Genomic DNA, 72,089 nt, shown 5'->3' with positions numbered 1-72,089 from the left:
CCGGTATTGTAGAGTAGGAATTGCTTCCTCTCTGTGTGAGAAGAACACGTCAACAGCAGTATCACCACTTTTTCTTTCACATATCTTATTATTTTCAGTGAATGCTCAGTGCAGGTCAATGCTTTTTCCATTTACAATTACGGTATTTGTTGAATGATTCAGGTGCTAGAGTCTGGTGATCTTGAAACAGTTATATATCCACTTGACGCAAGTGATCATAGTTGGAGATGTATACAATTGTGCTCTGACCACTCCTCGGTCCTATAAATACAGTTACCTGTACTGGTCAGGGGAAATGGTGGTATGACAATTTCGTGTCTACAAACCTTTCCAATCACTCTTCAATCGAAGATACCAGAACATTTTAATATTTTTTTCATATATATATTTTTTTCATTTTTTCTCATTCTTTTGGATCGTTTAGGTGGGTAAAATGTGATTATATTTCTATTATTAAAAGTTACGTTTTAACATTTTCCAATATTCTACCAATATTCCACCTATATTATAGGAACTTTCTTTTCCTTACATAGAGTGCGCCCACACAAGAGCCTTCTTTCTCTCCCCTGTTAGCTCCAGACTTACTCAGTCATTGCGACCAGCTCAGTCCTTTTCGTTCCTGGTTTGACGTCACAAACACACCCAGCGTTTGCCCAATCACTCCCCCATTTCTCCAGCCACTCCTGCGTTTTGCAACTCGAACGCCTGCATTTTTCTGCACACTCCCATAAAACGGCCAGTTTCCGCCCAGAAACACCCACTTCCTGACAATCACACTACGATCAGCACAGCGATGAAAAAGCTTTGTTATGCTGTGAGTAAAATACCTAACTTTTGTGTAAAATAACTAAGCGCATGCGCTCTGCGAACCTTGCGCATGCGCAGTAAGCGACTAATCGCAGTATAGCGAAAATCGGCAACGAGCGAACAACTCGGAATGACCCCCATAGTCCGGTATAAGGTAACACATGTATAATGTATAATTCAAGTGTACAGTCTGGAACCTGATCCTTAGAGCAGGAGGTGTGGCCCCCAGGCAGTGGGGCCCACCGGTGGTTTCCCCTGTACCCCTGTGTGCCAGTCCAAGCCTGGATTCATACTGTATACAGTATGTGTGTGTAAATCTGTCTCTGAAACTAGCCAGTGCTTCCCCAGTCATTTACTTCATTGCACGTCGCTGACTGACAGGTGGCAGCTGGCTAGATTGACGGGGCAGGAGTCTGGAGTGACAGGTGACAGTATGGAACAAAGAGTGAGTGAAATCAAAGTGTGGCGCTCCTTTAAATCTATATGCAAGTGGAAAAGACTGTAAATATCATATAATGACAGGAATAATTTCAGCAGTATACATCCCTGAATACTAGTGATGTGCACCGGACATTTTTTGGGTTTTGTGTTTTGGTTTTGGATTCGGTTCTGCGGCCGTGTTTTGGATTCGGACGCGTTTTGGCAAAACCTCCCTGAAATTTTTTTGTTGGATTTGGTTGTGTTTTGGATTCAGGTTTTTTTTTTACAAAAACCCCTCAAAAACAGCTTAAATCATAGAATTTGGGGGTCATTTTGATCCCATAGTATTTTTAACCTCAATAACCATAATTTCCACTCATTTTCAGTCTATTCTGAACACCTCACACCTCACAATATTATTTTTAGTCCTAAAATTTGCACCGAGGTCGCTGTGTGACTAAGCTAAGCGACACAAGTGGCCGACACAAACACCTGGCCCATCTAGGAGTGGCACTGCAGTGTCAGGCAGGATGGCACTTCAAAAAAATTGTCCCCAAACAGCACATGATGCAAAGAAAAAAAGAGGCGCACCAAGGTCGCTGTGTGACTAAGCTAAGCGACACAAGTGGCCGACACAAACACCTGGCCCATCTAGGAGTGGCACTGCAGTGTCAGGCAGGATGGCACTTCAAAAAAATTGTCCCCAAACAGCACATGATGCAAAGAAAAAAAGAGGTGCACCAAGGTCGCTGTGTGACTAAGCTAAGCGACACAAGTGGCCGACACAAACACCTGGCCCATCTAGGAGTGGCACTGCAGTGTCAGGCAGGATGGCACTTCAAAAAAATTGTCCCCAAACAGCACATGATGCAAAGAAAAATGAAAGAAAAAAGAGGTGCAAGATGGAATTGTCCTTGGGCCCTCCCACCCACCCTTATGTTGTATAAACAGGACATGCACACTTTAACGCACCCATCATTTCAGCCACAGGGTCTGCCACACGACTGTGACTGAAATGACTGGTTGGTTTGGGCCCTCACCAAAAAAGAAGCAATCAATCTCTCCTTGCACAAACTGGCTCTACAGAGGCAAGATGTCCACCTCCTCCTCATCGTCCGATTCCTCACCCCTTTCACTGTGTACATCCCCCTCCTCACAGATTATTAATTCGTCCCCACTGGAATCCACCATCTCAGGTCTCAGTGTACTTTCTGGAGGCAATTGCTGGTGAATGTCTCCACGCAGGAATTGATTATAATTCATTTTGATGAACATCATCTTCTCCACATTTTCTGGAAGTAACCTCGTACGCCGATTGCTGACAAGGTGAGCGGCTGCACTAAACACTCTTTCGGAGTACACACTGGAGGGGGGGCAACTTAGGTAAAATTAAACCAGTTTCTGCAAGGGCCTCCAAATTGCCTCTTTTTCCTGCCAGTATACGTATGGAATGTCTGACGTGCCTACTTGGATGCGGTCACTCATATAATCCTCCACCATTCTTTCAATGGTGACAGAATCATATGCAGTGACAGTAGATGACATGTCAGTAATCGTTGGCAGGTCCTTCAGTCCGGACCAGATGTCAGCACTCGCTCCAGACTGCCCTGCATCACCGCCAGCGGGTGGGCTCGGAATTCTTAGCCTTTTCCTCGCACCCGGAGTTGCAGGAGAATGTGAAGGAGGAGCTGTTGACGGGTCACGTTCCGCTTGACTTGACAATTTTCTCACCAGCAGGTCGTTGAACCTCTGCAGACTTGTGTCTGCCGGAAAGAGAGATACAACGTAGGTTTTAAATCTAGGATCGAGCACGGTGGGCAAAATGTAGTGCTCTGATTTAAACAGATTGACCACCCGTGAATCCTGGTTAAGCGAATTAAGGGCTCCATCCACAAGTCCCACATGCCTAGCGGAATCGCTCTGTTTTAGCTCCTCCTTCAATGTCTCCAGCTTCTTCTGCAAAAGCCTGATGAGGGGAATGACCTGACTCAGGCTGGCAGTGTCTGAACTGACTTCACGTGTGGCAAGTTCAAAGGGTTGCAGAACCTTGCACAACGTTGAAATCATTCTCCACTGCGCTTGAGTCAGGTGCATTCCCCCTCCTTTGCCTATATCGTGGGCAGATGTATAGGCTTGAATGGCCTTTTGCTGCTCCTCCATCCCCTGAAGCATATAGAGGGTTGAATTCCACCTCGTTACCACCTCTTGCTTCAGATGATGGCAGGGCAGGTTCAGGAATGTTTGGCGGTGCTCCAGTCTTCGGCACTCGGTGGCTGAATGCCGAAAGTGGCCCGCAATTCTTCGGGCCACCGACAGCATCTCTTGCATGCCTTTGTCGTTTTTTAAATAATTCTGCACCACCAAATTCAAGGTATGTGCAAAACATGGGACGTGCTGGAATTTGCCCAGATGTAATGCACGCACAATATTGGTGGCGTTGTCCGATGTCACAAATCCCCAGGAGAGTCCAATTGGGGTAAGCCATTCTGCGATGATGTTCCTCAGTTTCCGTAAGAGGTTGTTAGCTGTGTGCCTCTTATGGAAAGCGGTGATACAAAGCGTAGCCTGCCTAGGAACGAGTTGGCGTTTACGAGATGCTGCTACTGGTGCCGCCGCAGCTGTTCTTGCTGCGGGAGGCAATACATCTACCAAGTGGGCTGTCACAGTCACATAGTCCTGAGTCTGCCCTGCTCCACTTGTCCACATGTCCGTGGTTAAGTGGACATTGGGTACAACTGCATTTTTTAGGACACTGGTGACTCTTTTTCTGACGTCTGTGTACATTTTCGGTTTCTCCTGCCTAGAGAAATGGAACCTAGATGGTATTTGGTACCGGGGACACAGTACCTTAATCAAGTCTCTAGTTGCCTGTGAATTAACGGTGGATATCGGACACACGTTTCTCACCGCCCAGGCTGCCAAGGCCTGAGTTATCCGCTTTGCAGCAGGATGACTGCTGTGATATTTCATCTTCCTCGCAAAGGACTGTTGGACAGTCAATTGCTTACTGGAAGTAGTACAAGTGGTCTTCCGACTTCCCCTCTGGGATGACGATCGACTCCCAGCAGCAACAACAGCAGCGCCAGCAGCAGTAGGCATTACACTCAAGGATGCATCGGAGGAATCCCAGGCAGGAGAGGACTCGTCAGACTTGACAGTGACATGGCCTGCAGGACTATTAGCTTTTCTGTGTAAGGAAGAAATTGACACTGAGGGAGTTGGTGGTGTGGTTTGCAGGAGCTTGGTTACAAGAGGAAGGGATTTAGTGCTCAGTGGACTGCTTCCACTGTCATCCAAAGTTTTTGAACTTGTCACTGACTTCTGATGAATGCGGTCCAGGTGACGTATAAGGGAGGATGTTCCTAGGTGGTTAACCTCCTTACCCCTACTTATTACAGATTGATAAAGGCGACACACGGCTAGACACCAGTTGTCCGCATTTCTGTTGAAATAATTCCACACCGAAGAGGTGATTTTTTTTGTATTTTGACCAGGCATGTCAATAGCCATATTCGTCCCACGGACAACAGGTGTCTCCCCGGGTGCCTGACTTAAACAAACCACCTCACCATCAGAATCCTCCTTGTCAATTTCCTCCCCAGCGCCAGCAACACCCATATCCTCATCCTGGTGTACTTCAACAGTGACATCTTCAATTTGACTATCAGGAACTGGACTGCGGGTGCTCCTTTCAGCAATTGCAGAGGACGTGCAAATGGTGGAAGGCGCAACCTCTTCCAGTCCAGTGTTGGGAAGGTCAGGCATCGCAACCAACACAATTGGACTCTCCTTGGGGATTTGTGATTTAGAAGAACGCACAGTTCTTTGCTGTGCTTTTGCCATCGTAACTCTTTTAAGTTTTCTAGCAGGAGGATGACTGCTTCCATCCTCAGGTGAAGCTGAACCACTAGCCTTAAACATAGGCCAGGGCCTCAGCCGTTCCTTGCCACTCCGTGTCGTAAATAGCACATTGGCAAGTTTACGCTTCTCCTCAGACGATTTTGATTTAGATTTTTGGGTCATTTTACTGAGTTTTATTTTTTTGGATTTGACATGCTCTCTACTATGACATTGTGCATCGGACTTGGCAGACGACGTTGATGGCATTTCATCGTCTCGGCCATGACTAGTAGCAGCAGCTTCAGCACGAGGTGGAAGTGGATCTTGATCTTTCCCTATTTTACCCTCCACATTTTTGTTCTCCATTTTTTAATGTGTGGAATTATATTCCAGTAATAGATCAATGTATAATACTGGTGGTCACTGGTCAGCAAATCTCTGCACTGTACTCCTCCTATATAATATACTGGTGGTCCCCAGTCCCCACAATAAAGCAGTGTGAGCACAGATATATGCAGCACACTGAGCACAGATATGGAGCGTTTTTCAGGCAGAGAACGTATAATACTGGTGGTCACTGGTCAGCAAAACTCTGCACTGTACTCCTCCTATATAATATACTGGTGGTCCCCAGTCCCCACAATAAAGCAGTGTGAGCACAGATATATGCAGCACACTGAGCACAGATGTGGAGCGTTTTTCAGGCAGAGAACGTATAATACTGGTGGTCACTGGTCAGCAAAACTCTGCACTGTACTCCTCCTATATAATATACTGGTGGTCCCCAGTCCCCACAATAAAGCAGTGTGAGCACAGATATATGCAGCACACTGAGCACAGATATGGAGCGTTTTTCAGGCAGAGAACGTATAATACTGGTGGTCACTGGTCAGCAAAACTCTGCACTGTACTCCTCCTATATAATATACTGGTGCTCCCCAGTCCCCACAATAAAGCAGTGTGAGCACAGATATATGCAGCACACTGAGCACAGATATGGAGCGTTTTTCAGGCAGAGAAAGTATAATACTGGTGGTCACTGGTCAGCAAAACTCTGCACTGTACTCCTCCTATAATACTGCTGGTCCCTAGAATAAAGATATTTGCAGCCCCCTGAAACAAAGTGAGAGGACGCCAGCCACGTCCTCTCACTATCATTTCCAATGTACGAGTGAAAAATGGCGGCGACGCGCGGCTCCTTATATAGAATCCGAATCTCGCGAGAATCTGACAGCGGGATGATGACGTTCGGGCGCGCTCGGGTTAACCGAGCAAGGCGGGAGGATCCGAGTCGCTCGGACCCGTGAAAAAAAAGGTGAAGTTCGGGCGGATTCGGATCCCGAGGATCCGAACCCGCTCATCACTACTGAATACCACTTGTATCTTCAGCATATATGAGATAGATTCATCCGTATTCTCAAGAGGATTCCTTCTCCTGATTAATTTCCTCTCCAGATGACCATAGAATAGAGGAAATAAAGGCAGGATAGTGCAAAAATGTTTTTTAATACAGCAAAGCAACACATAAAAGTTCCATAAAATCCAATCCCATAATAATTGACAAACAGGTAACAAGGAGGGCCCCAGCAGGCTTAGGTGATGTAATTACCAGACGTTATGGGAACCTTGCGAGTCCCCACAATCGCATAGATGTCAGAATATTCCAGGCAGTCTCCCGGGTTAAAACTCCCTGGATGTGGTAATTCCTTCCTCCAGATGCCGTTTGGATGATCTCCCGTGCCCCACCAACGCGTTTCAGGTCTGTTCATGACCCTTTTTCAAGGTAAGTGACAGGTGACAGTAGGCTGAACTGACATGAGGTTAGAGTAACAGGGGGTTGAATCCTGGAAAGAATAGTTGTTGTTGTTTTTTTAGGGGGGCACCAAAGAGAATTCACCATGGGCTCTACTTGGTCTAGGACCAGCCTGACCATAAGTAATAAGGGCCACCTACTGCAAACTGTGACATGCACCCTCAATGTTTGCTATGCAAATTTGTAGCAAGTAATATATGTGGAAACTACATTAAATCAATATATGGTAGCACAGAGACAAAAAAGAAGTTCTGATGATGTATGCATTAACTGTCAGAAGAAAGAAGTGATGAGTGTGTACACTTTGCTATAAAAAAAAAAATCTCTCTATGTCTGATGCAAATTGTTCTCCTATATCATGACATTCCAAGTAGGCACCTCTCTCTCTGTCGCAGCTGCACATAGAAGCTTCTTGTGTTCAGGCCACATAGCTCAGGCTGTAGTATGACTTGTTCAGATGAGTGAGCTCTCTGTGTCAATGGAATCTGCACATTCCTCTGCCCCTGAGGTGGGTAATAGCTGATCAGTGTGGTAGGAAATAGCTAGACCCCAGAGACCTGCACAGTTGTTTGTTTAGGAAAAAGCATCCATCAGGTCCTGGACGACTTTCTCAATCAATGGTTTGTCCTCCAAATCTGAATGAGACTCATATCCCCTTGCTGTGGCCGGTTTACAGGTAACATACCTACCTCTCTGCGCAGGCAAGAGCATGAGAACATCTTGGGTGTGACAGACTGAGCTCAGTACATCTGCACATCCGAGAGTGTACGCAGCTTCACAACATTCGTAGACAGAATCCCCTTGTTTCTTCTTTATGATATTTCTCCTTAATGAATTGATCTACATAGGCCAAAACATCTGAATCACTGCACCTTTGTAAATGAAGGAAATTCAGCAAAAAGTGAGACATAGGCAATTTAATATAAGTGGAGAAGGTGAAACTATTCAGTAATTCTATTTGCAAGAGCAATAAATTAATAATTTATCAATGTTCTTGCTGTTGAGTGTCATAAATAAAATAAATGGCCTGCAAGCACAGTTTCGGAATCTTGAAAAATCGTTTTTCAATTACCTTTCTTAAATAGACTTTTCAGCATTCTTAACTGCTGTGGAACCACAAGTCTCATCATGCCATGCCAAACTCTGTCAGCCACAGTTTCTTTTCTTCTGCTTTTCAGTTTGACAGTACGCTCACCCTGATTTTACCTTTATGCCAGCATGCATTGTTTTCCACAGCCTAATCTCTGTAACTACTGTATATAAGCTTGTTCCACTTGCTGCATGATTGGTGTGCTAAATGGCTGGGTGTAAATTTAAGTTAGCACAATCATACCCTTATGTTCAACTCCATTGCCCAAATTGCCCAAACGTTATAACACATAGGGCCTAATTCAGGCCTGGTCGCAAGCAGGCGTTTTTTTGCACTGCTGCGACCAGGTAATCGCCGCCTACAAAATTTTGTGCAGTCTCTGCACATCTCAGGACTTACTCTTCCAGTGCGATGATCCGGCCCGGAGTTGACATCAGGAACCCTCCCTCCAAACGGAGGACACGGGCAGTTGACACTCCTAGGAAACGGTCAGTTGACACCCACAAACGGCCACTTCCTGTCAATCTTCTTGCGATCGCCGGTGCGATCACTTTCTTCGGCCATCCCATCGTTGTCCTGCACTCCCCGTCACTGGGGGGACCTCGTGCCTGCGCATTGCGGTGCATACGCATACGCAGTTCATACCCGATCGCTGCTGAGCGAAAATGCACAGCAGCGATCGGGTCTGAATGACCCCCTTAGACTGATATGCCCTTATCATTGGTACATCTATAATGGGTGCAAGGTGTGCGATGCGCAGTAGGAAAATGGCCACTGCACCATTTCCCTGGAGACCTGCTCATGTGTACTGGACTCTTGTCTCTTATTGACCCTAGGGCTCAGAGTCCCACTGTGCGCCACCAGCTAGAGAAGAGGGGGCCCAGGCAGAGACTAAACACGGGCCCCCTCCTTTCTTAATACTCCCCATGTCATTATATAGTCTAATATGCCACCATGGAGTCTCATTGCCTCATATGCCTAGCCCCTGACCAGTCCCCCACTCTCTACGGCTGCATATTGGCTACGCATTAGGAGGAATTGTACGGTAGTTTACTTTATCACTGTGATTGTAACAAGAACGCTTTATACAATTGGTATAGATAAGGAAGACATATGGGATACTAGGTTAAGTCTACCCTCAACATCAGATGCATATAGGCTACACTCTTTCCTGCATGAAATCACTCTGCACATTCAAGGAAGGCAACTGCATACACATGCACATTTGCAGACATGTGCACACAATAGGGGTGTCACTGGGGTCAATGATACAAAGTGCATTGGAAAGCTGCCGCAGTCGCGTGTCCAAAAGGGGGGCGTGGCCTAAAGACCTGACCCATAGTTGCCTATACTCCAGGAACTGGCTCCCGAAAATTGGGTCGCACTCCCGCCCCCCCAGGTATGTGGGCAAGTCTCCCAGATCTGCCATCACCCCCACTACCCAGCTGCCCACTTACTGAGTAAAGTGGGTGGACCAGGTGGCTGATGACACGATTCGCATTATTGTATCCATGCCCCCACTGTGCAATTCTGGTAATCTTGGCACTGTACAACTGGGGTGTGACTACGATGACCCAAAACATGCTTCTATGCCCCCACCCAAAGCCTCTTGTGCAAAGCGAGGGTTCCGACGGTGTCCTCATTGCAGGGGTGTCAGCATTGATGGCAGTGCAAGTGTCCCAGTGCTGTCCTCAGTGCAGGGATGCAAACGGTGTTTGCAGTGCGGGTTTCCCAGTGGTATCCTCATTGCAGGGGTGTCAGTGGTGTCCTCATTGCAGGGGTGCCAGCAGTGCGGGTGTCCCAGTGGTGTCCCCAGTGCTGGGGTGCTGGGAGTGCAGGTGTCCCAGTGGTGTCTCAGTGCAGGGGTGTCGACAGTGTTGACAGTGCTGGTGTCCCAGTGGTGTCCTCAGTGCATGGGTGCCGACTGTGTCCTCATTGCAGGGGTTTCGGCAGTGCTGGTCTCCCAGTGATGTCCTCAGTGCAGAGGTACCGGTGAGGTCCTCATTGCAGGGGTGCCGGCAATGCAGGTGTTCCAGTGGTGTCCGCAATATATGGGTACTGAAGGTTTTCTCATTACAGGTGTTCCGGCAGTGCGGGTGTCCCAGTGCAGGGGTGCAGACAGTGGCAGCAGTGCTGGTGTCCCAGTGCTGACCCTAGCCCAGTGGTGTCCTCTGTGTAGAGGTGCAGACAGTTTCCTCATTGCAGGGGTGTTGGTAGTGTTGGCAGTGCAGGTGTCCCAGTGGTGTCCCCAGTGCAGGGGTGCCAAGAGTGATGGCAGCGGGGGACGGGTGATGGCAGCTGGGGTTGCCTGCTCCCACTGAAGTCAATGGGGACACGCTGATTGGCTGAGAGCCGTGACAGATGGGTCCTTCAGCCAATCAGCGGTCTGCCCATTGAATTCAATGGGACTGACGCCGGAGGCAAAACCTGTGAGATCCTACAATGGGATCTCAAACTTTTGCCTCGAATAGGGATCCGGGGAAGGCACAGGGATCTGAGCTGCGTCTCCGATCCCCCCGGATCCCCAATGTTCGGGTGGGTCTGGTTCTCCCTACCCTCTGCTTTCATCCTTGAATTTATCGAGTCTATCTTGCGTGTTCATATTTTGCGTGTCCTGCTTTCTCTGCTGGTGGCATCTTACAAATAAATGCAAATTTTCATCCATTACCAGACAAACAATAGAGGAAAACCATTTGTGGGTATAAAAATAGAATTTTAATTACCTACCAGTAAATCCTTTTCTCGTAGTCCGTGGAGGATACTGGGAATCCATTTAGTACCATAGAGTATAGACGGGTCCACCAGGAGCCTAGGGCACTTTAAGAATTTCATAGTGTGCGCTGGATCCTCCCTCTATGCCCCTCCTACCAGACTCAGTCTAGGAAACTGTGCCCGAGGAGACAGACATATTTTGAGAGAAGGATAGATAAGAAAAGTGGTGAGATTACGAACCAGCACACACAGAACAATAGGAAAGCCATGCTAACCAAACTTGATGAGGAACAGCAACAGCTGAACAAACCAGAATACTTAACCAAATAACAGTGCAGGAAAAACGAAGCACTGGGCGGGTGCCCAATATCCTCTACAGACTACGGGAAAAGGACTTACCGGTAGGTAATTAAAATCCTATTTTCTCTTATGTCCTAGAAGATACTAGGAATCCATTTAGTACCATGGGGAAGTACCAAAGCTCCCAAATTGGATAGGAGCGTACTGAGGTTCCTGCAGAACTGATTGACAAAACTGAAGGTCCTCAGAGGCCAAAGTATCGAACTTGTAGAACTTTGCAAACGTGTTCGACCCTGACCAAGTAGCTGCTCAGCAGAGCTGTAAAGCCGAGAAACCCTGGGCAGCCGCCCAACCAACAGGAACCCACCGACCTAGTAGAGTGGGCCTGTACAGATTTTGGAACCGACAATCCTGCCATGGAATAAGTATGCTGGATCGTGAGCTTGATCCAGCGAGCAATAGACTGCTTTGAAGCAGGACACCCAGTTTTATTGGGATCATAGAGAATGAACTGTGAATGCTGATTATTTTACAGGACAAAAAGCAATACCTTAATACACTTAAATTCGAGCCGCTGCAGCCGCTGTATGTAATCCTTACCCTACGTACTTTTTAGACAGTTAGCGTACAAAGACCCGTACCGTGTACGCACTTTGTGTACCAATGCCGCGACGGATGTACAAAGTACACGCAGTGCATATACACACCGACACGCTGAGAGCACAGGGCAGCTATACGTGTGGTAGAAATACACCTTAAACCTTAGCAGGAAATGGGACATTACACCAAATTGTATTTCAAAACTATGTCGGAGTCCAACCCACCAACGGTTATTTTACTAGCAGGGGGTTACAACAATAATACAATAAAATAAGAGAAAAAGGCTACAGTCAATGGTACATACGTTTGTTCGCCTGCGCTTCCCGGTCCGGTCCTCAGTCATCAAGGTAGATGACCTTCAGAGATTGTGTGTGACAGGGCCTGCAGCTGGCTTTTTATACATTTGTCCAAAACCTAACACAATGGGAACTGTAATCTCTTTGTCCATCGGTCACAGGGATGGTCGTTTACAGTACAGGAGAGGTCATAGGTCAGTTTGAATAGGTGGGCGATGTCTGGTCCAGGTGCACTTGCAGATTTTCTCCACTGGGTTCCCGCCGGATATCAGGAGTACAGTAAATACAGTTAATATCAGTATTCTGCTCCTGATCATAACTATTCGCAGGAGCGTGCGATCTTCTGCAAACTAACACTGGAATGTTGCTCTTAAAATACCCTACAGCTGGATACCAAACACCACCTCCTAACCTAATTCTGTCCTCTCATATCCTGTAAAGGTGAATCCCTTTGTTATTACTGTATACCCTTTAAGCAAGTGTAACTCGCTGGTGTGGTGCATGTAGACTATGTGTACATTGTGCACTATGTGGATTAACTTTGTAATGTGTTTTTATGGCTTTTCCATGCGATTACAAATACTACCGTAATTACTCATACCACGCGCTAATATGCAGGACCGCGGGAGCGGTCATACGTAACTTGCGAATATGTGCACGCGCGGCAGAACAAGTACGCGCACGGAGGCCATCTGTGTGTAGTTTGTACGTGATGTGTGTACTGAAATATTTTCGACTTCGACGAACAGTGAGTCGGAGTTTCTGTGACGAGCTGTTCTCTTTACATACACCTTCAAAGCCCTCACAACCTCCAAAGACTTTGAAGTATCAGAGGTGTCCGTCACAACCGGAACCACAATAGGTTGGTTGATGTGAAAAGCGGACACCACCTTAGGAAGAAATTGCTGACGAGTTCTGAGTTCAGCTCTGTCCTCATGGAATATTAAGTAGGGACTCTTGTGAGACAATGCCCCTAGTTCCGACACACTTCTTGCTGAGGCCAAGGCCAATAGTGTGACGGTCTTCCACGGAAGGTACTTTACGTCAACCTCCTGTAACGGTTCAAACCAGTCTGATTGGAGGAACTGCAGCACCAAATTGAGATCCCAAGGTGCCGTGGGAGGCACAAAGGGAGGCTGAATGTGCAGAACACGTTTCAAAAACATCTGGACCTCAGGGAGAGAAGCTAATTGTTTCTGAAAGAAATAGACAAAGCCGAAATCTGGACTTTAATGGAACCTAGGCATAGGCCCACATCCACTCCCGACTTCATAAAAAGCAGGAGACGTCCCAGATGAAATTCCACCATGGAATATTGTCTGCTCTCACACCAAGAGACATACTTCTTCCATATATGGTGGTATTGTTTAGACGTTACCCCTTTCCTGGCTTGGATCATAGACGGGATAACCTTGTCAGGAATCCCTCTCCTGGCTAGGATCAGCAGTTCAACCTCCATGCTGTTAAATGTAGCTGTGGTAAGTCTTGATAGACGAATGGGCCCTGTTGCAGAAGAGCCTCGCAAAGAGGCAGAGGCCACGGATCTTCGAGTAGCATCTCCAGAAGGTCCGAGTACCAGGCCCTTCTTGGCCAGTCAGGAGCAATAAGTATTGCTTGAACCTTTTCCCTTCTTATATTTTTTAGAATTCTTGGGATCAGTGGAAGTGGAGGAAACACGTACACCATTTGGTAGACCCATGGAGTCGTCAGAGCATCTACCGCCACTGCCTGTGGGTGTCTCGACCTGGAACAATACCACTTGAGCTTCTTGTTGAGATGAGAGGCCATCATGTCGATTTGTGGATATTCCCACCGACAGTGCTTAAAGTGGTCCTAGAGAGGTGGTGGCCCATGAAATAAAGGTATTGCACGTGCCGTAGGCACACGCCCCCCAAAACAGTATTGTGGTCTCAAAAAGAAAGGGGCGTGGTCACTCAATAGTAATAATGCCCAGTTGTAGCACCCCTAATACACATAATGCTGACAGTAGTAGCACCCCGTATTACACAATGCCCACATCAGTAGCACCCCTTTTACAATGCCCACAGTAGTAGTGCTCCTTATGAAATGTCCACTGTACTGATAGTGCCCACAGTAGTAGTGCCCCTTATATAGAGCCCATAGTAGTAGTGCCCCTTATGCAATACCTCCAGTAGTAGTGCCCCTTATGTCACTAGGAGTGATACCCCTTATGAAGTTCCCCCTTTACAATGCCCTCATTAGTAGTGCCCCCATTAGTAATGCCCTTAATGGTAATGCCCCTGTGTAGTATTGCCCACAGTAGTAATGACACCTGTAGTAATGCCCCCAGTTGTTTAGCCCCTGTATTTTAGCCCCATGTAGTTTGCCCCCAGTAGTATTGCCTCTGTAGGTATGCCCCCAGTAGTAATGCGCCCCTGTAGTTATGCCCCCAGTAGTAATGTGCCCCTGTAGTTATGCCCCCAGTAGTAATGCGCCCCTATAGTTATGCCTCCAGAAGTAAAGCACCGCTGTAGTTATGCCCCCAGTAGTAATGCACCCCTGTAGTTTAGCTCCATGTAGTTTGCCCCCAGTAGTGTGCCCCAAGTAATAATGCCCCCAGTAGCTTGCCCGCTTGTAGTTAGCCCCCAGTAGTTTAGCCCCTGTAGTTTAGCCCCATGTAGTTTGCCCCCAGTAGTTTGCCCCAAGTAGTAATGTCCCCAGTAATTTAGCCCCCTTGTAGTTTGCCCCTTGTAGTTTAGCCCCCAGTAGTAATGCCCCCTTGTAGTTTAGCCCCCCTGTAGTTTAGCTCCCCTGTAGTTATGCCCCCGGTAGTAGTCACACATGTTTAAAAAAAACCAAAACAAAACACTGTACTTATCAACCCCGCTCCCGCATCCGACCACTGTGATACTCCTGGCATCCAGCTCCCCAGCACTATGAGAGAGATGTCATTACGTCTCTCTCATAGTGCGCACTGACAGAGCCGGAAGCCGGAGCTCAGTAGTGAGCTCCTGCCGCCGGCTTCCGCTGTGAAGAGAGAGCCGGGCTCCTGCTGGTAACACAATCTCAGCAGGCATCCGGCATCTCCCTGTAACGCCGGCACACATTGGGTGAGGTGAGCCAGAGGAGGCGGAACTGCGTTCCGTCTCAGAGTGGAACTGACGGAACGCAGTTCGGCCCCGTTCCAGCTCACTTTAGCCCCTGCTCACCGACGTGTCAAACTCCGGAACACTTCCGGGTGAAGGATCCATTTCCCCGGGTGCAGGTCGTGTCTGCTGAGGAAGTCTGCTTCCCAGTTGTCTAATCCAGGAATGAAGACTGCCGACAATGCCACAGCGTGTTTTTCCGCCCAGAGGAGAATTTTTGACACCTCTGACATTGCTGCTTTGCTTTTCGTTCCGCCCTGTCGGTTTATGTACTGTACGTTACCTCCGTTACATTGTCCGACTGCACTCAAATGGCCTGATTCTGAAGTAGAAATGAGGCCTGCAGAAGGAAATTGTAGATAGCCCTGAGTTCCAGGATGTTTATTGGAAGGACGACTTCCTGACTTGATTATCTTCATTGAAACTGCACCCCCTGGGTGATTGCTCCCCAACCTCTGAGGCTTGCGTCCGTGGTTAGCAGAATCCAATTTTGAATCCCGAACCTCTGACCCTCGACGAGGTGAGAAGTCTGTAGCCACCACAGAAGGAAGATCCTGGCTCTTGGCGACAGACGGATCCTCAGGTGCATGTGAAGATGTGATCTGGACTATTTGTCCAATAGATCTAGCTGGAAGGGCCTCGCATGAAGCCTTCTGTACTGAAGCGCCTCGTAAGAGTCCAGCATTTTCCCCAGAAGACAAATGCACAGATGCACCGAGATACGGGTTTGCTTCAGGACAGCCCAAACCATCGACTGGATTTCCATAGCCTTCTCCACGGGAAGGAACACTCTCTGAGATTCCGTGTCCATTATCATTCCCAGAAAGGAACACCTCTGCGTCGGTTCCAGGGGAGATTTTGGTAAGTTCAGAATCCACCCGTGATCCAGGAGTAGTCTAGTTGAGAGGCGAATACTGTCCTTCAACCGCTCCCTGGACGGTGCCTTTATCAGAAAATCATCCAGGTATGGAATTATGTTCACTCCCTGTTTGCGGAGTAGCAACATAATCTCTGCCATCACTTTGGTGAACACCCTCGGTGCCGTGGAGAGACCAAATGGCAGGGCCTGGAACTGGTAGTGGCAGTCCTGCAGTGCAAACCGTAGATAAGCCTGATGAGGCGGCCAAATCGGAATGTGAAGGTATGCATCCTTGATATCCAGAGACACTAGGAATTCCCCCTTCTCCAGATCTGAGATCACCGCTCTCAGAGACTCCATCCTGAATTTCAACACTCATAAGTACGGGTTCAATGACTTGAGATTCAAAATCGGCCTTACCGAACTGTCTGGTTTCGGTAATACAGTACAAACAGGTTGGAATAATATCCCTTGTTTTCCAGATGAGGGGGAACTGGCACAATGACCTTAGTCTGTACCAGTTTTTGAATGGCGTCCTGTAAGGTTATACTTGCTTCCTGTGAAACTGGTAAGCCTGATTTAAAGAATCTGTGAGGTGGGAGCTCCTGAAATTCCAGTCTGTAGCCCTGGGAAATAAGTTCCATGACCCAGGGATCCTGGCATTATGTTGTCCAGATGTGACTGAAAATTTTTAGTCGGGCTCCCACCTGCCGGTCTTCCAGGCATCGCAGTCCACCATCATGATGAAGGCTTTGCGGAAGCAGAACTTTAGCTCTGTTCCTGTGAACCTGCAGCTGCTGATTTTCGTGGTTTACCTCTAGTGGCTGTAGAATAAACCTCTGGTTTTGCCCTTAAACTTGGCAGTCCGAAAAGACTGTAGATTAGGTCCTGAGTAAGCCTTCGTGGCTTGGGGTGTTGCAGAAGGAAGATATGTGGACTTACCCACAGTAGCTTTGGAGATCCATTTGTTTAGTTCATCTCCAAATAAGGCCTCTCCTGTGAAGGGTAGGCCTTCCACGCCTTTCCTGGAGTCCGCGTTGGCCAGCGGGCGGATTGGGATGGAAAACAAGCCTTGGAAATTGATGAAGGCAGCCCTAATGGGGGCGGGGTTTGTTGAGGGTGTGGGGTCTGTCAAAGGGGGCAGTATCCCTCCTTATAGAGCTTGACTCTGACTTGGACGCAATTGCAGCCTTCCTTACATGTTTTGCTGCAGTTACGTCTGGGACTTTATACTAATGCCGCTACAATGCCGTTGCCTGGTGTACAGCCGTGTGTCCTAAAGTGTAAGGACTAAGACTCCCAGTGTCTACAGCAATTATGCTTTGTGCATCTTTAGATGCTACCATCGGTTGCACCATTGACACTTTCACCAGCCCTATGCTAAGTGCAGATCATCCGAATATGGCCTCCAATGTGAGTGATTCGGCATTTCGGTACACAACCACTATGAGCAACACATGCTTACTATGTTACCTCTGCATCTGGTTAGCCACCCCCTGTAACCACCTAGGGAAGCCCAACACATCTCTAATACACTTCTCGGTGCGTGTGTCTGAATCCGTACTGTAAATATGTATGAACAGCATCAGGACGCATGCACGATGCAACACAGAACACACAAACTAAAACACATTGGCCCAAACAGAAAAAAACACACAGTGGCCCCCCACAGAGAACAATAGAAAAAATTGCCCCCCACAGTGTCCCGACAGGAATCCCGACATGATGACAGCATCCCAACATCAATTGAAATGCTGGTGCCGGGATACCGAATGCCGGAAATCCAGCTGAAGCCGACGCCGGACTTCACTACTGGTAAGCCACAGATGGGGGGATTTAGGATTAGGCTGCTGGCGTGGGAGGGTTAGGCTGCGAGTAGTGGGGATTAGGCTGTGGGGGAGAGAGGGTTAGGTTTAGGCTGCAGGGAGAGGGGTTAGGGTTAGGCACCACTGGGGAGGGTTAGGGTCAGGCTGTGGGAAAAGTGGGTTAGTATGAGGGGTTAGCTTAGGTTTTGGGGGACTGTCTGGATTTTCACCACTGGAATGCCGCTGTCGGCATATTGACAGCTGACATCCCGGGCTTTGGGATATCCTATGTATTCCGTTTTCACCATAGAGTTAGCAACACAATTGAAAGGACCAGGGGCAGGAACAACAGTTATAGAAATTGCAGCAATCATCACCATCACTGGGTACATGAAGAGATGCATAGTTACCTAAGACAAACACACAGTACCTTATTAATAACATTTGGAGCTGCAATCACATCCAGCTCACCACCATAAGTCACCCAACAGGGCAGCCTTCACGGAGCTGAGGCTGAGCTCCTGCTTCTCTGTCACCGCACAGATCATAATAGTGGGCGGGCTGAGGCAGGCCCCAGCCGCACTTCCTTCCCTGCGGTCCATCCCTCCTTTCATACAGCCAGTGCAGCCAAACACTGTGACTGAGCCTCCACTGGCTGCTTTGCTGTGGGGCGGGCGCAGCAGTGTGAACCAGGACACAATAGAAGCGGTGTGACTGGGGACACCCGGCCTGTGAGTGGAGAGGGAGGGGGTGGAGCACTGCTGTGCTGCGCAGCACATCGGCTTTCCATTGAGCTTCTGCACATGTGCAGACGCTGTCACCTAGCGCTGACTGATCGGAGCTGAGCTGAGCTCAGATCACTGCAGCCGGCCCAGTGAGTGAAGGAGACTGGCCATTGAGGGGACAACTGGACCGGCCTAGGGGGGTTTGGTCCGGTGTCCCGGTGGACCGATCCACCCCTGGTGTCGGCAGTCCAATGGCGTAACCATAAGCCTCTGCGTGCTGACACTGCCATAGCAGTGGTGCGTGCATTAAACAAGCTTATTTCTTTTATGGCTTCCACCATAAAATTTGCAGAGTCCTGTATATGCTGCAGGAGTAAAATTATCTCCCCCTTCGGAAAGGTACCTAACCCCTCAATTAGGTTACCCGACCATTTTACGATGGCCTTAGTAATCCACCCACATGCTATAGTGGGTCTCTGTGCCACCCCAGCAGCTGTATACAGAGATTTTGAGTGTATTCTCAATTCTATGATCAGCCGTGTCTTTTAGGGAGGCTGCACCAGGGACAGGAAATACAATTTTCCGTAACAGCCTGGATACTGATGCATCTACTCTCATTGGATTTTCCCATTTTTTTTTTTTCCTCAGAAGGAAAGGGTAAAGATGATATCAGCCTATTAGGGATTTGAGATTTCCTATCAGGATTAACCCACGGTTCTTCAAATAGGATATTTAGTTCATTTGACACAGGAAAAGTGGCTGAGGATTTCTTTTTTATATTAAAATAAGATTCCTCAGTCTCCTGTGTTACCTTAACAGGGATATGCAGAACCTCTCTAATAGCTTCTATGAGAGCCTCTATTCCCTGTGATAGAGTAGCTTCCCCCACCTCTGCGTCCACCTCCCCCTCCTCCATGTCTGACCCCTCATCATCAGAGTCAGATTGCAGGATATGCGTCAAAGGACGTTTTTGTGAGCAAATGGTAGGGGACTGAGACGTTGGTTTGGATACTGAGTCTCTGTTCATAAACTCAGTCATCGATTGTCATTAGTATTGCGTCTCTTTCTCATTGCGGGACAATTTAGTAGAAATATTGGAGATCATTCCCCTAATGGAATCCAGCCAAGCTAGTTCTGCCCTGCTAGCCTGGGAAGGAGCACTGCACTGAGTACACTGTAGTGAACCCCCTGGAGAAGAGGAACACTGTGCCTTACATGAAACACACACACACAGGAACAGGTTAAATGCACAATTAACCCACACAGAGCCCTTCAAGAGAGACACATAGATAGCCTGGAGCCAGCAAATGACACCCTTACTGCTAATGCCAAGCTTAGCCGGGTCACAGACTAAGTACCCAGATTGGGGACTTAGTACACTAGTAAGGGCTACCCCCCTGCTATGACCACCTGGTTCCGCTGAGATATTCTGGAGTCTCTCTGGTGGAGCTGCGCGTCCCTGTCAGTCAGCGTCTGTGTCCACTGCAGAGGGAAAATGGCGCTGGTGAGCTGCTGGATCCGTTCATAGTGAAGCCCCATCGCTTCAATGGCGTAGCGGTTTTCCTGCTTTTTTATACTGGCTGAGGTGATTTTTAGTGCTTAAAATGGAGTCAGCCAACTTTTAAGTCAATAATGCCAGTCTGGCTACTGTGTACACCCGTAGTGTACTTAGACTTAGTTCGCTTCCTCAGAAGCGGTGCATCTGCACTGTGTACTGAGTCTGGAGACTCCGCCATCCCCATAGAAGCCCTGCGTCTCCGTACCCTCATGCCGCTATAATGACCGGCGACTTGCTAACTGGGACGCCGGCTTAGTACCCACCACTCTTTTATCTTCTGGCTCTGTTAGGGGTGGCGGCGTGCTGCGGGAATGTACGCTTGCCGTGGTGGGGCGTGCGAATAGTTTCTTCAGGAGCTAGTGTCCTGTCAGCTGGGAATGGGACCATTAACCCTTCAAGAAGTTGGGCCGTTTTCCCCCCTAAGTCCCACGAAGCAGGCAGGTTGGTGCCATCCAGCCTGCCTGAAAATAACAAACAAATAAAATAAATGCAGAAAACTCTTCTGGAGCTTCTAGCGACGTGACTGGCTCCTCCGGGCACATTTTCTAAACTTAGTCTGGTAGGAGGGGCATAGAGGGCGGAGGCAGCGCACACTATCAAATTCTTAAAGTGCCCAAGGCTCCTAGTGGATCCGTCTATACCCCATGGTACTAAATGGATTCCCAGTATCCTTTAGGACAGGTATGTCAAAACTGCGGCCCTCCATCTGTTGAGAAACTACACATCCCAGCATGCCCTGACACAGCTTTAGCATTCTCTGACAGCAAAACTGTGTCAGGGCATGCTGGGATATGTAGTTTCACAACAGCTGGAGGGCCGCAGTTTGGACATGCCTGCTCTAGGACGTAAGAGAAATATACTTAAAACAGATAACAATATCAAATAACCAATTAGGTTAGCCTGGTATCCTGCCATGATCACCTCAGATTTTTGGGACTAGCTCCATATTAGTAGTTCATAACCAAACAGAACACTTATCAAAGCTTCTCAAGAGGTACAAGTTGCCCCAAGCAACCAATCAGCTACTACCTAGCATTTATCAAATACATTCTATAAATTGTTTGGTAGAATCTGATTGGGTGCTATGAGCAATTTATCCACTGTAATTTCATGATGCAGAGACCTAAGGAAGATAGGTAATCCACTCTGGCTATAAAGTTTTACACTGATCAGGGCTAGATTGGCCCACAGGGTTAAAGGTAAAATGGCCCCGGTGGGTCGCACTGCCTGGGGCCCCACTTCCTCCTCTATGGATTCACAGGCAGAGGCGATTGCATTTTCTGCGTCCCCCTGCGCATGTGACCTTCCTTGTCTGCATATTCCCTGTAATGACCTCCCTTGTCCGTATATTCCCTGTAATGACCTCCCTTGTCCGTATATTCCCTGTAGTGACCTCCCTTGTCTGTATATTCCCAATAGGGATTCAGTAGGGAAAGCCGGCGGGAGGGATCTTGATTGGGGGCCAGATATAACATGTGCAGAGAGAGTTAGATTTGGGTGGGGTGTGTCCAAACTGAAATCTAAATTGCAGTGTAAAAATAAAGCAGCCAGTATTTACCCTGCACAGAAACAAAATAACCCACCCAAATCTAACTCTCTCTGCAAATGTTATATCTGCCACACCTGCAGTGCACATGGGGGGTAATTCCAAGTTGAACACAGCAGGAATGTTGTTAGCTGTTGGGCAAAACCATGGGGGTCATTCCGAGTTGTTCGCTCGTTATTTTTTTCTCGCAACGGAGCGATTAGTCGCTAATGCGCAATGTCCGCAGTGCGACTGCGCCAAGTAAATTTGCTATGCAGTTAGGAATTTTACTCACGGCTTTACGAGGTTTTTTCTTCGTTCTGGTGATCGTAATGTGATTGACAGGAAGTGGGTGTTTCTGGGTGGAAACTGGCCGTTTTATGGGAGTGTGTGAAAAAATGCTACCGTTTCTGGGAAAAGCGCGGGAGTGGCTAGATAAACGGAGGAGTTTCTAGGCGAACGCTGGGTGTGTTTGTGACGTCAAACCAGGAACGACAAGCACTGAACTGATCGCACTGGAAGAGTAAGTCTCGAGCTACTCAGAAACTGCACAGAGAAGTCTTTTCGCAATATTGCGAATCTTTCGTTCGCAATTTTGATAAGCTAAGATTCACTCCCAGTACGCGGCGGCTTAGCGTGTGCAAAGCTGCTAAAAGCAGCTTGCGAGCGAACAACTCGGAATGAGGGCCCATGTGCACTGCAGGGGAGGCAGATTTAACATGTGCAGAGAGAATTAGATTTGGGTGTGGTGTGTTCAATCTGCAATCTAATTTGCAGTGTAAAAATAAAGCAGCCAGTATTTACCCTGCACAGAAATAAGATAACCCACCCAAATCTAACTCTTTCTGCACATGTTATATCTGCCTCCTCTGCAGTGCACATGGTTTTGCCCAACTGCTAACAAAATTCCTGCTGTGATCAACTTGGAATTACCCCCATGGTTTTGCCCAACTGCTAACAAATTTGCTGCTGTGATCAACTCTGAATTACCCCTATTACCCCATAATGACAACGTGAAAAAAGTTTTTTTGAGATTTTCACAAATGTATTACAATTAATAAACTAAGAAAACACATGTACATAAGTATACACAACCTTTGCCATGAAGCTCAAAATTGAGCTCTGTAGCACCTGCTTCCACTGATCATTCTTGAAATGTTACTACAGCTTAATTGGAGTCCACCTGTGGTAAATTCAGTTGGACATGATTTGGAAAGGCACACACCTGTCTATATAAGCTCCCACACTTGACAGTGCATGTCTGAGCACAAACCAAGCATGAAGTCAAAAGAATTGTCTGTAGACCTCCGAGACAGGATTGTTTCAAGGCACAAATCTGGGGAGGAGTACAGAAAAATATCTGCTGCTTTGAAGGTCCCAATGAGCACAATGGCCTCCATCATCCGTAAATGGAAGAAGTTCGGAACCACCAGGACTATTCCTAAAGCTGGCCGGCCGTCTAAACTGAGTGATCGGGGGAGTAGGGCCCTAGTCAGGGAGGTGACCAAGAACCCGATGGTCACTCTGTCAGAGATACAGCATCCCTCTGTGGAGAGAGGAGAATCTTCCAGAAGGACAACCATCTCTACAGCAATCCACCAATCAGGCCTGTATGGTAGAGTGGCCAGATGGAAGCCACTCCTTAGTAAAAAGCACAAGTCAGCTTGCCTGGAGTTTGCCAAAATGCATCTGAAGGAATCTCAGACCATGAAAAATAAAACCTCTAGTCTGATGAGACAAAGATTGAACTCTTTGGCATGAAAGCCAGGCGTCATGTTTGGAGGAAACCAGGCACCGCTCATCACCAGGCCAATACCATCCCTACAGTGAAGCATGGTGGTGGCAGCATCATGCTGTGGGGATGTTTTTCAGTGGCAGGAACTGGGAGACTAGTCAGGGTAGAGGGAAAGATGAATGCAGCAAGTACAAAGACATCCTAGATGAAAACCTTCTCCAGAGCGCTCTTGACCTCAGACTGGGGCGACGGTGCAACTTTCAGCAGGACAACGACCCTAAGCACACAGCCAAGATATAACAGGAGTGGCTTCAGGACAACTCTGTGAATGTCCTTGAGTGGCCCAGCCAGGGGCCAGACTTGAATCCGATTGAACATCTCTGGAAAGGAATGGGTGAAACTGCCCATAGATAGGTGTGCCAAGCATGTGGCATCATATTCGAAAAGACTTGAGGCTGTAATTGCTACCAAAAGTGCATCAACAAAGTATTTAGCAGAGGATGTGAATACTTATGTACATGTGATTTCTTCGTTTTTTATTTTTAATAAATTGCAAAAATCTATTGTGTGAAGAATTTTGAGGGAAAAAATGAATTTATTCCATTTTGGAATAAGGCTGTAACATAAGACAAATGTGGAAAAAGTGAAGCGCTGTAAATACTTTCCAGATGCACTGTATATTCCCTGTAGAGACCCCCCCCCCTCTCTGTATATTCCCTGTAGCTACCTACCTTATATGTATATTCTCTGTAGTGACCTCCCTTGTCTGTATATTCCCTGTTGTGACCCCTCTGTCTATATATTTCCTGTAGTAAACCCCCCCTTGTCTGTATATTCCCTGTAGTGACACCTCTGTTTGTACATCCCCTGTAGTGACCCATCTGTCTGTATATTCCCTGTAGTGACCCCTCTGTCTGTATATTCCCTGTAGTGACCCCTCTGTCTGTATACTCCCTGTAGTGACCCCTCTGTCTGTATATTCCCTGTAGTGACCCCTCTGTCTGTATACTCCCTGTAGTGATCCCTCTGTCTGTATATTCCCTGTAGTGATCCCTCTGTCTGTATATTCCCTGTAGTGACCCCTCTGTCTGTATATTCCCTGTAGTGACCCCTCTGTCTGTATATTTCCTGTAGTAACCCCTCTGTCTGTATATTCCCTGTAGTGACCTCTCTGTCTGTATACTCCCTGTAGTGACCCCTCTGTCTGTATATTTCCTGTAGTGACCCCTGTCTGTATATTTCCTGTAGTGACCCCCTTGTTTGTATATTCCATGTAGTGACCCCCCTTGTCTGTATATTCCCTGTAGTGATCTCCCTTGTCTGCAAATTCCCAATAGTGACCCCTCTGTCTGCATATTCCCTGCAGCAACCTCCCTTATCTGCATGTTCCTTGTAGTGACCTCCTTATCTGTATGTTGCCTATAGTTTCCCCCCTTGCTTGATTTTCTCCTATAGTGAACCCACCTTGTCTTTATCCCCCCCCAAAAAAAAAAAAAAATCCTATATGTTCCTTACAGGGCTCCTGTTCCCCTATACAGGTCTTACTGTTAGTGCTCCACTCCCAGCTTCCACCAGTAGTTCTTTTACCATAGAAGAAGGCCCTCCTTCCTTCCCTCCTCAGGGGGAGTTGTACTAAGCAGTGATAAAAGTGGAGAAGTGAGCCAGTGGAGAAGTTGCCCATGGCAACCAATCAGCTGCCCTGTATACTTTTTAGTATGCAAATGATAAATGTTACGTCAATGCTGATTGATTGCCATAGGCAACTTCTCCACTGACTCACTTCTCCACTTTTATCCATACTTACCGACATTTTAAATCTCCTCTCCGGGAGATGGTCGGAGAGGAGAAGCAGGTGGGCGGCGATGAGGATGGGGCTGAGATAATTATATAATTAAACCCCATCCACTCGCCAGGAAAAGTTCACAATTGGTTAATATTTGCATAGGGGGTGGAGCTAAAGTGACACAATTAGCATATAATCACATTATTAGGCTCCGCCCCCCTCCGCCAGTCTGCAATTTTGCTGTGTTTTTCTCCACATTCTTACCAAAAATAGAAAGATATGCAAGTGTGCAACCAACAGCAGCTGGTATGAGGAAGGTCGGATCCTCAAATATAGACTAAAGTATAAAGAAATGTATACCAGCGCTGGCTATCAAATTAATACAAAGATGGTTTGCTTCATGTATAAAATTATAAACAATTTATTAACATATCATAGATAAAACAATTAAAAGAAGGAATATATCCCTAGTACCATTAGATGGCAATGTACACTGTATTTTATAAATAATTACCGGATCCACAAATTGATGGGCATCAGCATTAGGACAAGTCCATTTAAAGCTGCAAGTGTGGGCCAAACCGGTTGAATGTAATTTGTCCAGTGGTGGGAGAAAAAGTCCAATTTTTGCCGGGGGATGACAGGAGTCCTGTAGGTCTCTTTAGAAAGTGGAGTCCAGATAAATGTAGGATGAGCTCAACGCGTTTCACTGGCACAAGTACAATCCAACTTCCTCAGGAGCATAAATCCGATAAGCACTATTTATACCCTTCTTAATGATTCAATGAACATCACCCCGTCAGAGTGGACAGCAGGAGCCAGCAAACTGTGATTTTCTGCAGGCAGATTTGTGTCAATTTGTGGATCCGGTAATTATTTATAAAATACAGTGTATGCAGTTTGGGAGACTGTCCTAGCCCTAAGGATTTGACTTTGTACAATTTTCCACTTTCTTATGTGACCAATCAGTCTATCCAGATAAGACGAATGAATTTACATTGCCATCTAATGGTACTAGGGATATATTCCTTCTTTTAATTGTTTTATCTATGATATGTTAATAAATTGTTTATAATTTTATACATGAAGCAAACCATCTTTGTATTAATTTGATAGCCAGCGCTGGTATACATTTCTTTATACTTTTTTCTCCACATTCTGCCCACTTCACTAGGAAGTGGGTAGAATGCGGGAGGTGTGCCCACTCTTTCGGGGCTGCGGGGGACTACTCGAAAAACCGTGTGTTCCCGCAAAATCCGGGAGAGTAGGTAAGTATGCTTTTATCACTGCTTAGTACATCTTTCCCTGAGGTCTTGGCTCCTCTCTGACAGGCAGCGTGAGTCATCGCTGCAGCTGGGGAGCGTTCTCCTTGTGTGCCTTCAGCAGTCAGCCACACGCCTAGAGCCCAAGCAGTCACTGCCGCTCACACTTCCTCTGAGTATACTGCAGGACAGCCACAACCCTGCAGTTACTGCCCCTTAAGTAATATGACTCCAGGCCTCAATAGGTCTCCCGTTCAGGCCCTGCCCCCGACATTTCCCAGTCTGGCTAGGTTAGCGGGGCAGCTGGAGCCTCCTGCTAATTGGGGGGGGGGGGGGTAAACAAGCCTGCATATGTTACCTTATACAGCACAGTAGTACTATGGTGTATTCTCTACACTACATTGCTGTTAGTGATGTGGTACATTAACATGCATGTACTAGCAGTGTTTACTATATATATATATATTTACAGTATCAAGGGGCCCGGCCCATGCACTCAGGGCCATATTTTCGTATGGGCTCAATGGGCTCTTGCCCAAGGGCCCCAGGAGTATAAGGGCCCTAGGCTGATAGCTGAGGGTCCCCTCTTTCCAGGGGTACCAGATTTTTGAAAATCGGCCCTGGGGAACCGGAGACATCCAACGTGAAAGCAGTGGTCCTCATCCGAGCCTGTTAATTGCTCTTCCCAGCCAGATATCTCAGGTTCTGTCTGACATAGAGTTTTTCTGAGGGTATAATCCAAAAGCTGGGACTCTCCCCTTTTGCTGGACACTGGCAGCTTGTCTCTACTGTGCCCAGAACCAGAGATATCAGCCTTCCAGCAGCTGGTCCCTGCTCCAGCTCCACACGCCTGGTATACAGTTTTATATATTCATTGGAGGATTGCTCTGGCTCCTGACCTCTGATCCCCAAATCCTTCTGAAAGGTGGGACTCTCTAGTTTTTTTTATCCCTTTCAAAGCTAAGAAATATATTTTCAGGAACTTGAGATATCTGCAGTCAAGCAAGCTGCCCTCCCACCAGAAAATGAATATTAAGCCCACTCCACTATCCACCCCTCCCCTGCGTATTAAACACCCCCTACCACCCCGGAAGTCATGTACCAGGGTGCCTTCATTCAGCCCAATGCCCCCTTCTACAGTTTAGTGTTCTCCCTCCTGCCCCATCTGTGCAGTAAAGGAGCAATTAGCAGAAATTACTGCTCCAGGTCCTACATGCTGAGCGGAAGATAGAACACCCCCTACCGCCCGCAGGACATCAAAGCTGCCACTGATAGCACACCCCACCCCTACCACTGGAGGATGGGTAGGGGGCCCAATGCATTGCTGTGCCCAGGGGCCTACACTGCCGTTAAGACGGCCCTGCATGCACTCTCTAATGGCTAGTCAAACCTCTGTGGCAACTGCCCACACCCAATCTGGAGACTGACCACAACCTTAAACCTGGGCCCCTAAAACTACATTTCCCTGGTGGGCCCTTAATGCACCAGTCCAACACTAACGCTGATACATGGTTTAATAAAAAACTAACATGAACCATCCTCAAGGAACATTGGCAAGTATGCATTAGATACATCAGAGATTGTGAATATTTGCTTCCTTCAGTTATTTAATATACTAGCTACATCACCACTTCTTTCTTGTTTCTTTGTTTTTGGCATTGTAAACATAAACAATCCTTATAAAACCACTAACTAGGGGATATATTTACTAAGGTGCAGGTTTATATAGACGTGGAGATGCTGCCCATAGCAACCAATCAGATTCTACTTATCATTTTAGAAGATAATAGCTAGAATCTTATTGGTTGCTAAGGGCAACATCTGCACTTTAATAACCCTGCATCTTGGTAAATATACCCCCTAGGACTAGGAGAGAGAACAGCCCTGTATAACTATAATGTACTGACGATTGAGGTTGGCAGTAGTTAATTTCTCTTCTGGCTCATGATGTTGTGTCTCTAGCTGTCAGAGTGATATTGCCCAGGTGGCTTGTAGAAATAAATTAGCCATTGCAAATGTAGCACAGAAGCCAGATAAAAAATAGATCCTGTTAATAATCCAAACTTATTCACAGTTTGTTAAAGGGATGCAAGATATAAAAGACAACAGGAGAAGTTGTCAAAATGATAATATAATTTAGAAAACTTTCTCTCCCCCTGAAACAATTTGGAGTCTCAGTGTTACTTTATTATGGCTAGTCTCTAGTGTGCAGAGGTGCACTTATATTCAGTCTTTACATACAGTTGCAATTGCTTAGACATAACTAAACTCTAGAGGCCCTATTGGACAATTCTGGTGATGTCATCAGGGTGTCTAGTGTGTGTTATCTATCTCACATTCTTCTTTCCCCATAACAGCTGGCTGCTTCTTCCACAAGAGTTACCTTACCCTCTGTGCAGGATCGTTTTTGAGCCAAAGAATGCTGGCATGCACATAAAGCACTGGGAGGCAAATCACTTGTGGTATTGGCAGTTACACAGCAGGGAGCTCATTAAGTTCCCTACAGTACAGACCACAGACACTGTGGAGCGAGCAGGATGCTGGATCTGTACCAGTAGCAGCTACACAGGGCCCTTATATGGAACTTAAGTGTTGGGCCCCATAGCAACTGTCTGCTGTATATGGCTCCTGGGAGATATTTTAGACATGGTAGAAGGTGAGGCATGCCAACCTCAATGCGTGTAGCTGCAAGGCCCTGGAAGATCTGAGTCCTTTGTAATGACTCCCCCTCTCTTTGGGCACCCCTGGTCCCTTGAAATAAGTTTATCATGCATATTGGACATAAAGGGCTTCCATTACGTTTTTAACCATATTGCTGCCTGCAAGTACAGATGTATCCACACGCATCCATTCTGCAGCTTGGCGTATTCGTGGCAAATCAGGCGTGGCAAGTGTGCCTGCGACTAGGATGCACGCATGTGTCTAAGTATGCACACCCACAGGAATACAAGGGCAACATAGTCGCATCCGCAGCTCGATGTGGCATGTGGACCCATGCAACCGTGTTGCAAGATGGGTGACAAAAGATGAATGAGCGTGGATACATCTGTACATGTACAAATTCTTTTATAAACATTATGGACATAGGGGTGCATTTAATAAGCAGTGATAAGAGTGGAGAAGTGAGCCAGTGGAGAAGTTCCCCCATCAACCAATCAGCAGCTCTGTATCATTTTATAGTATGAAAATTATAGATGTTACTTCAGTGCTTATTGGTTGCCATGGGCAACTTCTCCACTGGCTCACTTCTCCGCTCTTATCACTGCTTAGTAAATGTGCCCCTTAATTGTATATGATGAGTTGTACATATATCAAGATGCATGAACTCAAAACACAGCAGTACTGTTTAAGACTATTAAATAATGAGACTGCTGCTCTAATTTACATTTAATTTTATTAAGTACATTTTAACTCCATTCACCTTTTGTGTACTTCCCTTCTGCATCCACAAGCAGTACCGCTGTATACTTACTTTCCATTGATCAAAGCTGTGCTTTAGCTCATTGGGCTAGATGCATCATCGCTTGGAAAGTGATAAAATGGAGAGTGAAAAAGTGCCAGCCAATCAGCTCCTAACTGCCATGTCACAGGCAGTGTTTGAAAAATGACAGTTAGTAGCTGATTGGCTGGTACTTTTTCACTCTCCATTTTATCACTTTCCAAGCGATGATGCATCTAGCCCATTATCTTTCAGCTGTCTAAACAGCTCTGTCGATTTCTTCTTTATATCAGTAACTGCTAAACGGGTTCCCTTGAGTACATATTTGACTTCAGTGAAAAGAAAGACGTCACACGGTGCTAGGTCTGGGCGAGTATGGAGGGTGTTCTAGCACTGCAAACTTTCTCGGCCAATAATTGATTTACAGAAAGATCTGTGTGGGCTGGTGTGTTGCCCTGATGGAGGATGAAGACATTTTACCACAACTCTGTCCTCTTTGTTTGGATTCCTTCCCACAACGTTTTTAGAACATTTTTGTAGTAATGTTGATTCACTGTTACAACTTCTGGTACCCAGTCTGCCAAAATAACACTCTTGAGATCAAAGAAAATAATTAACATGACTTTGAATTTGGATTTGCTTTGTCGTGCTTTCTTCATTCTTGGTGATGATGGTGTTTTACAGTGCATGGACTGACATTTGTCTCAGGATTGTATTGGAGGATCCATGTTTCATTACAGGTGATAACTTTATCTAAAAAATACCGAATCCGCTTGCATTTGTTCTAAAATGTCTGTACAAATTTACTTTCGATTTTCTTTCTGCTCGGCAGTGATACGCCTGGAAAATCTTAGTACATGTTAAGATCTTGCTGCAAAACTTGCCTAACAGTTTCTTTGTCGATGTTTACCATTTCTGCTATCATTTGTATGCTGAATCAAACAATTTTCTAATTTTTTTCCGCATTTTCAATTGTTTTTGATGTGCAAGGCCTTCTGAGATGTTCATCACCTTTCACATCCTCACGTCCATCGCTTAATCTTTTGTGCTACTCAAGTACATGTGCGCATGATATGCTATCTGCCCGGTAAGCTTCGGTTAACATACAAAACATTTGGTTGGCGTTTTGTTCAATTTAACTAAACATTTTAAGTTAACACATTACTCTACTTTTGAAATAAGCATTTTTATGGCACACAGGAAAAATAAGAATTTACTCACCGGTAATTCTATTTCTCGTAGTCCGTAGTGGATGCTGGGACTCCGTAAGGACCATGGGGAATAGCGGCTCCGCAGGAGACTGGGCACAACTATAAAGAAAGCTTTAGGTCTAACTGGTGTGCTCTGGCTCCTCCCACTATGACCCTCCTCCAGACTTCAGTTAGGATACTGTGCCCGGAACAGCTGACACCATAAGGAAGGATTTAGAATCCCGGGTAAGACTCATACCAGCCACACCAATCACACCGTATAACTCGTGATACAATACCCAGTTAACAGTATGACAACAACTGAGCCTCTCAACAGATGGCTCAACAATAACCCTTTAGTTAAACAATAACTATATACAAGTATTGCAGACAATCCGCACTTGGGATGGGCGCCCAGCATCCACTACGGACTACGAGAAATAGAATTACCGGTGAGTAAATTCTTATTTTCTCTGACGTCCTAAGTGGATGCTGGGACTCCGTAAGGACCATGGGGATTATACCAAAGCTCCCAAACGGGCGGGAGAGTGCGGATGACTCTGCAGCACCGAATGGGCAAACTCTAGGTCCTCCTCAGCCAGGGTGTCAAACTTGTAGAATTTAGCAAATGTGTTTGACCCCGACCAAGTAGCTGCTCGGCAAAGTTGTAAAGCCGAGACCCCTCGGGCAGCCGCCCAAGAAGAGCCCACCTTCCTCGTGGAATGGGCTTTCACTGATTTAGGATGCGGCAGTCCAGCCGCAGAATGTGCAAGCTGAATCGTACTACAGATCCAGCGAGCAATAGTCTGCTTTGAAGCAGGTGCACCCAACTTGTTGGGCGCATACAGGATAAATAGCGAGTCAGTCTTTCTGACTCCAGCTGTCCTGGAAACATAGATTTTCAGGGCCCTGACTACGTCCAACAACTTGGAAGCCTCCAAGTCTGTAGTAGCCGCAGGCACCACGATAGGTTGGTTCAGATGAAAAGCTGATACCACTTTAGGAAGAAACTGGGGACGAGTCCTCAATTCTGCCCTATCCATATGGAAAATCAGATAAGGGCCTTTACATGACAAAGCCGCCAATTCTGATACACGCCTGGCCGAAGCCAAGGCCAACAACATGACCACTTTCCACGTGAGATATTTCAATTCCACGGTTTTAAGTGGCTCAAACCAATGTGACTTTAGGAAATCCAACACCACGTTGAGATCCCAAGGTGCCACTGGAGGCACAAAAGGGGGCTGAATATGCAGCACTCCCTTAACAAAAGTCTGAACTTCAGGTAGTGAAGCCAGTTCTCTCTGGAAGAAAATCGATAGAGCCGAAATCTGGACCTTAATGGAACCCAATTTTAGGCCCATAGTCACCCCTGACTGTAGGAAGTGCAGGAAACGGCCCAGCTGAAATTCCTCCGTTGGTGCCTTCCTGGCCTCACACCACGCAACATATTTTCGCCATATGCGGTGATAATGGTTTGCGGTTACTTCTTTCCTAGCTTTAATCAGCGTAGGAATGACTTCCTCCGGAATGCCCTTTTCCTTCAGGATTCGGTGTTCAACCTCCATGCCGTCAAACGCAGCCGCGGTAAGTCTTGGAACAGACAGGGCCCCTGCTGTATCAGGTCCTGTCTGAGCGGCAAAGGCCATGGGTCCTCTGACATCATTTCTTGAAGTTCCGGGTACCAAGCTCTTCTTGGCCAATCCGGAACAATGAGTATAGTTCTTACTCCTCTTCTCCTTATTATCCTCAGTACCTTTGGTATGAGAGGAAGAGGAGGGAACACATAAACCGACCGGTACACCCACGGTGTCACTAGAGCGTCCACAGCTATCGCCTGTTCACTCCCGGAATGAACACTGCTGACAGTGCTAACACGTGATTTTCCGCCCATCGGAGAATCCTTGTGGCTTCTGCCATCGCCGTCCTGCTTCTCGTGCCGCCCTGCCGGTTTACATGGGCGACCGCCGTGATGTTGTCTGACTGGATCAGTACCGGCTGGTTTTGAAGCAGGGGTTTTGCCTGACTTAGGGCATTGTAAATGGCCCTCAGCTCCAGAATATTTATGTGCAGGGAAGTCTCCTGACTTGACCATAGTCCTTGGAAGTTTCTTCCCTGTGTGACTGCCCCCCAGCCTCGAAGGCTGGCATCCGTGGTCACCAGGACCCAGTCCTGTATGCCGAATCTGCGGCCCTCTTGAAGATGAGCACTCTGCAGCCACCACAGCAGAGACACCCTGGTCCTTGGAGACAGGGTTATCAGCCGATGCATCTGAAGATGCGATCCGGACCACTTGTCCAACAGGTCCCACTGAAAGGTTCTTGCATGGAACCTGCCAAATGGAATTGCTTCGTAGGAAGCTACCATCTTTCCCAGGATCCGCGTGCAGTGATGCACCGACACCTGTTTTGGTTTTAGGAGGCCTCTGACTAGAGATGACAGCTCCTTGGCCTTCTCCTCCGGGAGAAACACTTTTTTCTGTTCTGTGTCCAGAACCATCCCCAGGAACAGTAGACGTGTCGTAGGGACCAGCTGTGACTTTGGAATATTTAGAATCCAGGCGTGCTGTTGTAACACCTCCCGAGATAGTGCTACCCCGACCAACAACTGCTCCCTGGACCTCGCCTTTATCAGGAGATCGTCCAAGTACGGGATAATTAAAACTCCCTTCTTTCGAAGGAGTATCATCATTTCGGCCATTACCTTGGTAAAGACCCTCGGAGCCGTGGATAGACCGAACGGCAACGTCTGGAATTGGTAATGACAATCCTGTACCACAAATCTGAGGTACTCCTGGTGAGGATGGTAAATGGGGACATGCAGGTAAGCATCCTTGATGTCCAGTGATACCATGCAATCCCCCTCGTCCAGGCTTGCAATAACCGCCCTGAGCGATTCCATCTTGAACTTGAATTTTTTTTTTATATACGTGTTCAAGGATTTTAAATTTAAAATGGGTCTCACCGAACCGTCCGGTTTCGGTACCACAAACATTGTGGAATAGTAACCCCGTCCTTGTTGAAGTAGGGGCACCTTTACTATCACCTGCTGGGAATACAGCTTGTGAATTGCCTCTAACACTGCCTCCCTGCCTGAGGGAGTTGTTGGCAAGGCAGATTTGAGGAAACGGCGGGGGGGAGACGTCTCGAATTCCAGCTTGTACCCCTGAGATACTACTTGAAAGATCCAGGGATCCACCCGTGAGCGAGCCCACTGATCGCTGAAATTTTTGAGACGGGCCCCCACCGTACCTGGCTCCGCCTGTGGAGCCCCAGCATCATGCTGTGGACTTAGAGGAAGCGGGGGAGGACTTTTGCTCCTGGGAACTGGCTGTATGCTGCAGCTTTTTCCCTCTACCTCTGCCTCTGGGCAGAAAGGACGCGCCTTTAACCCGCTTGCCCTTATTGGGCCGAAAGGACTGTACCTGATAATACGGTGCTTTCTTTGGCTGTTAGGGAACATGGGGTAAAAATGTAGAATTCCCAGCTGTTGCTGTGGAAACGAGGTCCGAGAGACCATCCCCGAACAACTCCTCACCCTTATAAGGCAAAACTTCCATGTGCCTTTTAGAATCTGCATCTCCTGTCCACTGCAGAGTCCATAACCCTCTCCTGGCAGAAATGGACATTGCACTTATTTTAGATGCCAGCCGGCAAATATCCCTCTGTGCATCCCTCATGTATAAGAGTGTGTCTTTAATATGCTCTATGGTTAGCAATATAGTGTCCCTGTCTAGGGTATCAATATTTTCCGACAGGGAATCTGACCACGCAGCTGCAGCACTGCACATCCATGCTGAAGCAATAGCTGGTCTCAGTATAACACCTGTGTGTGTATATATAGACTTCAGGATAGCCTCCTGCTTTCTATCAGCAGATTCCTTCAGGGCGGCCGTATCCGGAGACGGTAGTGCCACCTTCTTTGACAAGCGTGTGAGCGCTTTATCCACCCTAGGGGATGTTTCCCAACGTGACCTATCCTCTGGCGGGAAAGGGTACGCCATTAGTAACCTCTTAGAAATTACCAGTTTCTTATCGGGGGAAGCCCACGCTTCTTCACACACTTCATTTAATTCCTCAGATGGAGGAAAAACAACTGGTAGTTTTTTCTCTCCAAACATAATACCCTTTTTTGTGGTACCCGGGGTAACATCAGAAATATGCAACACATTTTTCATTGCCTCAATCATATAACGTGTGGCCCTATAGGAAGATACATTAGTCTCGTCGTCGACACTGGATTCAGTATCCGTGTCGACATCTGTGGTAGCGGGCGTTTTAGAGCCCCTGATAGCTTTTGAGACGCCTGGGCAGGCACAGGCTGAGAAGCCGGCTGTCCCATATTTGGTATGTCGTCAAACCTTTTATGCAAGGAGTCGACGCTGTCGCGTAATTCCTTCCACAGAACCATCCACTCAGGTGTCGACCCCGCAGGGGGTGACATCACATTTATCAGCATCTGCTCCGCCTCCACATAAGCCTCCTCATCAAACATGTCGACACAGCCATACCGACACACCGCATACACACAGGGAATGCTCTGACAGAGGACAGGACCCCACAAAGCCCTTTGGGGAGACAGAGAGAGAGTATGCCAGCACACACCAGAGCGCTATATAACACAGGGATCCCACTATAAATGAGTGTTTTTTCCCTTATAGCTGCTTATATTATATATATATATATATATATATATATATATATATATATACTGCGCCTAAATTTAGTGCCCCCCCTCTCTTTTTTACCCTTATGTAGCTTGACACTGCAGGGGAGAGCCAGGGAGCGTCCTTCCAGCGGAGCTGTGAGGGAAAAATGGCGCCAGTGTGCTGAGGGAGATGGCCCCGCCCCTTTTCCGGCAGACTTCTCCCGCTTTTTCTGGAATTCTGGCAGGGGTATTTTTACACCTATATAGCCTTCCTGGCTATATATGGTGTAGATTTGCCAGCCAAGGTGTATTATATTGCCCTCAGGGCGCCCCCCCCCAGCGCCCTGCACCCATCAGTGACCGGAGTGTGAGGTGTGCATGAGGAGCAATGGCGCACAGCTGCAGTGCTGTGCGCTACCTTGTTGAAGACAGAAGTCTTCTGCCGCCGATTTTCTGGAACACTTCTTGCTTCTGGCTCTGTAAGGGGGCCGGCGGCGCGGCTCCGGGACCGAACGATCGAGGTCGGGTCCTGTGTTCGATCCCTCTGGAGCTGATGGTGTCCAGTAGCCTAAGAAGCCCAAGCTACCACCAGTTAGGTAGGTTCGCTTCTTCTCCCTTTAGTCCCTCGCTGCAGTGAGTCTGTTGCCAGCAGATCTCACTGTAAAATAAAAAACCTAAAATATACTTTCTTTCTAGGAGCTCAGGAGAGCCCCTAGTGTGCATCCAGCTCAGCCGGGCACAAGATTCTAACTGAAGTCTGGAGGAGGGTCATAGTGGGAGGAGCCAGTGCACACCAGTTAGACCTAAAGCTTTCTTTATAGTTGTGCCCAGTCTCCTGCGGAGCCGCTATTCCCCATGGTCCTTACGGAGTCCCAGCATCCACTTAGGACGTCAGAGAAAACACAACTACTTTGAATGCTGTGTGACTTCAAACTATCTGCGAGAGAGTTGAAACTTGCAAGTATATGTTCGGATATGGTACGCTCTGTACCTGTCTCCTTCTGTGTATCAGTCTATGGGTGTATCCCTAGTGTTAAACCTCTAGTGTCAGGAGTCACTCGGTGGTGGAATTATATGATGTAGTTTCCTGTTCCTCTCAGGGAGAGTGAGGAGAGTGTGACACACACACAGAGACTGAGATACAGTCCTGTGTGTACAAGTGTGCAGAGCTGAGACTGGGAACAGATCTCAGCTACAGAGACTCACAGTGTTCCAGTGCATGCATCATCTTCTCTACAGCGGGAGTCAGACTGAATGGCTGTGCAGTCCTTCATGCCTCACCACCACAGACATCTCCTGATAAGTACCGCTACCTAATGCTGTTACCTTGTGTAATATATGGGCTCCTGATTCCCGCTATGAGTGTTACATCTGAGTCACCTGTGTACGCTAAATGAACCTGCATTTTCTGTTTAAGTCACTAAGTGTGTGGACTGACGTCACTGCACCAGATAGCCCAGAACACTCTGCCAACAGATTATGGGCCCAGTCCCGTGCCCAGACCCGCATATGCTTGAAGATTAACCCCCTGAGTGCGGTTGAATAATCACAGTGACGCGATTTAAAGTGACATTTTATACAAGTGCAGAAAGAATGTATAATACAGGACACATCATGAACTTTGCTAAGCTGAAAGGGTCAGAGAACTATGCTACATAGAAGTTTGCCATGGAGGTGCAGCTTAAGCGGGAAAAGTTGTGGAAGGTTACTATAGACCTAGGAGCAGGTCCAAACCCAGATGACGTAGACAGAGCGATCGGGACGATAGGTTAAGCTGTGGAGCAGCATGTCTATTCAATAATCAGCTAAGGACAGCCCTGCAAAATGCATATGAAGATAAAGGGCCAATGCAGGGGTGGCGAACCTTTTTTTTTTACCAAGGGCCATTTGGATATTTATAAAATCCTTTGGGTGCCATACAAAAATTATCAATTTAAAAATTACTCTGCCCTTAGTGGCAGTGAGTGTGTGCACCAAAAAATGGGTGTAGCCAATTAAAATGGGATGTGATACACATATGCCCCCAATAGTGCAGTGCCAGATACACATATGCCAGTGCAGTGCCAGATACACAAATGTCCCACAGTGCCAGATACACAAATGCCCCCACAGTGCCAGATACACAAATGCTCCACAGTGCCAGATACACAAATGCCCCCAGCAGTGCCATATATGCCCCCACAGTGCCAGATACACAAATGCCCCCAGCAGTGCCATATATGCACCCACAGTTCCAGATACACAAATGACACAACACAGTGCCAGATACACAAATGCCCCCAGCAGTGCCAGATACACAAATGCCCCCAACCGGTGGCTAGTTTGAGATCCTACCAGACTGATGGGCGGCATGTCTCGCTGACACACAAACAGCAGCGGGCCAGAACAGACAGCTTTGCGGGCCTTATACGGCCCGTGGGCCGGAGGTTCCCCACCCCTGGTTTAATGAGAAGGGTATGTTTAGGACGCATGCTATATGGAATGAAACTGAGTGCCTGTAAGGACATGAATGATTGCATTGATAAGTTATTGTAGATAGCTTAGCAGGTGGCATCTGTGGGGGCACAGGTGGATGAGGAAGAAGTCGTAATGGCTATTTTACAGAATCTAATGCCAGAATTTTATTTTTTTGGTGGTTGCATTAGAGTCAAGCAACACTAAACTGACAACGGAGATTGTAAGAGCCAAGTTCCTGCAGTTCCAAGAACGTATTCCTATCGAGACAATAGCTGAGGGTTCTGGCTTGATCACAAAGGGCACAATGTCCAGAAAGCACAAATTCAAGTGTTTTGTATATCACAAGTTAGGACATAAAGCTTCAGATTGCAAGATGAGAAATTTCAGTGGTGCGCAGAAGCAGCGTGACAAAGCAAACGAGTCAGCATTAAATGTAGCAGACAGTCACAGGAAGGATTGCTGGTACATGGACTTGGGGGCCACTACACTATTTAGTTGCAATAAGCATTGGTTCAATTCTTTAACACAGTGTGTACCCACTACAGTTACAGGGATTGGAAATAAGGCCCTTACTGCATTACAAGCTGGGACAATCACAGTACGTTTAAGAATTGGAGGTGAGACAGTTGTTACAGATATCCAAGATGTGTTGTACGTGCCTGATTTAGGAAGTAATCTCATTGCTATCAGCGTCCTAGAGAAAAAAGGCTACAAAGTCCAATTTCAGAAGGGCAAGTGTCTGGTGCAGAATAAAAGAGAGACTGTTATTGCTTCAGCAACCTGGTGCAACCAACTATATGTCCTGGACACTGAGGAGAGTACTGCAATGATGGCTACTGAGGAAAAACAGTCAATGGAGCTGTGGCACAAATGTTTGGGTCATCTGGGATATGACAACGTCCAGAAACTGCTAGATTGAATGGTAACAAAGATCACCATGAGCAACGCTGAAAGACCCATGTGTGAGAGTTGCATAAAAGGCACGCAAACTCGCAACACATTTCCACAGTCAGTTAATAGAGCAGAGACACCATTAGCTCTAGTGCACACCGATGTATGTGGTCCAATGGAGGAAGAATCAATCAGTGGCTACAGGTATTTCATGACTCTCATTGATGACGCCACAAGAATGACACACGTGTACTTAAGGAGAAAGAGTGAAGTTGTCAACAAAATTGTGGAGTACAAAAACCTGATGGAGAATCAGATGGGTCTGAAACTAAAGATCCTGAGATCAGACAACGGTGGAGAGTATGATAAAGTCTTATCCGCATTCCTTAGGAAATATGGCATAAAGCATCAGCTAACAATTGCCTACACACCGGAACAGAATGGCGTGAGGGGGTGGGCAAACTGCACAATTGTTGAGAGAGCATGTTAAGTGATGCTGGCCTGGAAAAGGAGTTTTGGGCAGAAGCAGTATCTACTGCAGTATACCTAAAGAATCGTGCACCAGCAGTGGCCATCAAAGGTAAAGGCGTGGTCCAGGAAAAAAACCAAGCATCAGTCATCTTCGTGTCTTCGGGAGCAAAGCTTTTGCACATATGCCAAAGAAGAAAAGGAGAAAGCTATATCCAAAATCCATAGAATGTATAATGCTCGGATACTGCGACGAAAGCAAAGGATACAGACATTGGAATGTTACAAATAAACGTCTTCTTAAATCCAGAGATGTGAAATTCTACGAAATAGCACCACTAACTGGAGCACTAGAACAACAACAAAATTTATTATTGAATGTACAGGCAGCAGAAAGCGTGTCTGAATCTGAGAGTGTCAAACCAGACAACAAGTCACTGAACAGAAGTTCCACGAGGAGCAACAAAGGTATTCCAGCTAAGAAATACAGTGAGGAGTATGCAAACATACTGTAGCTTACTGTGAACCTCAAAACATACAGGAAGCAAAGTCAAGCAGTGATTGGACAGAGTGGAAGTCAGCAATTGATACAGAACTGTCAGCACTAAATGATAACAGTACATGGACTATGGTTGATAGACCAAGCATACGTAAAATGATTAAGAACAAGAAGATGAACGCAGATGGGACAGTAGCTCATTACAAAGCCCGCCTTGTTGCCAAGGGATATACCCAGAAGTTTGAAATTGATTACGGAGAGATCTATTCCCCAGTCCTATAGCACCTTAAGGTTAGTGATTGCTGTTGCTACATTACATGATCCACTGTTATATCAATGAAACTTTGATTCCACATTCATTAATGGAAAATTGATTGAGGAAATTTATATAAAACCACCTGAACATTATGATATGGACATACTGTATTCCAAACTGGGAAAGAAGTCACTACACGGCCTCAAGTAAAGTGGTCATTGCTGGTATGTAAAGTTGGATGCAGCATTACTAGAAATTAGAGATGAGCGGGTTCGGTTCCCTGAGAACCGAACCCCCCCGAACTTCACTACCCGAGTCCGTATCCGAGCCCTTCTCAGTTTTTCCCGCCTGACTCGGAAACCAAAACGAAGCAAAATGTCATCATCCCGCTGTCGGATTCTCTCGGGGTTTGGATTTCATATAAGGAGCCGCACGTCGCCACCATTTTCACTCCGGCATTGGAGAGTGTAGCGAGAGGACATGTCTCTGTCCTCAGTGTCTGTGCGGGAGGCAAAGTGGGGTGGCAATTCCAGTGCTGTCTTGTGCTGCTCAGTCCAGTGTAGTGTCTTATGCTGCATCAGTCCAGTCACAGTGGTGGTGTCCTCTGCTGCCATATGTCCAGTGTAGCTGTATAAGTCCTATGCAGTGGTGCTGTGTTGTTCTGCATCAGTACAGTGGTAGTGTCTTGTGCTGCATCAGTCCAGTCACAGTGGTGGTGTCCTCTGCTGCCATATGTCCAGTGCTGTTGTATCAGTCCAGTCCAGTGGTGCTGTGTTGTGCTGCATCAGTCCAGTGGTGGTGTCTTGTGCTGCATCAGTCCAGTCACAGTGGTGGTGTCCTCTGCTACCATATGTCCAGTGCTGTTGTATAAGTCCAGTCCATTGCAGTGGTGCTGTGTTGTCCTGCATCAGTCCAGTGGTGGTGTCCCTGTGCTGCTGTATAAGTCCAGTGGTACTGCCTTATATGTCCAGTAAAACTGTCGTATATGTCCAGTGATTCTGCCATATAAATCCAGTGGTACTGGCGTATATAAATCCAGTCCAGTTATACTGCTATATAAGTCCAGTGATACTGCCATATATGTCCAGTGGTACTGCCGAATAAATCCAGTGATACTGCTGTATAAGTCCAGTGATACTGCCGTATATGTCCAGTGGTACTGCCATATACTTCCAGTGATACTGGTGTATAAGTCCAGTGATGCTGCCGTATAATTCCAGTGGTACTGGCGTATAATTCCAATGGTACTGCCGTATAATTCCAGTGATACTGCCGTATATGTCCAGTGGTAATGCCCTATAAATCCAGTGATACTGCCGTATATGTCCAGTGGTACTGCCGTATAAATCCAGTGGTGCTGGTGTATAAATCCAGTCCAGTGATACTGGCGTATACATGTTCAGTGATACTGCCATATATATCCAGTGGTACTGCCATATATGTCCAGTGGTACTGTTGTATAAATCCAGTCTAGTGATACTGCTGTATAAGCCCAGTGATACTGCCCTATATGTCCAGTGGTACTGCCATGTAAATCCAGTGGTACTGCTGTATAAGTCCAGTGATATTGCCGTATATGTCCAGTGGTACTGGCGTATAAATCCAGTGGTACTGCCGTATATTTCCAGTGGTACTGCTGTATAATTCCAGTGATACTGCCGTATAATTTCAGTGGTACTGGCGTATAAATCCAGTGGTACTGCCGTATAATTCCAGTGATACTGCCGTATAATTCCAGTGATACTGCCGTATAAATCCAGTGGTACTGCCGTATAATTCCAGTGATAGTGGCGTATAAATCCAGTTCAATGGTACTGCCATATCAGTCCTGTGGTACTGCCGTATAATTCCACTGGTACTGGCGTATAAATCCAGTGATACTGCCATTTAATTCCAGTGATACTGCCGTATAATTCTAGTGATACTGCCAAATAAATCCAGCCCAGTGGTACTGCCGTATAAATCCAGTGGTACTGCTGTATAATTCCAGTGATACTGCCATATAATTCCAGTGGTACTGGTGTATAAATCCAGTGGTACTGCCATATAATTCCAGTGATACTGCCGTATAATTCCAGTGGTGCTGCCATATAAATCCAGTGGCATTACCGTATAATTCCAGTGATAATGCCATATAATTCCAGTGATACTGCCATATAAATCCAGTCCAGTGGTACTGTCATATAATTCCAATGGTACTGCCGTATAAATCCAGTGGTACTGGTGTATAATCCAGTCCAGTGATACTGCCTTATAAATCCAGTGATACTGCCATAGAAATCCAGTGATACTGCCGTATAATTCCAGTAGTACTGCCGTATAATTCCAGTGATACTGCCGTATAATTCCAGTGATACTGCCGTATAAATCCAGCGATACTGCTGTATAATTCCAGTGGTACTGCCGTATAAATCCAGTGGTACTGCCATATAATTCCACTGGTACTGGTGTATAAATCCAGTGATACTGCCATATAATTCCAGTGATACTGCCGTATAATTCCAGTAATACTGCCATATAAATCCAGCCCAGTGGTACTGCTGTATAAATCCAGTGGTATTGCCGTATAATTCCAGTGATACTGCTGTAAAATTCCAGTGGTACTGTCATATAAGTCCAGTGGTACTGCCGTATAATTCCAGTGATACTACCATATAATTCCAGTGATACTGCTGTATAAATCCAGTACAGTGGTACTGTAATATAATTCCAATGGTACTGCCATATAAATCCAGTGGTACTGCCATATAATCCATTCCAGTGATACTGCTGTATAAATCCAGTGATACTGCCATATAAATCCAGTGATACTGCCGTATATATCCAGTGGTACTGCCGTATAAATCCAGTGTTACTGCCGTATATGTCCAATGGTTCTGCCGTATAACTCCAGTGGTACTGGCGTATAAATCCAGTCCAGTGGTTCTGCCATATAAGTCAAGTACAGTGGTGCTGCCATATAAATCCAGTGGTGCTGTCCTGTGCTGTATATTATTTACTCCAAATAAAGGGGTTATTAATATGTAATCCAAATAATTTTTATAGGGTGTGCCCAGTGTGGTGTAGAGGTACACTCTCCTTTGCTGCAATTTGTTATACAAATCCAGAAAAATAATGGAGAACAAAAATGTTGAGGATAAAATAGGGAAAGATCAAGAGCCACTTCCTCCTACTGTTGCTGCTGCCGCTGCTGTTGTTGCTGCTGGGAGTCGATCGTCATCCCAGAGGGGAAGTCGGAAGACCACTTGTACTACTTTAACTAAGCAAATGACTGTCCAACAGTCCTTTGCGAGGAAGATGATATACGACAGCAGTCATCCTGTTGCAAAGTGGATAACTGAGGCCTTGACAGCTATGTTGGTGTTAGACGTGCGTCTGGTATCCCCCATTAGTGCAGTGGGACTGCAGTGCCAACCCTAGATGGGCCAGGTGTTTGTGCCGCACACTTGTGTCACTTAGCTTAGTCAACCAGCGACCTTGGTGCACCTCTTTTTTCTTTGCATGATGTGCTGTTTGGGGCCTAGTCTTTTTTAAGTGCCATCCTGTCTGCCACTGCAGTGCCACTCCTAGATGGGCCAGGTATTTGTGCCACACACTTGTGTTGCTTAGCTTAGCCATCCAGCTACCTCATTGTACCTCTTTTTCTTCTTTGCATCATGTGCTGTTTGGGGCCTATTTTTTAAATCTGCCATCCTGTCTGCCACTGCAATGCCACTCCTAGATGGGCCAAGTGTTTGTGCTGCCCACTTGTGTCAGTTAGCTTAGTCATACAGCCACCTCGGTGCAACCTTTTGGCCTAAAAACAATATTGTGAGGTGTTCAGACTGGAAATTAATGTTATCGAGGTTAATAATACCGTAGGATCAAATTACCTGCAAATTCTGTGATTTTAGCTGTTTTTGTTTTTTTCAAAAATCATCCAGATCCAAAACCAAAACACGAAAGGGTGGTTTTGGCAAAACCAATCCAGATCCAAAACATGAGTATGGAACCAGAACCAAAACCAAAACACAAAAAGTGCCCGCTGCACAGCTTTACTAGAAATGAACTTTGTTAGGTCAGAGACTGATCACTGCCTATACCACAAAACCATCAAAGAAAAGTTGTCCATCATAGCTGTCTTTGTGGATGATTTGCTTTGGGCAGGTCAAGAAGATATCATCACTGATGTCAAGCACCAGCTTAAACAAAGATTCAAGTTGAAAGATCTAGGCCCTGCAAATCATCTATAAGGTAAGAAAATTGTACAAAACCTGGAAGAGGGAACTACCACAATTGACCAACAAACATACATTGGGGGATATTCAAATGTTTGGAAAGTCAGTTGAGTGTCTGTTTTTTCCTATCTAATAGACAGGAAAAAAACAGACACCCAACCGACTTTTCAAACATTTGAATTCCCCCCATTGAGGCAATAATTTCCAAGTACGGAATGACAGATGCAAAACCAGTAAGTATTCCCATTGATAAAGGTACAAAGATGGTCGGGGCCATGTCACCAAGCAGCAAAAGTGAGATAGAGGAAATGCAAGAAATCCCTTATCAAAATACCATTGTTAGTTTGATGTATGCAAGCATTGGGACACAACCACCTGACATCACACATGCAGTGAGTCGGGCAAGCCAGTTAGCAAATAATCCTGGGAGATCATCAGATACTAGCTTAAAAGTATTCTGTGACACCAACTGCGGATCAGATGAGGATGATAGACGTTCTTATACTGGAAACCTGTTTGCACTGGCAGGCACAGCCATAAAATGGGGAAGTAGGAAACAGCCCACAGTTGCTCTTTCTACAACAGAGGCAGAGTACATGGCGCTTGCAGAAACTTCAAAAGAAGCCCTTTGGACAAGAGAGACTTTATGCAAATTAGGTCTTCTTTACCACAGTGAGATCAACATAAAGTGTGATAACAAGGGAGCAAGTGATCTTTCTTACAGCACAAAGCATCATGGACAGTCTAAGCACATTGCTATAAGACATAATTTCATTCGTGAGTTGGTGGAAAACAAGTCTGTCAATGTGGAATATGTTGCAAGTGAAGAAAACATTGCTGACTTGTTGACAAAAGGACTGTCATCACACTTGCTACATGCATTCCTGATGGAATGTGGACTAGAATATGGTTAATGTTGATTTATTCTTACTGTTTTGCTTAACATTATGTTTTCAGTTACATGAGTGACTTTATTGATTTATTTAATAAAATGTCATGTTCTTTAAACTTGTGACTGGAGACAGTCTTGAGCGAGGGGGAGTGTTAGGATATGGTATGCTCTGTACCTGTCTCCTTCTGTGTATCAGTCTATGGGTGCATCCCCTAGTGTTAGACCTCTAGTGCTAAGAGTCACTCGGAGGTGGGGTTATATGATGTAGTTTCCTGTTCCTCTCAGGGAGAGTGAGGACACACACACCCACACAGACTGAGAGCAGATCTCAGCTACAGAGACTCAGCTACAGAGACTCACAGTGTTCCAGTGTATGCATCATCTTCTCTACAGCGAGAGTCAGACTGCACAGCTGTGCAGTCCTCCATGCCTCACCACCACAGACATCTCCTGATAAGTACCGCTACCTAATGCTGTTACCTTGTGTGATATATGGGCTGATTACCGCTATCAGCGTTACATCTGAGTCATCTGTGTACACTAAATAAACCTGCATTACTGTTTAAGTCACTAAGTGTGTGGACTAACGTCACTGCACCAGATAGCCCAGAACACTCTACCAATAGTATAGTCTTGTTATTTAATAGCCACACCTTGTACAGTATGTAAGCAGTACAAATGCATATGCCTGTGTACCCAACTATAGCGTAGATTTGTTGTTTTGCAATAATTAGTTATAAATGTAAAGGTCACATCCTATTTGTAAACAATATGAATGATGTATCATATACACAAGAAAATATCAAGTTGAAAATATTATCAATAAATGTGACTGTAAAATTTTCGGTATAAATTGTAAATAAATTTAAACACCCTAACATCCATTGTTTACAAATTTGTATGTCCAATTAGAAGCTTCCTTCCTGCAATAGTATAACAATAGTATAATGAATATGACAAATGAGAACTTTGAATAGACACAATACAGTATGGTACTTTGAGCAGGAGGCCGTCTCAATTGGCTGGTCAATGCAGCCTATTACTTGAGTCCTTACCAAGGGCTGGCTGGCAACTTTCAGCCTGGGGGGCAGACTCAAGCAAGTGACCCAGCTTTTCACAGGGAATCTGCAGTCAGGTGGCCCTGGAACACTTAAATTGCACTGGCCTGGGGGGCAGATGGCACCCTGCCCCCCTGCCCAGCCAGCCCCTGGTCCTTACTGTACTGAACTAATGCTTGCCTGTCTCTGTTCTGTCTGTATTCTGTTTCTCCAGGTATAAGGGGCCTCAAGTGCAAGTTATGTTCAAATCTATTTCTAGACACAATTTGACACATGTGCAGTGCGGAAATGCATACATTTCTATAAAATGCAAATTTTTACACCCCACAAAAGGACTTAATAAAGTAAGAAACATAATAATGAAGCAAATTCTTTAAGACCATTTAATATTTATTAAATACATTTTTCGTTTATAATACATATTTTCTGATATTTTTTTATCTTGTCAAATAATATGGTACACTTGACTACAATATAGAGAAAAGTGTTTGAGTTCTATGGAAGTGTTTTTTTTTTTAACAAGCCCAAATTACCCAAATATCACACATCTCTTAAGACATCTGTCAAGTAATACACCATTACCATTATGTGTCAATCATTTTGTGAACACCGATCTATCATCAGCTAAAATACAATGTATTATAAAGTGAAGGCAAGCTACTAATTCTCTCATGAGCAAATATATACACAGTACAATATGTTTTACTTCACAAAGATAACTTCAAGATCATAAAAAATTCATATAAATCTTTTCATCCAGTACATACACTGTATAACGGGTGGTATTCAGTTTGCCGACTATTGGGATCCCGGCGCACAGTATACCGGTGCCAGAATCCCGACACCCGGCATACCGGCAACTTTTCTCCCTCTTGGGGGTCCACAACCCCTCTGGAGGGAGAATAAACAGCGCACGCCACGGTGCCCACAAGGGGCTCATTTGCGCTTGCCCAGCGGTCGGTATGCCGGTGGTCGGGATCCTGGCGCCGGTATGCTGCCCGCAGGGAACCTGGCCGCCGGCATACCATACTACACCCTGTATAGCACATTACAGTTCAACAGGTAAGATATTATACATTACCACTTTCGATAAAGCTCCAGTACGAGCGAAACGCGTCAGTAGTATCGGTGACGAGGAACCAACCGTTGAGGACAGATCTAAATATGAGCATCAGCTTATCACCAGACAGCGGCAGCAAACCAATTGGCGGTCATCGGAAGGCGTAGTGGCACTTTGACTGGGGAGGACGGAGACGTCCGGTGCCTCCTAGCCGACTCCTTCGTATTACATGATTGACTTACAGTGGGAGAAGCTGCTACATCATTTATATACTTGCCTGTGGTGAGCCTGTTAACATCCTCATAAGTGGTTGATATTGAGCTTTTACACGTATTGGCGTGGTAATAGAACTGGCTCATTTATGATACAATACATGTGTAAGAACGGTATTTAACCTTTGGGAAACAATTTGTATCAGGACATTCATTAAACATCTGTGCCGGATTTAAAAAGGAAGGCTCTGATTTACACGCTTTTTATCTACAAGAAAATATGTGGGTTTTTTCTTGACAGTGCACTGTCTTTTTTAGTAATTGATCCACCTCTATTAGTGGTTGTTTTATAAAGAAGTGACATATCCATTGCAAGTATTTAGGAAAATATATATGTATTAGATTAGGTTTTTGATGTTTATATATATTTTAATAGTGTATTAAACTTGTGGGAATAGGCACTAATTAGTGCTAAATATATATTAAATATATGTTGCAACGTGGTTGTACTCCTCTCGACTTTAATTATCAAAATAAGCGCAGAGTGAATTCTTTTAATTCTACTGTTTAATAATTGAACAAGGGTTATAAGTAGTGTCTTTCCTAAATAACATAAACCTTCGGAGTTCGGGGGGAGCCACTCATAAACCTTTCTTCCACATATATTAATGAGCTCTTTATCTGCAATGTGTGAATAGCCATTGTCTGATTGTTCCTGATTACCTCTGAACTCCATAACTACTAGACCTTTGATTTTTCTCTGACTTTAACAAATTGATCGGCTAATCCTGGGATCCTATAAGGAAATCACTCCTTCCTCCAGAACCAGTCCCAGTCCCACACTCGACTTCTCATAAAAAAACCTTGCAAAAATAGAATATCCTGAAAAAAAATGTTTGTCAGCGGGAAAGAAAGAAAAAAAAGAGAAATAGAACAAAACAACTCTTGTTCATAACAAATCAATTACAATGACTGGTCTTTCTGCAATCCTTTAGTTTGCTCAGGTAGTGTTCAACATTGCCGCCTCTCAGTCTTCACGGAACAGAGTCTCTGGTGATACTTTTGCGATCTCACTCCATTTACGAGTTCCTTCCGGACTACCGACTTTCCTGCTATGGGAATCGTGGACCCAAGTCTCTCTCTCGGCTACTTTCACTGGGATAGTGCTGTCAACAAAACTTGGTATGGTCCTTCCCACCTGTCAATTAGGCAACCTAAGCGTAAGAACAATCACACAGTCTCTTGGTTCACAATCAAGACAGTTAGTATTTGGCATACCAGCAATCAATAGTTTCAAGTTCTTTTGTCAAGTTCTCAAATGCTGGCTCATCTCAATAAGGTACTGTACTGTCACCTCATTGGTGTATTTCTGATCATTGTGCAGATCAGTCATGACATGAGGTTGTCTTCCAAAAACAACCCCCAAAAAAAGACACAAATACCAAAACAAAAACAAATTTCGAAGAGGGTGATTCATTGAGTGAAGATCTGGGAGTGGTTCCGATGCTACATAATACTAGTGGCAGTATCTATGATCACAATGGTACAATTTCAAGCTTTGCTCCTACTTCTAGGGGTACCATTATCTACACACAAATTTCTGCACAATTTTTCTTTGCGGTAAACACTGCAGCATCCGTGGCGGCAGGAAATGCCTCTACCCAGTTTGAGAAAACATCAGTGCATACCAATACATAACAATAATTCCTAAAGGGTGTTAACTGTACGAAGTCGATTTGTATTTCCTGAAAAGATCCGTCTGCAGGAGGGATATGGGATGGCTCTGTTGGTATTGCTTTACCAATATTCTTCCTCAAGCAAGCAAGACAGGTCATTGCTCTCTTACCTGCATGAGAATAGAATCCTGGCGCACACCAGTAGGCTCTCATCAGCCTGCACATACCCTCTTTGCCTAGATGAGTCAGACCGTGTGCCACCTCAGCTAGACTTAGAAGGTATGCTCTGGGGGCTACTGGCATACCGTGTCCACCTATCCACAGTCCTGAGGACTCCTGGCCATACCCCTTTGTCCTTCAGACTGCCTTTTCCTGTAGGGAACACAATTTTTTTCATTTTAATTTACTATCGTGTGTTTGCAATGTAGAGTACCATGAGCATAACTAAAAAAACAAAACATCTCTAGAGGAGAGAAAGAAGAAGAAAATGAAAACGAAAATGTCAGGTTTGTCATTCACCAACAGGCATATCAGTGTCTATACAAAATTTCCCTTCACCAGTTTTCCCATTCTCCACCCTTTGTGCATGACAAGGCACACTGCAGTAATACTGGTGTTATTGTGCTGTTGAGATATACTGGGTTTGGGCAGAACTCTGAAGGACCTAGGCATGTGGAGTTTGAACTGTACTTGGGTCCATGTATTGTACCACCCTGTGTGAACGCAAAAGATGAAGAGGAAACTGTAGAGAAACAGAATAGAGGTTGGTGACAGATGAGTTTGTAGAGGTGAAGATTTTATAAAAATTTGACAACTGGATTGGGCACTACGGGGAAGTGATTCTCTACTTGGTCTACTCCCCTTAAAAAAATGTTTGTGTTTGTCGTATCGCTATTGAGACTATCCCAGCCATCAATCCAGTGTCCTGTCCATCCTAAGTTCATAGAGAACCCGGTATCTGTGAGATAATTTCCTCTTCCTGTGATGGACATGCATCTAGAACAGTAGAATGCGACATTAGTCTTCGTGGGTGTCTAACATACTTTGTACTTCCTGAGCGGGAGCACAGTATATGTATATCATATCTAACAAAATTAAGTTAATCAGGGGCCATTTCTGCTAGGAAAAAGAAGCAAAAGTTTAGAGGCCCCATCTTAACCCCAGCAAGTTTTGTCAAAGGGTAATGTTGCATTTATTTTGTTCTTCCCATTAGCCGAATCTGTGTTTTCTATACGGCTTATGATTCCTTACTATATGTCCCTTGGTCCCGTCTATGGGGTATATTTACTAAGCTCCCGATTTTGACCGATTTGGTGTTTTTTGTTCAAAGTGTCAACTCGGGAATTTACTAAACTCAAATCTCGGCAGTGATGAGGGCATTCGTATTTTTTTTACGGCTGTGTTGTAAAAATACGAATGAATACACCATGAAGAATGAATACGGTCATTTAGTATGCATTCGGATTTGAAATCTCTACCGTGAAAGAGCATTTGCGGTCGTAAAAAAATACAATTTGTAAAAAAACACGGGAAAAAAGTAGACCTGCTTTTGAGAAGCGTGTTTACATGTGTTCCGACTTCATCATTAATCACACCTGCATTTTTAGCCCTTTAAAAGGTGGGCCAGCACATTTGCCAAATCAATCACTCTGAAATGGCTGCTGCCGTGTGTAGCAGTGAATTTGGTTTTGCTGTGGGATTCCTGAGACTGCTCCATGAGGCTACAAGAAACCAGGGCCAGGAAACTGAACATGGTCAGCAGGATGTACAGGTGCCGCGGAGGCTGCGCAGGCCTCGGTTTTTTAGGGGGCGTTTGAACTTAAACACATTGGCCGATGACCAGGTCATACAGATGTTCAGGCTAAATAGGACCAACATTTTCCGTCTGTATGACCTAGTCAAACTGGACCTAGACCCTGAGACAGCACGCTCTCGCTCTGTCTCAGGCCTGCACAAACTCCTGGCTGTGTTGCACTTTATGGCTACTGGCAGCTTTCAGACTGTGACAGGTGATGTAATAGGAATCTCACAGCCCACCTTTTCAAAATATTTAAATCAGGTGAGGCAAACCATACATACTCCTCTATGCCCCATTTCTGTATTGTGTAATGTGAATTTATAACAGTATATTTGAACAAAGTGCTTAAGACACTCACCTTATATTTTTGACTGTACACTCAGGTTTAGGATGCATTTGAACCCCACATAGATGCCTCTATCTGCTTCCCTACCCAGGAGTCTCAGTGGCATGCAGTCAAGGTAGCTTTCTATGAGCTTGCTGGCATGCCAAATGTGCTGGGTGCCATAGATTGCACACACGTTGAGCTGAGACCACCTAGGGGCAGGCAATATATTTATATAAATAGACATTTTGGGCAATCAACTAATGTCCAGGTGGTTTGTGATGCAAATCTCAAAATTATGAGTGTTGTTGCGGGTTACCCTGGCGGCTGCCATGACTCCTTCATCCTCAGTCAGTCATTCCTCTTTGATAAATTTGAGGCTGGAGAAATGCCGGATGGCTGGCTGCTGGGTATGTAACAAGTATTTGTGTTTAATTTTGTGCTTACCTCAACCTGCACATTATGTTAGCACTGTGTTTGTGCATCAATATTTTATTTAATGCTGCTAATCTCTGTTTTTCAGGTGATGGGGGTTATGGCTGCTACTCTTGGCTTCTGACTCCATTGTCCGCCCCTGATTCCCCTGCTGAACACAATTACAATCATGCACATAAGTCTATGCGGAATGTGATAGAACGATGTTTTGGTGTACTGAAATCAAGGTTTCGGTGTCTGGATAAGTCTGCCGGGCTTTTGTTGTATAGTCCCTTAAAGGTGACTAGGATTGTGTTCTGCTGCTGTTTTCTTCATAACATGTGTTTGCAGCAACATCTGCCACATGATGATGATGATGATGATGAAGAAAACAGTCAGCAAGCAGAGGAGTGAGAAACATCTGGCGACACTGTGAGTACAGATATAGGGAGGCAGGTAAGGCAAGACCTGATTTTGGCACATTTTAGTGGTAAGTAAATTTGCCTGTGTGCTTTGTATATGTACAATTAAGGCACACCAATGTATTTTCTGTAGTAATGTGGCTCTTGCTCCCTCTTGAGCTAGTCAGCTGAGTGTTGTTTATTTGCTTGATATGTGTTTATGTCTAACTGTTGGGTATCAGTTACTTAGCTATTTGTATAGCGTTTTTGGTTAGTAATTATGTGTTTATAATGTTAAAAGTTTCTTTTTCACATTCAAAGGTAATGTTTGCCACAATACTACATAATAATTTAGTATGCACTAACAACCATTATTGTTTAGCCTATTGTTTGTGTTTGTTGTGTGTCGACTTTCTTCTAAAGCTGTGTTTGAAATATGTTACCTCATTAGCACAACATAATGGACATTGAGTAATGTGTGCCAATTAGCCAAACATACATTGACTAACACCAACCTTACAAAATTGTTAACACATAATTATGGCTGTGATGTGGTAAACGTTCATGTTAGTAATGATGCTAGAATATTCCCAACACATGTGAGTGTTAACTCTAAAAATGTTCCTCTTACACTGACAGTTTTTTGCACATAACACATTGCACATCAATCACTTTTCACATTTATTACTGTACAGCATGTGTTTTCATTACAAATAACTGCTATTGTGTAGACCTAGTTTTGTCAACAATGTGTCTCCAGCTGCAGGGTGGCATTTTTCTTAGGCTGTTCTTTGGTGGCTGACGTGGGTTTGGTTTGGGCAGTGGAGCGGGTTCGGCTTGATCTTCGAACTGGTGATGAAATTGGGGTCTGTGTAGGTGTGTTTGTCCCTGAGCTGGAACCTTGTTGGTGTTGTGCCAACAAATTAATATTTTGACTGAGGTTAGCCAGGGTTGCCGTAAGTTGTGTTGTGGCTGTTGTGTTGTTGTCTATGATGCGAGACATGGTTTCTGATATAATTTGATTACTTTGAATTAACTGAATGAGGGCCTGTTGATGGCGGTGTTGCTCATCCATTATGCGCTGAAAGGTAACAATAAGTTGGCTGCTCTCATCTGCTCCATACTGTTTGCGACTCTGCATAGCTGGACATTGAGCCTGCTTGTGTTTCTACACAGTCTCGGGAGATGATGGGGCAGACAGGTTAGGTATTGGGTGTGTGTGCGTAGGCAATCAATATTCTGTGCCTGTTGTTGGTTCCATGTTACCCAAAATAATGGTTCAGGTTGTTGCGGGGGGGTTGTTTGGCTCAATTGTGGGTGTGGTGACATTTGAGGTGGCGGGGTACTTTCCTGAGGCGTGCTTGGTTGGTTAACATCTATTGCTTGCAGATGGAGGGTGTATGTTTCCTGTTCAGATTTCTGCTGGGCTTCCGGGGGCATGATGTCTGGTTCTGTATGGGGTTTAAGGTAGAGATGAGCGCCGGAAATTTTTCGGGTTTTGTGTTTTGGTTTTGGGTTCGGTTCCGCGGCCGTGTTTTGGGTTCGACCGCGTTTTGGCAAAACCTCACCGAATTTTTTTTGTCGGATTCGGGTGTGTTTTGGATTCGGGTGTTTTTTTCAAAAAACCCTAAAAAACAGCTTAAATCATAGAATTTGGGGGTAATTTTGATCCCAAAGTATTATTAACCTCAAAAAACATAATTTACACTCATTTTCAGCCTATTCTGAACACATCACACCTCACAATATTATTTTTAGTCCTAAAATTTGCACCGAGGTCGCTGTGTGAGTAAGATAAGCGACCCTAGTGGCCGACACAAACACCGGGCCCATCTAGGAGTGGCACTGCAGTGTCACGCAGGATGTCCCTTCCAAAAAACCCTCCCCAAACAGCACATGACGCAAAGAAAAAAAGAGGCGCAATGAGGTAGCTGTGTGAGTAAGATTAGCGACCCTAGTGGCCGACACAAACACCGGGCCCATCTAGGAGTGGCACTGCAGTGTCACGCAGGATGTCCCTTCCAAAAAACCCTCCCCAAACAGCACATGACGCAAAGAAAAAAAGAGGCGCAATGAGGTAGCTGACTGTGTAAGAAAGATAAGCGACCCTAGTGGCCGACACAAACACCGGGCCCATCTAGGAGTGGCACTGCAGTGTCACGCAGGATGTCCCTTCCAAAAAACCCTCCCCAAACAGCACATGACGCAAAGAAAAAAAGAGGCGCAATGAGGTAGCTGACTGTGTGAGAAAGATAAGCGACCCTAGTGGCCGACACAAACACCGGGCCCATCTAGGAGTGGCACTGCAGTGTCACGCAGGATGTCCCTTCCAAAAAACCCTCCCCAAACAGCACATGACGCAAAGAAAAAAAGAGGCGCAATGAGGTAGCTGACTGTGTGAGAAAGATAAGCGACCCTAGTGGCCGACACAAACACCGGGCCCATCTAGGAGTGGCACTGCAGTGTCACGCAGGATGTCCCTTCCAAAAAACCCTCCCCAAACAGCACATGACGCAAAGAAAAAAAGAGGCGCAATGAGGTAGCTGTGTGAGAAAGATAAGCGACCCTAGTGGCCGACACAAACACCGGGCCCATCTAGGAGTGGCACTGCAGTGTCACGCAGGATGTCCCTTCCAAAAAACCCTCCCCAAACAGCACATGACGCAAAGAAAAAAAGAGGCGCAATGAGGTAGCTGTGTGAGTAAGATTAGCGACCCTAGTGGCCGACACAAACACCGGGCCCATCTAGGAGTGGCACTGCAGTGTCACGCAGGATGGCCCTTCCAAAAAACCCTCCCCAAACAGCACATGACGCAAAGAAAAAAAGAGGCGCAATGAGGTAGCTGTGTGAGTAAGATTAGCGACCCTAGTGGCCGACACAAACACCGGGCCCATCTAGGAGTGGCACTGCAGTGTCACGCAGGATGTCCCTTCCAAAAAACCCTCCCCAATCAGCACATGATGCAAAGAAAAAGAAAAGAAAAAAGAGGTGCAAGATGGAATTATCCTTGGGCCCTCCCACCCACCCTTATGTTGTATAAACAAAACAGGACATGCACACTTTAACCAACCCATCATTTCAGTGACAGGGTCTGCCACACGACTGTGACTGATATGACGGGTTGGTTTGGACCCCCCCCAAAAAAGAAGCAATTAATCTCTCCTTGCACAAACTGGCTCTACAGAGGCAAGATGTCCACCTCATCTTCACCCTCCGATATATCACCGTGTACATCCCCCTCCTCACAGATTATCAATTCGTCCCCACTGGAATCCACCATCTCAGCTCCCTGTGTACTTTGTGGAGGCAATTGCTGCTGGTCAATGTCTCCGCGGAGGAATTGATTATAATTCATTTTAATGAACATCATCTTCTCCACATTTTCTGGATGTAACCTCGTACGCCGATTGCTGACAAGGTGAGCGGCGGCACTAAACACTCTTTCGGAGTACACACTTGTGGGAGGGCAACTTAGGTAGAATAAAGCCAGTTTGTGCAAGGGCCTCCAAATTGCCTCTTTTTCCTGCCAGTATAAGTACGGACTGTGTGACGTGCCTACTTGGATGCGGTCACTCATATAATCCTCCACCATTCTATCAATGTTGAGAGAATCATATGCAGTGACAGTAGACGACATGTCCGTAATCGTTGTCAGGTCCTTCAGTCCGGACCAGATGTCAGCATCAGCAGTCGCTCCAGACTGCCCTGCATCACCGCCAGCGGGTGGGCTCGGAATTCTGAGCCTTTTCCTCGCACCCCCAGTTGCGGGAGAATGTGAAGGAGGAGATGTTGACAGGTCGCGTTCCGCTTGACTTGACAATTTTGTCACCAGCAGGTCTTTCAACCCCAGCAGACCTGTGTCTGCCGGAAAGAGAGATCCAAGGTAGGCTTTAAATCTAGGATCGAGCACGGTGGCCAAAATGTAGTGCTCTGATTTCAACAGATTGACCACCCGTGAATCCTTGTTAAGCGAATTAAGGGCTGCATCCACAAGTCCCACATGCCTAGCGGAATCGCTCCGTGTTAGCTCCTTCTTCAATGCCTCCAGCTTCTTCTGCAAAAGCCTGATGAGGGGAATGACCTGACTCAGGCTGGCAGTGTCTGAACTGACTTCACGTGTGGCAAGTTCAAAGGGCATCAGAACCTTGCACAACGTTGAAATCATTCTCCACTGCACTTGAGACCGGTGCATTCCATCTCCTATATCGTGCTCAATTGTATAGGCTTGAATGGCCTTTTGCTGCTCCTCCAACCTCTGAAGCATATAGAGGGTTGAATTCCACCTCGTTACCACTTCTTGCTTCAGATGATGGCAGGGCAGGTTCAGTAGTTTTTGGTGGTGCTCCAGTCTTCTGTACGTGGTGCCTGTACGCCGAAAGTGTCCCGCAATTTTTCTGGCCACCGACAGCATCTCTTGCACGCCCCTGTCGTTTTTTAAAAAATTCTGCACCACCAAATTCAAGGTATGTGCAAAACATGGGACGTGCTGGAATTTGCCCATATTTAATGCACACACAATATTGCTGGCGTTGTCCGATGCCACAAATCCACAGGAGAGTCCAATTGGGGTAAGCCATTCCGCGATGATCTTCCTCAGTTGCCGTAAGAGGTTTTCAGCTGTGTGCGTATTCTGGAAAGCGGTGATACAAAGCGTAGCCTGCCTAGGAAAGAGTTGGCGTTTGCGAGATGCTGCTACTGGTGCCGCCGCTGCTGTTCTTGCGGCGGGAGTCCATACATCTACCCAGTGGGCTGTCACAGTCATATAGTCCTGACCCTGCCCTGCTCCACTTGTCCACATGTCCGTGGTTAAGTGGACATTGGGTACAACTGCATTTTTTAGGAGACTGGTGAGTCTTTTTCTGACGTCCGTGTACATTCTCGGTATCGCCTGCCTAGAGAAGTGGAACCTAGATGGTATTTGGTAACGGGGGCACACTGCCTCAATAAATTGTCTAGTTCCCTGTGAACTAACGGCGGATACCGGACGCACGTCTAACACCAACATAGTTGTCAAGGACTCAGTTATCCGCTTTGCAGTAGGATGACTGCTGTGATATTTCATCTTCCTCGCAAAGGACTGTTGAACAGTCAATTGCTTACTGGAAGTAGTACAAGTGGGCTTACGACTTCCCCTCTGGGATGACCATCGACTCCCAGCGGCAACAACAGCAGCGCCAGCAGCAGTAGGCGTTACACGCAAGGATGCATCGGAGGAATCCCAGGCAGGAGAGGACTCGTCAGACTTGCCAGTGACATGGCCTGCAGGACTATTGGCATTCCTGGGGAAGGAGGAAATTGACACTGAGGGAGTTGGTGGGGTGGTTTGCGTGAGCTTGGTTACAAGAGGAAGGGATTTACTGGTCAGTGGACTGCTTCCGCTGTCACCCAAAGTTTTTGAACTTGTCACTGACTTATTATGAATGCGCTGCAGGTGACGTATAAGGGAGGATGTTCCGAGGTGGTTAACGTCCTTACCCCTACTTATTACAGCTTGACAAAGGGAACACACGGCTTGACACCTGTTGTCCGCATTTCTGGTGAAATACCTCCACACCGAAGAGCTGATTTTTTTGGTATTTTCACCTGGCATGTCAACGGCCATATTCCTCCCACGGACAACAGGTGTCTCCCCGGGTGCCTGACTTAAACAAACCACCTCACCATCAGAATCCTCCTGGTCAATTTCCTCCCCAGCGCCAGCAACACCCATATCCTCCTCATCCTGGTGTACTTCAACACTGACATCTTCAATCTGACTATCAGGAACTGGACTGCGGGTGCTCCTTCCAGCACTTGCAGGGGGCATGCAAATAGTGGAAGGCGCATGCTCTTCACGTCCAGTGTTGGGAAGGTCAGGCATCGCAAACGACACAATTGGACTCTCCTTGTGGATTTGGGATTTCAAAGAACGCACAGTTCTTTGCGGTGCTTTTGCCAGCTTGAGTCTTTTCAGTTTTCTAGCGAGAGGCTGAGTGCTTCCATCCTCATGTGAAGCTGAACCACTAGCCATGAACATAGGCCAGGGCCTCAGCCGTTCCTTGCCACTCCGTGTGGTAAATGGCATATTGGCAAGTTTACGCTTCTCCTCCGACAATTTTATTTTAGGTTTTGGAGTCCTTTTTTTTCTGATATTTGGTGTTTTGGATTTGACATGCTCTGTACTATGACATTGGGCATCGGCCTTGGCAGACGACGTTGCTGGCATTTCATCGTCTCGGCCATGACTAGTGGCAGCAGCTTCAGCACGAGGTGGAAGTGGATCTTGATCTTTCCCTAATTTTGGAACCTCAACTTTTTTGTTCTCCATATTTTATAGGCAGAACTAAAAGGCACCTCAGGTAAACAATGGAGATGGATGGATTGGATACTAGTATACAATTATGGACGGACTGCCACGGTTAGGTGGTATAAAAAAACCACGGTTAGGTGGTATATATTATAATAATAATACAATTATGGATGGACGGACTGCCTGCCGACTGCCGACACAGAGGTAGCCACAGCCGTGAACTACCGCACTGTACACTGGTTGATAAAGAGATAGTAGTATACTCGTAACAACTAGTATGACACTATGACGACGGTATAAAGAATGAAAAAAAAACCACGGTTAGGTGGTATATATTATAATAATAATACAATTATGGATGGACGGACTGCCTGCCGACTGCCGACACAGAGGTAGCCACAGCCGTGAACTACCGCACTGTACACTGGTTGATAAAGAGATAGTAGTATACTCGTAACAACTAGTATGACACTATGACGACGGTATAAAGAAAGAAAAAAAAATACCACAGTTAGGTGGTATATATTATAATAATAATACAATTATGGATGGACGGACTGCCTGCCGACTGCCGACACAGAGGTAGCCACAGCCGTGAACTACCGCACTGTACACTGGTTGATAAAGAGATAGTAGTATACTCGTAACAACTAGTATGACACTATGACGACGGTATAAAGAATGAAAAAAAAACCACGGTTAGGTGGTATATATTATAATAATAATACAATTATGGATGGACGGACTGCCTGCCGACTGCCGACACAGAGGTAGCCACAGCCGTGAACTACCGCACTGTACACTGGTTGATAAAGAGATAGTAGTATACTCGTAACAACTAGTATGACACTATGACGACGGTATAAAGAATGAAAAAAAAACCACGGTTAGGTGGTATATATTATAATAATAATACAATTATGGATGGACGGACTGCCTGCCGACTGCCGACACAGAGGTAGCCACAGCCGTGAACTACCGCACTGTACACTGGTTGATAAAGAGATAGTAGTATACTCGTAACAACTAGTATGACACTATGACGACGGTATAAAGAAAGAAAAAAAAATACCACAGTTAGGTGGTATATATTATAATAATAATACAATTATGGATGGACGGACTGCCTGCCGACTGCCGACACAGAGGTAGCCACAGCCGTGAACTACCGCACTGTACACTGGTTGATAAAGAGATAGTAGTATACTCGTAACAACTAGTATGACACTATGACGACGGTATAAAGAATGAAAAAAAAACCACGGTTAGGTGGTATATATTATAATAATAATACAATTATGGATGGACGGACTGCCTGCCGACTGCCGACACAGAGGTAGCCACAGCCGTGAACTACCGCACTGTACACTGGTTGATAAAGAGATAGTAGTATACTCGTAACAACTAGTATGACACTATGACGACGGTATAAAGAATGAAAAAAAAACCACGGTTAGGTGGTATATATTATAATAATAATACAATTATGGATGGACGGACTGCCTGCCGACTGCCGACACAGAGGTAGCCACAGCCGTGAACTACCGCACTGTACACTGGTTGATAAAGAGATAGTAGTATACTCGTAACAACTAGTATGACACTATGACGGTATAAAGAATGAAAAAAAAACCACGGTTAGGTGGTATATATTATAATAATAATACAATTATGGATGGACGGACTGCCTGCCGACTGCCGACACAGAGGTAGCCACAGCCGTGAACTACCGCACTGTACACTGGTTGATAAAGAGATAGTAGTATACTCGTAACAACTAGTATGACACTATGACGACGGTATAAAGAAAGAAAAAAAAATACCACGGTTAGGTGGTATATATTGTAATACAATTATGGATGGACGGACTGCCTGCCGAGTTCCGACTGCCGACACAGAGGTAGCCACAGCCGTGAACTACCGCACTGTACTGTGTCTGCTGCTAATATAGACTGGTTGATAAAGAGATAGTATACAATACATACAACAATATACTACTATACTGGTGGTCAGGCACTGGTCACCACTAGTCACACTGGCAGTGGCACTCCTGCAGCAAAAGTGTGCACTGTTTAATTTTAAATTAATATAATATTATGTACTCCTGGGGGCTCCTGCTATAACAACCTGCAGTGCTCCCCAGTCTCCCCCACAATTATTATAAGCTTTGCCTTTTATACATTGATGTGCAGCACACTGGGCTGAGCTGAGTGCACACAGACTGAGTCACACTGTGTGACTGGCTGCTGCTGTGTATCGTTTTTTTTCAGGCAGAGAACGGATATAGCAGAGAACGGATATATTATATTAAAATAAATAAAAGTTAACTAACAACAACTGCACTGGTCACTGTGGTAAACTCTGTCTGACTCTGCACAATCTCTCTCTCTCTTCTAATCTAATTTCTAATGGAGAGGACGCCAGCCACGTCCTCTCCCTATCAATCTCAATGCACGTGTGAAAATGGCGGCGACGCGTGGCTCCTTATATAGAATCCGAGTCTCGCGAGAATCCGACAGCGTCATGATGACGTTCGGGCGCGCTCGGGTTAACCGAGCAAGGCGGGAGGATCCGGGTCTGCTCGGACCCGTGAAAAAAACATGAAGTTCGTGCGGGTTCGGTTTCAGAGAAACCGAACCCGCTCATCTCTAGTTTAAGGGGACAACATTTGAGTGTATTTAAAAATTATGCTGGTTTTGATATTTAGTTTAACTTTCTAGACTTGTTTGTCAAACATTTTTCTAAAGCAAATTAGGATGTTCACCAAGACTCGTATACACAATCAAAAAGGCCAATTATGTTGGTTTTTATGTTGACAAAAATGACTTCAAAACAAAAGTGGACACATGTTTGACAAATACCACACTTACGAAACAAACACACAGAGGTACAAAGTTTACACCATGAAAAAAAGTGATTTGTCACCCGCCATATCGTACTTGCATTAAAATTTCAAACAGTAAATGACAATATGAATTCTATCACCATTGTGAAAGGGTGTGAATCTACCTGAAGCTCAATATTTTACTATTCAAATAAATAATGACAACACAATACTACTGTAAGGCGCAAGAGAACACTCTAAATTTGCAATAATTTTTTAGTGGTTTTTGGATTTTAACAATTTGAAAGCCATGTGCTTGCTGCTGTGGATAAGTACTAGGATTATTAAATTTTTTGGCTGATGTGTAATTTGTGTTTTGTGTTTACTCACCAGACAGCTGAGGGGAAAGTGGTCCCGGTGATTGAGTACTCTCCAAAATGTGTTCTGGTGGCAGAGGCAACACAGTTGAAATACAACATGGGGGTGTGCTTAATGCTGGTGTTGGTGCGACATCAGGATGATGTCTCTTGCTAGGCCTGCTCGTGTGGTTGCCAGACCCCTGTGAAGGACGTCTTTGTGGACTGTGATGCGATGTTGAAGTTCCTATGGATTGATGCAAACATTAGATTTTTTTGTTTTTTTGTGGTGTCCACATTAACAGGTGTCATTTTTGTGTTACCTGTATCGCCAGCATCCACAGCTCTTGACAGTGTTGCTTGTGTTCTGGAAGTGGTGGCTTGCTTTCGTACTGTAAAAATGATACATTGGTGTTTATGACCTTTAATTACAGTGTGTACTTTTGTAAGCAGCAACATTTAGTGATGTGGACATATGATTACCATTATGGGTACAGTTTCTAACAATAAATATTGAAACAATGGGTTGCTTCATTTTTTGTAAACAGGCTAATGAGGTTCCATTTCCAAAGACAAAAACATAGCCAAGTAGTCTAATTTTCCATGGCCAACAGCTGAATATACACACATGTGTTACCATATATTTTACATTACATTAATGAGTAAATTTGAAAATAAAATTATAAAAACCGAAAAATTAAAAATTTTTTAAAAAATAAAACATACAATACTTAGCCATCTACACTAACATATTGGCCACAAAGACAAGTAAAATACAGCAGACATTAAACAAAGAAACAAAAAAAAAAAACATTACTACCTAACTGTTACGTTCCTGATGCTCAGAACTAGAGAGATGTTGCGTAGTGAGTCCAGAGCACCAGGACGTGATGCTGAAATAAGGGGTGGTACGGGAATAGCCCCTAGCACCCTACCTCCATTGTTTTACCCGTGTGGTCAGTTCACGCCTGAGTGAATATGGTTTCTTGGGCCCACGGCAGCCGCGTTTGAAGGGCAGATTAGGTCTGCCCAACTCCGATGCCCCCAGGTCTTAGAGTGAGACAAGGCGTGAACCGAGACAGGATAATAACAAGGGGACCTCTAACTAAAGCAAACAGAAAGCTAGGGGCTACTAACTACCCTAAAACTAAATATATGTGCGGCACGCCGCCAAAGGAAAAGAACAACAAAAGATACCACTGTCCACTCCCCCACACGGCACCGCCGGGTTCCGGGGAGGACAGTGAAAAGCGGAAACCTCCGCAAAAACCACCAATACAAAATTAACACAAGGAAAGATGTCCCTAACGCAAGGGAAAATACTTATCTTAGTGGTATGTATGTAAACGCCAGAAGCATTACTGGTAAAAAGGGTGAACTAGAAATACTTGCAGCAAGCAAACAGTATGATATTATAGGCATTACTGAAACTTGGTGGGATGGATCTCATGATTGGACAGTCAATCTGGAGGGCTATACACTGTTTAGGAGAGACAGACTAAATAAAAAGGGTGGAGGGGTGTGTCTTTACGTAAAGCCGTTTTTAAAACCTGATATACGGGAAGATATTCAGGAGGGGACTGTAGACACTGTCGAGACATTATGGGTAGAAATTGCATGCGGGGAAAAAGGAATAAAAAAGTTAGTATTGGGTGTATGCTCTAGGCCGCCTGGTATCAACGCATCTGATGAGGAATTGTTACTAAAGCAAATTGAAAGAGCAGCAGGAGTAGGAGACATAGTAGTGATGGGAGATTTTAACTATCCAGAGATAAACTGGAAAAACGATTCATGTGATACTGCTAGGGGAAATATGTTTTTAAACACACTTAATGATAACTACTTAGTCCAACTAATTGAGGAACCAACTAGGTACAATACAATCTTAGACCTGGTATTAACAAACAATGGGGATTTGGTATCAGGTATTATAGTAGGGGAACCCATAGGAAACAGCGACCACAATATGGTCACATTCAATATCAGTTTCCATAAATAGCCCTATACTGGCTCAACTAGGACTCTAAACTTTAGCAAAGCAAATTTTGAAAAGATGAGGATATTTTTCAGGGATATTGAATGGGAAGGTTTGTTTTTAGGAAAAAATACTACGGAGAAATGGGAGGTACTAAAATTCCTGCTAGCTAAAAATACACTCAAATTTATTCCTATGAGTAGCAAAAAAAGGAATAAAAATCATAAACCGATGTGGCTTAACAAAAAGATTAAGGAACTTATGGGCAAGAAAAGGCGAGCATTTAAAAAATACAAATCTGATGGGGAAGCAGAGTCATTTCAGCACTATAAGGAATGTAACAAAATTTGCAAAAAGGAAATAAGAGCGGCTAAAGTAGAAACTGAAAAACTAGTAGCAAAGGAAAGCAAAGCGAATCCCAAAAAATTCATTAAATACATTAATAGCAAGAGATTAAAGAAGGAGAGTATAGGCCCTTTAAAAGACAAGTTGGGAGTCTTAAGCAAAAATGATAATGACATAGCGGACACACTAAATGAGTTTTTTTCAACAGTATTCACTAGAGAGGACCCATTTCAGGGACTGACACACAATCTCAATAATGAGAATATCCCACTGATAGGTACTTATTTAAGCGAGGAAGTAGTCTGTGACCGATTAAAACATTTAAAGATTAATAAATCACCAGGGCCCGATGGTATTCACTCAAGGGTTCTAATGGAGCTTCACTCTGAACTGGCAAAACCGCTATCTTTGATCTTTAAGGATTCAGTTATATCAGGTATGGTTCCCAAAGACTGGCGTATAGCGGAAGTAGTGCCTATATTCAAAAAGGGAAGTAAAGCTGAACCAGGTAATTATAGACCAGTTAGTCTTACATCTATAGTGGGGAAAGTATTGGAAGGTATTCTAAGAGATAGTATTCAGATGTTCCTTGAAGTCAATAAGGTCATTAAAAGTAATCAACATGGGTTTATGAAGGACAGATCCTGTCAAACCAACTTACTTGGCTTTTATGAAACAGTAAGCGCAAACCTAGATCAGGGTAAAGACGTGGATGTAATCTTTTTAGACTTTGCCAAAACGTTCGATACTGTACCACACATGAGACTTATCTACAAGCTACAAGAATCAGGGCTAGGAAGCACAATATGCACTTGGGTCAAAAACTGGTTAGATAATAGGGAGCAGCACGTTGTGGTTAATGGATCTTTGTCAATTTGGACTGAAGTGCTAAGTGGTGTGCCGCAAGGCTCAGTATTAGGACCGCTATTGTTCAATATTTTCATTAATGACCTAACAGAAGGTCTAGAGAGCATGGTGTCAATTTTTGCAGATGATACCAAATTGTGCAAGGCTATAAATACAGAGGAGGATGCTGAGTCTCTTCAGAACGACTTAGTTAAATTAGAAGCATGGGCAGCCAAATGGAGAATGCGCTTCAACACAGACAAGTGTAAGGCAATGCACTGTGGTAACAAGAACAAAAATTACACCTACCTACTAAATGGGGTAAAATTAGGGGATTCTGTACTGGAAAAGGACTTGGGTGTCCTCATAGATAGCAAGCTAAGCAGTAGTACCCAAAGTAGGACTGCAGCAAAGAAGGCTAATAAGATATTAGCATGCATAAAACGGGGTATTGATGCTAGGGACGAGAGTATTATACTCCCGTTATATAAATCACTAGTGAGGCCACACCTTGAATACTGTGTACAATTCTGGGCACCGTACTACAAAAAGGATATCCTGGAGCTTGAAAAGGTACAGAGGAGGGCGACCAAACTAATTAAGGGCATGGAGACGATGGAATACAAGGAAAGGCTTGAAAGACTAGGCATTTTTACATTGGAAAAGCGGAGACTAAGAGGGGATATGATCAACATCTACAAATATATAAGGGGACAATACACAGAGCTTGCGCGGGACCTGTTTTTGGTTAGATCAACACAGAGGACTCGTGGACACTCGCTCAGGTTAGAGGAGAGGAGATTCCGCACAATACGGCGTAAAGGCTTTTTCATGGTAAGGACAATACGTGTTTGGAATTCCCTGCCCGAGGGAGTTGTAATGGCGGAATCTGTCAACACCTTTAAGAATGGGTTAGATAAATTCCTAATGGATAAGGATATCCAGGGGTATGGTGCATAGTCATGCATTATAGTTACTATAAATAGGGATAAAATGCAACGGCTGACAGCAGCATCAGTCAGAAATTTTAGTCAAATCATCATGCATAGGAGACCACAAATAGGTTGAACTCGATGGACAATTGTCTTTTTTCAACCTCAGATCTATGTTACTATGTTACTAAGCGGCCTAGGCCGCAACACGTGGCAGAAGCCGCTACTCACGAAACCGGGAGAGAACCCCAACAAGCGAGAACCCCCAGATGACTGCAACAGGTTCACTTGGACAGGAAGGATTCCCAGGACTGGCTACAGAACTCCAGAACTCAGGAGCACAGGGAGCAGGATCGACCAGATACAGCTGACCAGGAACAGACGTTGCAAGGCAGGAACAGCATACAGGAAGCTATCACCGGCGAGGCTGCAGTGTGCTGGCTCCTATAAAAAGACCCTGCTGGCCAATGACAGGAGGGCCAGCAAGACCAGCCCCTAGACCCTAATTACTAGTTGCCGTGCAGCTGCCCTGCTACACGAGCAACTAATCAATCCTATCTGGCAACGGGGAACACGGTCCGCCAATGGCGTCCCCGTTGCTATGGACCCAGCGGCTGAGGACGCCCGGCGTCCTAGCATTGCCAGGGACCCGGTGGCTACAGTACGCACGGCGTCCTGGCGTTGCTAGGCGCTGGGCGGGCAGGGAGGGAGGTGCGGCGGCCGTGAGCGTCGCTCGGAAGCAGACCGAGCGACGCCGCGGACCGCGGCACCTAACAGTACCCCCCCCTTGAGGAGGGGTTAAAGAACCCCTGAAGCCGGGTTTCTGAGGAAATTCCTGAAAGAATAATCTCTTAAATTTAGGGGCATGTAAATTGTTATCCAGGACCCAAGACCTTTCTTCCAGGCCATAGCCTTTCCAGTGAACCAAAAAATAAAGCCGGCCCCGAGAAACTTTGGAATCTAAAACCTTCTCCACCAAGAACTCTTGTTGCCCCTGAACATCCACCGGAGGTCTACCCTGGGAAGTCTTCCGAGGGAATCTCCTGGAAGAAAAATACTGCTTCAGAAGGGAACAGTGAAAAGTATTGCCAATTTTGAGTGATTTAGGCAAGCGTAGCCGAAAAGCAACTGGGTTGACCTTCTTAACGATAAGGAACGGTCCAATAAATTTGGGTCCCAATCTAGCCGAGGGTTGTCGGAGCTTGATGTTGTGGGTAGACAACCACACCTTATCTCCCACCTTAAAAGTGCATGGGCGTCGGAACCTATCAGAATTTTTTTTTTCTCGGAAGGCAGCCTTCTTAAGGTCAAGGTGCACCTTTTTCCAAATCAGAGATGGGAAGTTAAGGTCAACGAGGAGACTGGAAAATGAGGGTAAAAAGAATTGGCTCTAGGATGAAAGCCCAAGACCGAAAAGAATGGGGACTCCTTGGTGGAAGAATGACAAGAGTTATTATAGGCAAACTCGGCCAAAGGAAGAAATTCAGACCAATCATTCTGAAGTTTGGCCGAATATAGCCGTAAATACTGTTTTAACGACTGATTAACACGTTCAGTTTGCCCGTTAGACTGTGGATGGTACCCAGATGTTAAAGAGAGTTTCATATTTAATGAGGCACAAAAACGTTTTCAGAAACGGGCGATGAATTGCGGTCCCCGATCAGAGACAATATCGCTGGGTAAACCATGGAGCCTGAACACATGGCGGAGAAACAAAACTGCCAACCCTTGAGCAGAGGGTAATCGGGGGAGAGCAATGAAGTGGGCCATCTTACTAAAACGGTCTACTACCACCCAAATGACTCGAAATCCAGCTGAAAGAGGAAGGTCCACCACGAAATCCATGGATATATGTGACCATGGCCTGAGAGGAACGGCTAGAGGCATGAGTTGCCCGACCGGCAACGATCGAGATACCTTGTACTGAGCACAAACCTGACAGGAACGGACAAATTCCCTTACATCTTTAGAAAGATTAGGCCACCACACTGAGCGAGAGATTAACTCCAAGGTCTTAGTGATACCCGGATGACCAGAAACCTTATTATCATGAAACTCAGCTAGAACAGTGCCTCTCAGAAATTCAGGGACGAAGAGACGATCTGCAGGAGTGACTTTGGGAGCCTGCTGCTGAAGCTGGAATAGCTGTGTAAATAAATCCTGTGTGAGGCCTGCCCGGATGACAGACGATGGGACTATGGGGGTAGTAGCCGGGTGGTTATTGTGAACCGGAAGAAAACAACGTGACAGGGCATCGGCTTTTGTATTCTTGTAACCGGGCCTGAAGGTGATAATAAACCTGAAATGAGTAAAAAACAGCGCCCAACGTGCCTGTCGAGCATTAAGCCGTTTAGCTGACTCAATATACTGCAGGTTCTTGTGGTCAGTAAACACCGTAATGGTATGCCTTGCTCCTTCCAGCCAGTGCCTCCACTCCTCGAAAGCCCATTTAACTGCCAACAATTCTCGATTACCAACATCATAGTTGGATTCTGCGGAGGAGAATTTTCTGGACATGAAGGCACATGGGTGTAACTCCTGAGACTCCGGGTCTTCCTGAGAAAGCATAACCCCCACTCCAACCTCTGAGGCATCTACCTCGACAATAAAGGGGAGATCCGGGTTAGGGTGTCTGAGTACTGGAGCTGAGACAAAGGCCTGCTTTAAGGCCAGAAAGGCAGACTTGGCTTCAGGCGACCAACTGAAAGGGTCTGCTCCTTTTTTAGTCAATGCCACAATAGGAGCAACCAAATCTGAGAAGGTATGAATAAAACGCCTATAGTAATTTGCAAACCCTAAAAAGCGCTGAATTGCTTTTAAGTTTGTGGGTTGTGCCCAATTTAGGATGGCCTGGAGTTTTTTTGATTCCATGAAAAACCCCTTAGGAGAAATAATATACCCCAGGAAGGACACTTCTGTGATGTGGAAATCATATTTCTCCAGTTTGGCGTATAAATGATTTTCCCGTAACTTCTGAAGGACCAGTCGCACATGGGTAATATGTTGTTCAAAAGACTCAGAGTAAATCAAAATGTCGTCTAAATAAACGACTACGGACTTTCCTAGAAAGTCGCGAAGGACGTCGTTAATGAGATCTTGAAATACAGCAGGAGCATTAGACAGCCCAAACGGCATCACCAGGTATTCATAATGTCCCGACTGTGTGCTGAAAGCCGTCTTCCACTCATCCCCAGATTTTATTCAGATGAGATTGTAAGCCCCTCTAAGATCGATCTTGGAAAAGATAACGGCAGTCCGGAGCTGATCCAATAGTACTGAAATCAGTGGCAAGGGGTAGGTGTTTTTAACAGAAATTTTATTCAGAGCCCGATAATCAATACATGGTCTGAGCGACCCATCTTTTTTCTCAACAAAAAAGAACCCTGCACTCAATGGAGATTTCGAGGGCCTAATGAAGCCTTTTTTTAGGCTCTCCTGTACATAATCATTCATTGCCGTAGTTTCCGGCCCAGACAGGGCATATAGTCTCCCTTTAGGCAAAGAGGCACCGGGAACTAAGTCAATAGCGCAGTCATAGGACCGATGAGGAGGCAGAATATCCGCATTACCCTTGGAGAAAACATCGGCAAAATCCTGATATTCCAAAGGAATAAGTTCTGGGGTGACTGCCGCAACCTGGACTGGACGGGAAATACATTCCTTAATACAAAAGAGACCCCATCGGGAAATCTCCCCAGACCGCCAATCTATGGTGGGATTATGAAAGGCAAGCCAGGTGTGACCCAAAACTACGGGGACAGCCGGACAATGGGTAAGGTAAAATTCGATTTTCTCCGAATGTAGGGCCCCCACTGTCAGTTGTACTGGAGGTGTGCGGTGAGTGATTACCCCATTAGAAAGCGGACCACCATCCAAGCCGTGCATGTTGATACGTTTATCCAAAGGTATCTGTGGAACGCCCAAAGCCTGAGCCCAACCAAGATCCATGAAATTTCCCGCAGCTCCACTGTCGACGAAGGCCGACACCAACGAACTGAGACTACCAAAGGAAATTTTTACAGGAACTAATAAGGAATCAGTAGAGGAGATCAATTGCAGACCCAAGTGAACCCCCTCACAATTCACTTGGTCAGAGCGTTTCCCTGCTTATTCGGGCAATTACGTGCGATATGTCCCTTGCCACCACAATACAAGCAAAGACCAGAATTTAGCCTTCTGGTTCTTTCCTCTGGGGACAGCCGGGAGAGACCCATTTGCATGGGCTCCTCGACATCCTCAGGGAAAATATACACACATGGACTAGGCCTGAAACTAGCTCCTCTTTCAGCCCTCCGCTCCCGGAGACGACGATCAATTTTAATAGCAAGCTCCATGAGTTTGTCTAAAGTCTCTGGAGCAGGGTACTGAAGGAGACTGTCTTTAATAACTTCAGACAAACCGAGGCGAAACTGACTGCGCAGGGCCGGGTCATTCCAGCCACAGTCGTTCGACCAACGGCGAAACTCGGTACAATACGCCTCTGCTGGATTTTTCCCATGTTTAAGTGCACGCAGGTGGCTCTCAGCCGACGCTTCTCTATCAGGGTCATCGTACAGAAGGCCTAGAGACTTAAAAAAGGCATCTACAGAAAGCAAGGCAACATCATCGGCTTTTAGCCCAAAAGCCCAGGTTTGCGGATCGCCTTGTAGCAAAGACATCACAATCCCGACCCGTTGAGACTCAGTACCAGAGGATCGGGGCCTTAAGCGAAAATAAAGCTTACAAGCTTCCTTGAAATTAAAAAAATCCTTTCGGTTACCTGAAAAGCGGTCAGGAAGGTGCATCTTTGGTTCTGGAATCATACTCGGGGAGGCTCGCAAAAGATCTTCCTGCGATCTCACCCGAAGAGTAAGATCCTGAACCATCTGAGTTAGTTCCTGAATCTGGTTGGCCAAAAGCTGGCTGGGATTCGGTCCTAATACTGCCGGATTCATGAGGCCGAATTTCAAGGCCCACCAAAAACAAATAACTCTTTATATTATTTTTTTGTTTGTTTTTGGGCCGGTGATAATGTTACGTTCCTGATGCTCAGAACTAGAGAGATGTTGCGTAGTGAGTCCAGAGCACCAGGACGTGACGCTGAAATAAGGGGTGGTACGGGAATAGCCCCTAGCACCCTACCTCCATTGTTTTACCCGTGTGGTCAGTTCACGCCTGAGTGACTATGGTTTCTTGGGCTCACGGCAGCCGCGTTTGAAGGGCGGATTAGGTCTGCCCAACTCCGATGCCCCCAGGTCTTAGAGTGAGACAAGGCGTGAACCGAGACAGGATAATAACAAGGGGACCTCTAACTAAAGCAAACAGAAAGCTAGGGGCTACTAACTACCCTAAAACTAAATATATGTGCGGCACGCCGCCAAAGGAAAAGAACAACAAAAGATACCACTGTCCACTCCCCCACAAGGCACCGCCGAGTTCCGGGGAGGACAGTGAAAAGCGGACACCTCCACAAAAACCACCCATACAAAATGAACACAAGGACTAAGCGGCCTAGGCCGCAACACGCGGCAGAAGCCGCTACTCACGAAACCGGGAGAGAACCCCAACAAGTGAGAACCCCCAGATGACTGCAACAGGTTCACTTGGACAGGAAGGATTCCCAGGACTGGCTTCAGAACTCCAGAACTCAGGAGCACAGGGAGCAGGATCGACCAGATACAGCTGACCAGGAATAGACGTTGCAAGGCAGGAACAGCATACAGGAAGCTATCACCGGCGAGGCTGCAGTGTGCTGTCTCCCATAAAAAGACCCTGCTGGCCAATGACAGGAGGGCCAGCAAGTCCAGCCCCCAGACCCTAATTACTAGTTGCCGTGCAGCTGCCCTGCTACACGAGCAACTAATCAATCCTATCTGGCAACGGGGAACGCGGTCCACCAATGGCGTCCCCGTTGCTATGGACCCAGCGGCTGAGGACGCCCGGCATCCTAGCGTTGCCAGGGACCTGGCGGCTACAGTACGCATGGTGTCCTGGCGTTGCTAGGCGCCGGGCGGGCAGGGAGGGAGGTGCGGCGGCCGTGAGCGTCGCTCGGAAGCAGACCGAGCGACGCAGCGGACCGCGGCACCCAACACTAACACCTCACTATACAAACACAAAATATAAAAAAAAAACCCCACAAATAGATAATCAATTTAGAACATAAAAATATATTAACAATACAATATCATTTTTAAAATACTAATTAGACATAAACACATATGCAGATATAACAGATTTGTAAAAATAAACTCACCATCAGGCCTAGGACGATCCGAATCCCGCACATTAGTCGCACCAACAACTTCATGCGGAACAAGGGTCCACACAGGTTCCTCCCACTCCCGATAAGAGGCTATAAAGGGATGGCCACCCCTTGTTTGCCTGGCTGACTTAGCCTCCTTTGCC

The 72,089-nt window shown here is 45.7% G+C and overlaps 1 non-coding gene across 1 annotated transcript in view; it reads left to right on the top strand.

The window, feature by feature from the left end:
• LOC135052902 (5S ribosomal RNA) overlaps positions 1-15 on the top strand; it is a 119-nt gene extending 104 nt beyond the window's left edge. Inside the window, exon 1 of the ribosomal RNA XR_010242327.1 lies at positions 1-15. This exon is cut by the window's left edge and continues 104 nt beyond it. This is a non-coding gene — a ribosomal RNA (5S ribosomal RNA).
• Positions 16-72,089: the final 72,074 nt, after the last annotated feature.

Source organism: Pseudophryne corroboree, chromosome 2 (assembly GCF_028390025.1).
Source record: "Pseudophryne corroboree isolate aPseCor3 chromosome 2, aPseCor3.hap2, whole genome shotgun sequence".
Lineage (NCBI taxonomy): Eukaryota > Metazoa > Chordata > Amphibia > Anura > Myobatrachidae > Pseudophryne > Pseudophryne corroboree.
Note: the sequence above shows the minus strand (reverse complement) of the source record. Positions and strands in the feature narration are given on the sequence as shown.